This window comes from Leptodactylus fuscus, chromosome 3 (genome assembly GCF_031893055.1).
Source record: "Leptodactylus fuscus isolate aLepFus1 chromosome 3, aLepFus1.hap2, whole genome shotgun sequence".
Lineage (NCBI taxonomy): Eukaryota > Metazoa > Chordata > Amphibia > Anura > Leptodactylidae > Leptodactylus > Leptodactylus fuscus.
This window is the reverse complement of record NC_134267.1, coordinates 227,335,923-227,396,870: the sequence shown is the minus strand read 5'-3', so window position 1 is coordinate 227,396,870 and position 60,948 is coordinate 227,335,923. Positions and strand designations below refer to the sequence as shown.

The 60,948-nt window shown below is 44.9% G+C and overlaps 8 non-coding genes across 8 annotated transcripts; 5 read left to right on the top strand and 3 right to left on the bottom strand.

Moving 5' to 3' along the window:
• Positions 1 to 20,366: 20,366 nt before the first annotated feature.
• TRNAA-UGC (transfer RNA alanine (anticodon UGC)) lies at positions 20,367 to 20,438 on the bottom strand. The gene has a single exon. It is a non-coding gene; the product is annotated as a tRNA-Ala (tRNA).
• Positions 20,439 to 21,783: 1,345 nt separating this feature from the next.
• On the top strand, positions 21,784 to 21,855 carry TRNAA-UGC (transfer RNA alanine (anticodon UGC)). Its single transcript has one exon. It is a non-coding gene; the product is annotated as a tRNA-Ala (tRNA).
• Positions 21,856 to 22,421: 566 nt separating this feature from the next.
• TRNAA-UGC (transfer RNA alanine (anticodon UGC)) lies at positions 22,422 to 22,493 on the bottom strand. Its single transcript has one exon. It is a non-coding gene; the product is annotated as a tRNA-Ala (tRNA).
• A 337-nt stretch (positions 22,494 to 22,830) lies between these two features.
• Positions 22,831 to 22,902, top strand: TRNAA-UGC (transfer RNA alanine (anticodon UGC)). Its single transcript has one exon. It is a non-coding gene; the product is annotated as a tRNA-Ala (tRNA).
• Positions 22,903 to 24,074: 1,172 nt separating this feature from the next.
• On the top strand, positions 24,075 to 24,146 carry TRNAA-CGC (transfer RNA alanine (anticodon CGC)). The gene has a single exon. It is a non-coding gene; the product is annotated as a tRNA-Ala (tRNA).
• Positions 24,147 to 25,822: 1,676 nt separating this feature from the next.
• On the bottom strand, positions 25,823 to 25,894 carry TRNAA-UGC (transfer RNA alanine (anticodon UGC)). Its single transcript has one exon. It is a non-coding gene; the product is annotated as a tRNA-Ala (tRNA).
• Positions 25,895 to 26,231: 337 nt separating this feature from the next.
• Positions 26,232 to 26,303, top strand: TRNAA-UGC (transfer RNA alanine (anticodon UGC)). Its single transcript has one exon. It is a non-coding gene; the product is annotated as a tRNA-Ala (tRNA).
• A 564-nt stretch (positions 26,304 to 26,867) lies between these two features.
• Positions 26,868 to 26,939, top strand: TRNAA-CGC (transfer RNA alanine (anticodon CGC)). Its single transcript has one exon. It is a non-coding gene; the product is annotated as a tRNA-Ala (tRNA).
• The last annotated feature ends 34,009 nt before the right edge of the window (positions 26,940 to 60,948 follow it).

The window sequence follows — 60,948 nt, the reverse complement described above, 5'->3', positions numbered from 1 at the left end:
GTGTGTAGTTGTTAGGCTGTGATAGTGGGGTAATACAGGGACTTTGGTGTGTTAGATGCCCCCAGACATGCTTCCCCTGCTGTCCCAGTTACATTTTAGAGGTGTAGGCATAATTTGCTGAGGTTTCATAGTGGACTTGGTGACTCTCCTGAGTCGAATGGTGGGATCCCCTGAAACGAAGCATTTTCTCCCATAGACTATAATGGGGTTCGATATTCGTTCAAATAGTAGAATATTGAGATGCTATTTTACTGTTCGCTCATCTCTAATTGTTGTAACAAGTGGTCGTCATGCCAGAAGTAGTATGGTAACATTGTAACATGCCGGAAGTAATATGGTAACATTGTAATGGTAAAGCAGGGTTTGCACAGAGTCCACAGGTGTTGAAATAGGGTGCCCACCTGAACAAAAATGTAGTATCAATGAATATTAATGCGTCCTAGGAGGGTTATGACTTATCTTCATTCTCAAGTAGTAAGTAGAGGTGAGGTAATCAAAAAAGATTAATTTAAGGTTTGGGTCCAACAAGTTCAGTATGATGCGCACCTACTAAGAACTATCTATATAAAACATAGTGTAGAACACTCTTACAGCTTGTTAGGACAGTGCGGCAGCTGCGGCCGAGGGGTCAGGTCACAATCCGCTCCTCAGTTGTTGCGTTTTGCCAGCTGTCACATTCCCTTGCATCAGCTGGGCGTGGTTGGTTGTCTGACTGACCAGGGTGTTAGCCAATGTGCGCCCGGCGTGGGCAGCTGGGCTAGATGGTAGGGACCGCCCTTTCCCTATTTAAGGAGCCACGTCGCTCAGCCTGCTGCCCTAGTCTCATTCCAGATCCTCATTTCTGTGTGTGTGAATGGGTTCCAGGCTCCTCAGTTGACCTTAGCTAGAATTGCCCCTGAGATAGAATCACACGGTTAGTTGGGCAGTAAGCTGCCTTATTCTGAATGCTCTGGTAGCACACACTGTGTACTAGTCTCTGTCTAGCTCAGAGGTTCTGACTAGAAAGTCTTGTTTGCTGTAGCGGCTGCTCTGAGCTGCACAGGCCGCATCTGTGATTTAACATAGCACACCCGGTTGGTGTAGTGATCTGGCAGTGACACTTACTGCCAGACCTTGTTCACACCAGGCTGTTCCTGAAGTTCAGAGCCCCGTTGGGCTCCACATGGATTTTGTTTATTACAATTTTTTAATAACCCTGCTGACCATAACACAGCTCCTAGGAACCTATCTATAAAACATAGTGTAGAATACTGTCAGGGCTCCTAGGAACCTATCTATAAAACATAGTGTAGAATACTGTCAGGACTCCTAGGAACCTATCTATAAAACATAGTGTAGAATACTGTCAGGACTCCTAGGAACCTATCTATAAAACATAGTGTAGAATACTGTCAGGGCCCCTAGGAACCTATCTATAAAACATAGTGTAGAATACTGTCAGGGCTCCTAGGAACCTATCTATAAAACATAGTGTAGAATACTGTCAGGGCTCCTAGGAACCTATCTATAAAACATAGTGTAGAATACTGTCAGGACTTCTAGGAACCTATCTATAAAACATAGTGTAGAATACTGTCAGGACTCCTAGGAACCTATCTATAAAACATAGTGTAGAATACTGTCAGGACTCCTAGGAACCTATCTATAAAACATAGTGTAGAATACTGTCAGGACTCCTAGGAGCCTATCTATAATACATAGTGTAGAATACTGTCAGGACTCCTAGGAACCTATCTATAAAACAGTGTAGAATAATGTCAGAGCTCCTAAGAACCTATCTATAAAACATAGTGTAGAATACTGTTATACATCCGCCCGGAATCAGGGATGGACTGAATGTTCCCTGAACCCAACCTTAGGAAGATAGCTTACAATTAAAGCTTACTTCCAGTTATACAATACATGAATAATATGGGGGAATATAAGAAACTTTGTAATACATTTTAAGAAATATTTTTCCCTTCAAGTTCCGCTTCACATACAGATGTGGCCAAATGTAACTTGACTCTTGATATGTTAAATAAATAAGAATAAAGAAACAGTTTTCTTCTTCTCATCAAGGAACTTATTGGCATATTGTTTCCCAGAATTCCCAGTAAAGAATATATGACCTGTCCGACTCTGCACACCTGAAATGTGGCCGACAAAGGAATTCTCCTTACAGAGACTTAGTATTCCCCCTGACCCAGGTAACGGGAATCGGAATATTGTCTATTGTGACTGCAGGTTTATAGGATATTAACAGCGAGGCAAAGCACAAATCATCTGGGGTTTCGGTGCATTTGTTATTCCAATGTCAGGTGTCATGTCCACCTCAGTGACCCCTGGGGGGAAGGAGAAGGTGAATTTCTGCAGAAGGATTGTGATAAAGATGAGAAGCTCCATTCTTGCAAGTGTCTCTCCGGCACAGGCTCTACGACCTAAAGCACAAACATGACAGATGTAGCATAGACAAAGAAAATTGTACAAATGATGTAAAAACCTACAAACCATATTAGATGTGTGTACATATTACATATACATACAAGGGGTTGGCCAAATAAGGAAACAAGATTTACTAAAAGCCCCAAAACTCTTTGTTCAGTCCCAAACAGCCATCATATGTTTCCTCCATCACCCAGATGAAGACTCCTGATCCCCCATCTATGGGCTGTATAAGCACAACAAGCCGCGCTATCAATATTAATACTGTGAATGGCCGCCATGTGATTCACCCATGTGCTCACTTTTCTAATGTGTCACCAGTAACAACTTGGCCAATCCCACTATAGTCTATAGGTCCGTGGGTGTCTGTGGGTAACCGTTTTTTTAAGCAGACAGGCTCCTCCATCTTTCAGACATAGGGATACATAATGTCTATGTGTTACACTATATTTATGTATTTTATATGTAGTCTAGGCAAAGGGGGAGGGGGATTTACATTTGTAATTCTTTTGCATTTTATTTCTTTGTCATTGTTAGACCCTCTTGGGGTCTTAAATCCCAGGGAGTCTTCTGATCATTAATACAAATCCTGTATACTGTATGTGTATATTCCATATTCAGTATATGTTTGCATATCTTCCATAAGTGTGTATATTCTATAGATGTGTGTGTATATTTACAAATTTAAGTAAATTCAAAGTGAGTGAACCCTTAATATTTACCCAAAATTGGCAGATGGCATGAAAGAAAGAATAGATTCTGAAGGAGCAAAGCATTATAATATAAGGAATAATATACCGCCAGCTATACATTATACGGAATATGAGAGTCACCTGCAGATCTATATGGTCACATAACTCTACTGTGAGCGCTATTAGATTCTAGTTCACAGGAGGGAATATATTGTCCCATATACTGAAATATTTTTATTTAATTTTTTTTGCACACACACACAGTCACATGACCTTACTTCTGTGATGTCATAAAACTAGGCTCTAGTTACCTATTATGTGAGGTTCTGTTCACATTTGCATATGATGATGTCATAATGCACATATTTGCATATGATGATGTCATAATGCACATATTTGCATATGATGATGTCATAACGGAACCCTGAGGGTATATAAACCCTGAGCGCTGTGACATCACAGCCATTTCTTGAGTTGATGCTTTTGCTGACACTTCACTTTGGTTCTGGAAGAGCGAACTAGTTTGTACTACATATCTAGTGATTACTTCCATTCATTCTTACTGATCTTTGATCAGGGCCCAGTAATATCGGAGCCACCTGAGAACTTAGTTCTCTAATATTTCATCAGATCCGCCTTGGTAACTAAGCCATGAGCGCCCGAGAGCTGCGTCAGCTGATAGCTGACAATGATACATGGCTGCGCCGACCGGAGAATCAAGGTAAGTGAATTGTTCAGGAAGAGAGAGACAATATTCCCCCCACCCTAGAGGAGATTTCCTGGGAGGAGTTATCCCTGGGCTCTGCTGAGCAATGTTTCAGGGTAAACAGCACATTTTCCATTCCTAGTCGTTTGGGGTGGGTTTTACTTTCCTCCGAATTCCACCCCTGCCCATGATAGAAAACAGAAGTTCTTTATTCAGGCAATTTGACAAACTGGGCCCCATAATCACAAAACAATAACCCGTCTAATACATAACTGTTATTCCCAATAAATCAATAAAAGAAATCCCAACAACGTTAAACCCCCCACTCTAAGGGTATGTTCACACGGAGGAAAAGGTCACAGAACATTCCGCAACAGGAAAAGACAAAAGGATATATCCAGCACTCGGAATCCGGCCTAATAAAAATAAACTTAACTTTTATTAAGAATTGGTCATTCTTCCATTAACATTTTTTGATCATACGAGGGGTAAGCTAATGTCCCTTGTATGATCATAATTTTTTAATGGAAGAATGACCATTTCTTAATAAAAGTTAGGTTTTATCTTTATTAGGCCGGATTCCGAGTGCTGGATATATCCTTTTGTCTTTTCCTGTTGCTGCATTTTGGCTTAGCCGAGAGAGCCATTATCCGTGCACCGATCTTTTGGAATCCTGCTACAACGCTGACGGCTCTGACACGTGAGTAGTGCACTTCTAAATTATTATCATTTTTTCTATATTAAGAGCTGTGACCTTCATATCTTTTTCACGGAACATTCCATTTGAACATTCCGCGACGAAATGCCGATGCAGCATCAGCTTTCTATAGCGGCAACCCACTCCTGTGTAGGCCCGAATAAATGGTCAAGCCATGGGATTCACGGCTGATTCTGCTCAGATAGGGCATGTCGCTTCTTTTTTTCCGCTACTAGCTAGCGTTCGGTCCAGTTTCTTCATATCTCCCATCACTACCTTGTTCAGAAAAGAAACTGCCACCACCCAGACCCTTAAAGAGGACCTTTCACTGATTTGGGCGTAGGCAGTTCTATATACTGCTGGAACGCTGACAATGATATGAATTCAGCGCACTGTCGGCTTTCCCAATCTGTGCCCCGGGTAAAGAACTATCGGCCCTGGTACCGTAGCTCTTTACAGTCAGAAGGGCGTTCCTGACAGTCACTCAGGTACATCCTTCTCCGCAGCAGTGCCTATTGCGCTGTACTGGGTGAGCTGGGAGGAACGCCCCCTCCCACCAGATAATATTTGTCTATGGACAAGCACTGTCAGCTTTCCAGCAGTATACAGAACTGCCTGTGCCCAAATCGGTGAAACGTCCTCTTTAAAAGGGGCATCCTGAAGGGGGGCAGTTCCTCTGTATACAGAGTAACTGTTCAAGCATACATCAATATGATCAGCAAAGTGAGTTTTTGCTGAATAGATTTCTGGCGAGAGGTTACCCTCTTTGAACGGGCACCGGAACAAACAAGGCTAACCCCGAGAGAAACTGCCGCTATTATTATACCCTGGGGTCTTTTCAGACCCCGGAGTATAATAATCAGAGACTCAGGGGAGGTGAAGAAGCATAATAAACAGTGTAACTCACCTCTCCGGGATCCATTGTTACTCCTAGCACAGGCTTCAGGACTTTAGGGCAATGTCCCAGACGTGACGTCCCCACGTGACATCTGGGACATTACTGCTCAGATCTGTTTTCAGGGCATCCTGTCTTGGGCTGGTTAAGAGAAAAAATAAGGAAAAAAATAAACTGGTAAAATTGCCGCCCCTTTGAAAGTGCTGCCTGAGGCGGCTGCGTGACCTCACCTCAGAGGTGCGGCCCTGGTTGGGGGAAAGCTAGCGCTCACCTGTGTGGAGAGGGAACTTATGGGCTTTAATCCTTGGTGGCCAGCGCACATACAAGTCTATGACAGGGAGAGGCTGTTGCTTGTGTTTCCAGTTAATTTAGGGAACTAACAGCCCATTGGGGTTAGTGTTTACTGGGGAGAGTGCCTTCTATGCCTCCCTGTTGTTCTTAATGCCATATGCTATGGACATGCATTAATCCCCGCAATTATCAGGTTGGGCAATTATATCTCCCAAAGATCTTTGTTTGGCATTAGATTAGGCTTCTAATAATCTCTATAAATCCCCATTAGATTATTATTGTTTTGGTCCCTGTATGATTACTATACACTATGAGCAGCGGGACCGTTAGGGCTAGTTCACACGGGGGGCAATGAGGCAGATTTTGACAGCAGATTTCGCCTCAAATCCTGCCTCCATACAATGGTGGTCTATGGAGACTGCTAGCTTTCGTTTTTCTGCTAGCAGTTTTTTGCTGCTAGCGGAAAAAAGAAGCGGCATGACCTTTCTTCAGGCGGATTCCACCTGAGGAAAGCAATAAAAGTGAATGGGAGGCGAAAAACATCTAGCATTTTTTTTTTGCAAAACAAAATCCAGACCGAAAACGCCTAGCGTTTTTTTTTTTTTTTTTTACAGTCTATTCACTTTAGGACGCGTTTTTTTTCGGGACCAAAATAAGCCAGGCGGTTTTTACGTGTGAACTAGCCCTTAGCATTGGGGATTTAACATTGCTGGGAGTTCTTTTATTTATTTATTGGGAATAAAAAAAAAAAATGTCAGACGACTTATTGTTTTGTGATTATGGGGCCCAGTTTGTCCAATATTAGTTGATGGCGTCCCTTCATCCAGTGAATGATATATATCTTTATTCAGGTTACTGTTAAACTTAACTATACTGGGGTCTCTTCTCCTCAAAACCCTTAGCAATAACAGGATCCATTCCTATGGGCTAAATGTGTTACCTTTATATATTTACAGGTCAGGCAGCAATTGTCCATAGACTGAGGTCATCCCAAGGACATCGTGGAGAACCTTCTACTGGACATCAAAGAAGCAGGAATCCTATCACTGCGAGGACAGGGAGACGCGACAGAGCTCCTCCACAGCACAGAGGACTAGAAGAGAGCAGGGAAAGAAGCCGCTCTCCATTAAGACCCGCCCCTGCAGAGCCCTCCAGAATAATAGGAGAGAGTAGCAGTGATAACAACCATCCAGCAAGTGGATCCACAGCTGACACCACTGAATTTCAACGGCCAAATCCGGTTCCTGCAGAGCCCTCCAGAATAATAGGAGAGAGTAGCAGTGATAGCAGCCGACCAGCAAGTGGATCCACAGCTGACACCACTGAATTTCAACGGCCAAATCCGGTTCCACCGCCTGAGGATCCAATTCCAAGCAGATCTCCTGTATACTCCTACCCTGCAACCCGTGCATTCAGTAGATTCATTCAGCTGCTGGACATGGGTGGGATGACCCCAACGTCACCGGCAATGCCACAGGGGCAACCACTTGAACCACATGCACAATATCTACTTTGGCACGAGAGACGGCAGGAGAGACAGCAGCGTCCGCCCAGCAGGAGAACTCTGCAAATTCAGAACTTACCCACTAGAGAGGTAATACCTCAGGAGGAGGCACAGTCATGTGTAATCTGCATGACTGAATATGAGATTGGAGAGCAAGTCACAGAGCTTCCCTGTACTCATAACTTTCATCAGGGTTGCATCTCGACCTGGCTCCGCTCTCACTCTCAGTGCCCCCTGTGCCGTAACCACTGCTTCCAATGAAGCCCCATGAAGGGCTATGAACAGAGACATCCCAAAATAATGGAAGGTAAGCCATCTATATTTCATCTTTTCCCTCCGCCCTATCAGATGTATGTGACATGTAACAAAGAAATAATAACATTTTATCTTTTGCTATCCAGAAAGAATATCCAAGCCTGGAAAAAGAACAGCCTGAACTACAATCCGTTACAGGACACGGCAGCTCCAGACCCGGATGGTGCCATATACTTTATTCCATGGCAAATTCTTCCTAAAAAAAAAAAAAAAAATTAAAAAAAAAAAAAGATTGTGTAAATTGTTTTTACTTTTTTTTACTGTATATAATAATATTTTGTGATCTAGCAGCGTATCATGATAAGTAAGACAGAGGTAGCAGTTACACCAAATACACGACCGCACCAACAGATATACATGGGCCTAAGTGCACAAGGAGGCTCAAGGCCCCTCTGTTATTCTCCAACTCTCTCAAAACACCTGGAAGGGGCCCTCAGAAAGGTTGACTGCCTGGACTCCCAGGGTGGACAAGTGTCCTCAGCCCAGCAGAATAACATAACATGAGCACTCTATGTGCCAGTCATATCAGAAAAGCAATGTGACTGACACATTTAGCATTAATGTCACAAAAATGGGGAGTGATCTGCAAAAAGGGGGTGTTCTCCCAAAAGGGTTTGGGCCGCCGGACAATTTTTACAAAACGCTTTGTGCACCAGGTCTCCCAGAGGCCAATATGTCAAATTTAGCAAGTGTTTGTATATGTAGACACAAGTGTCATAAATGGCACATGGTAGGTGGGGCCCTGTTTCAGATTTTGAAACTGGTCCCAAAAACTGCCTGTATGATGGTGAAGAGGGGACTAGAACACATTCACATTCAGACACTACAGACTTACACAATTCTGGACACCTAAAAATTAGAGATGCGCGAACAGTGTTCTATGAAACACATGTTCGATCGGATATCAAGCTGTTCGAGATGTTCAATTCCATACGGACACCACGTGGCAAACTCCAAAAAAATTCGATTCCCCTCCCACCTTCCCTGGTGCTTTTTTTGCACCAATAACAGCGCAGGGGAGGTGGGACAGGAACTACGACAACGGGGGCATTGAAAAAAATCGGAAAAAGTCATTGGCTGCCGAAATCAGGTGACCTCCATTTTAGACGAATAGTGGATTTCAAATCCGGGTCATATGAGACTGTGAACTTTGTGACTATGAGACAGGGATAGCTGTACTGGCAGGGATAGCTAGGGATAACCTTTATTTATGTGGGAATGTTATTAAAAATAACTTTTTGGGGCTCTATCGGGTGTGTAATTGTGTTTTTTGTGAGATAAACTTTTTCCCATTGGATTGTATTGAGCAGCATTGATTGGCCGAATGAGATACAGAAGACGTGCAGAGACACAGCAGTGTTGAGCCAGTTCTGCTCAGCTACACCGTGTGCCGGTCAGCACTGCTGTGCGAGCTCGGCACACACTCAGCTCTGCATCACCGCTGGCATTGGCCAGTATACAGAATCAGTATACAGAATCAGCAAAGCTGAGTGTGTGCTGAGCTCGCACAGCAGAGCCGACCAGCACACAGTGTAGTTGAGCAGAACTGGCTCAACACAGCAGAGGTGAGTGTGTGCACTCGCTCAGCTGGACTGCATCACCGCATACCCATAGGAAAGCAATGGCCAGTCTCCAGCCAATCAGCGCTGGCTCTGCCGGAGGAGGCGGAGTCTAAGGGCGGACCTGAATGGAGACTGGTGTGGAGCGATCTTAGACTCCGCCTCCTCCGGCAGAGCCAGCGCTGATTGGCCGAAGGCTGGCCAATCAACGCTGGCCAATGCATTCCTATGGGTATGCGGTGATGCAGCAGAGCTGAGCGAGTACACACATTCACCTCTGCTGTGCAGAGACTCAGCAGTGTTGAGCCAGTTCTGCTCAACTACACCGTGTGCCGGTCAGCACTGCTGTGCGAGCTCGGCACACACTCGGCTCTGCATCCCCGATGGCATTGGCTAGCGTTAATTGGCCAGTATACAGAATCAGTATACAGAATCAGTATACAGAATCAGCAGAGCTGGGTGTGTGCCGAGCTCGCACAGCAGAGCCGACCGGCACACAGTGTAGTTGAGCAGAACTGGCTCAACACAGCAGAGGTGAGTGTGTGCACTCGCTCAGCTCGACTGCATCACCGCATACCCATAGGAATGCATTGGCCAGTCTCCAGCCAATCAGCGCTGGCTCTGCCGGAGGAGGCGGAGTCTAAGGTCGGACCTGAATGGAGACTGGTGTGGAGCGATCTTAGACTCCGCCTCCTCCGGCAGAGCCAGCGCTGATTGGCCGAATTCTGAAGACTGGCCAATCAACGCTGGCCAATGCATTCCTATGGGAAAAAGTTAGCTTGCGAAAATTGCAAGCTGACAGGGATTTCCATGTAATAAAGTGACTTATATGCCCCCAGACATGCTTCCCCTGCCGTCCCAGTGTCATTCCAGGGTGTTGGTATCATTTCCTGTGGTGTCATAGTGGACTTGGTGACCCTCCTGAGATGGATTTGGGTTTCCCCCTTAACGAGTATATGTTCCCCATAGATTATAATGGGGTTCGAAACCCGTTCAAACAGTCGAACAGTGAGCGGCTGTTCGAATCGGATTTCGAACTTCGAACATTTGGGTGTTCGCTCATCTCTACTAAAAATCTGTTACAATCGTTCACCCCCTTCTGCTGCTCATACAGATGCTCCAGCATGTTTAAGGGGGAGTTTCATTAAATTGGAAGATGGCAGATAAGCCAGTCCAAGAGCAGACCATTTGACACTGCAAATCGAGAAGTGTGTTGTTTGCAACGTAAGAACGGCTGGAATGCACAGAGATATTTCAGACCATGAGGAGCAGCTCTTTTAAGCCACTATACAGGTCAATAAAATGCCGAACCACCTGATTAAGGACATACACCATACAAGACATACATATTTGTTTTATTGCAGCATAGCAACAATATTGGCGCCATTATCACTGGCAAAACTGTCCAGTTGGAGTTGGCGGAGAGCCATCCAGTAGGATACTTGCTGCAGGATACAGTGAAGCAGCTCCTCTGTGCGGCTCCTCTGACCCAGGTTTATTACTTACAGAACTGTATGGCAGAACGAAACGGTCCAGAGAGAAGGATGGGCCCTGCATAGTGTGGGAACTGGGCCTGAACAATCAGGGTAGAACTATCACTTGGCCTTGCTGCGTTTTTCCATTGTGGCCGCTGAGAACATATGGTTCTTGTCCATAATTACTGCTCCACATGGCCAGTGAGGTTGAACGCATGCCATCAGATACAAGCACAGTCAGTTGTAGAAAAGTGGAAGATACATGAAATAGTCTACAAAGTCCTATACAAAGGACTCTTGTACACAGCAGCTATCCAGCACAGGTCGTCCTCAGGGTCAGGGGTTAGCAGATTTGGCCAGGCCTGACCTTTGGATACAACTTCTTTATAAAACACCTTAGCCGGGACTACTGGAGAAGACTTTACAGCTGAACAATGCAGTGGAGGTGCAGGGTAGTAGTCTGAGGGGCTCATCTCCTGAGGGGAGACATGAGGAGGTGATGTTCCCCTGTTTTAGGACAGGCCCCAACTCACTAGTGCAGGAGCCGCACACTCTCCTAGGAGGGGGGGAGGGCTAATCTAGCAGATTCTAGAACCCTCAGAGTCATCAGCAGATGCCATTGGCTGGCAGGATCATGTGACGGACTTATGGCACGTCCCATTACAAGCAAGTAATAAACCAATATTTATGCGGACAGAGCAATATGTCATTTTGAGCATTAGGTGGCAGCAAGACAATAAACCTAATGTGAGCTCATGTAGTCTAATGTAATGCCAATAGGAATGCTATGCTGGGACTATGGATGAAAATCCTACATATATATATATATATATATATATATATATATATATATATATACACACAACAGCATGAAATTAAAAGTTCTCTAAAAGAAACAATAACTTACACGGCTCACCCTAAATACTGTACAAGCAATAATACTAAGTCGTACCATCTCCAGAATAATCCAGAGTCATGTAGGTAATAAGGAAAGACCTAGCAGCTGTCAGTGAGTACATTACACTGTTATAGGACCCCATAACCCCAACTATCTATATAAAACATAGTGTAGAACACTCTTACAGCTTGTTAGGACAGTGCGGCAGCTGCGGCCGAGGGGTCAGGTCACAATCCGCTCCTCAGTTGTTGCGTTTTGCCAGCTGTCACATTCCCTTGCATCAGCTGGGCGTGGTTGGTTGTCTGACTGACCAGGGTGTTAGCCAATGTGCGCCCGGCGTGGGCAGCTGGGCTAGATGGTAGGGACCGCCCTTTCCCTATTTAAGGAGCCACGTCGCTCAGCCTGCTGCCCTAGTCTCATTCCAGATCCTCATTTCTGTGTGTGTGAATGGGTTCCAGGCTCCTCAGTTGACCTTAGCTAGAATTGCCCCTGAGATAGAATCACACGGTTAGTTGGGCAGTAAGCTGCCTTATTCTGAATGCTCTGGTAGCACACACTGTGTACTAGTCTCTGTCTAGCTCAGAGGTTCTGACTAGAAAGTCTTGTTTGCTGTAGCGGCTGCTCTGAGCTGCACAGGCCGCATCTGTGATTTAACATAGCACACCCGGTTGGTGTAGTGATCTGGCAGTGACACTTACTGCCAGACCTTGTTCACACCAGGCTGTTCCTGAAGTTCAGAGCCCCATTGGGCTCCTCAGGGATTTTGTTTATTAGGATTTTTTTAATAACCCTGCTGACCATAACACAGCTCCTAGGAACCTATCTATAAAACATAGTGTAGAATACTGTCAGGACTCCTAGGAACCTATCTATAAAACAGTGTAGAATACTGTCAGGACTCCTAGGAACCTATCTATAAAACATAGTGTAGAATACTGTCAGGGCTCCTAGGAACCTATCTATAAAACAGTGTAGAATACTGTCAGGACTCCTAGGAACCTATCTATAAAACATAGTGTAGAATACTGTCAGGGCTCCTAGGAACCTATCTATAAAACATAGTGTAGAATACTGTCAGGGCTCCTAGGAACCTATCTATAAAACATAGTATAGAATACTGTCAGGGCTCCTAGGAGCCTATCTATAAAACATAGTGTAGAATACTGTCAGGACTCCTAGGAACCTATCTATAAAACATAGTGTAGAATACTGTCAGGACTCCTAGGAGCCTATCTATAAAACATAGTGTAGAATACTGTCAGGGCTCCTAGGAACCTATCTATAAAACATAGTGTAGAATACTTTTAGGGCTCCTAGGAACCTATCTATAAAACATAGTGTAGAATACTGTCAGGACTCCTAGGAACCTATCTATAAAACATAGTGTAGAATACTGTCAGGGCTCCTAGGAACCTATCTATAAAACAGTGTAGAATACTGTCAGGACTCCTAGGAACCTATCTATAAAACATAGTGTAGAATACTGTCAGGGCTCCTAGGAGCCTATCTATAAAGCATAGTGTAGAACAGTGTCAGGGCTCCTAGGAACCTATCTATAAAACATAGTGTAGAATACTGTCAGGACTCCTAGGAACCTATCTATAAAACATAGTGTAGAATACTGTCAGGGCTCCTAGGAACCTATCTATAAAACAGTGTAGAACACTGTCAGGACTCCTAGGAACCTATCTATAAAACATAGTGTAGAATACTGTCAGGACTCCTAGGAGCCTATCTATAAAACATAGTGTAGAATACTGTCAGGGCTCCTAGGAACCTATCTATAAAACATAGTGTAGAATACTTTTAGGGCTCCTAGGAACCTATCTATAAAACATAGTGTAGAATACTGTCAGGACTCCTAGGAACCTATCTATAAAACATAGTGTAGAATACTGTCAGGGCTCCTAGGAACCTATCTATAAAACAGTGTAGAATACTGTCAGGACTCCTAGGAACCTATCTATAAAACATAGTGTAGAATACTGTCAGGGCTCCTAGGAGCCTATCTATAAAGCATAGTGTAGAACAGTGTCAGGGCTCCTAGGAACCTATCTATAAAACATAGTGTAGAATACTGTCAGGACTCCTAGGAACCTATCTATAAAACATAGTGTAGAATACTGTCAGGGCTCCTAGGAACCTATCTATAAAACAGTGTAGAACACTGTCAGGACTCCTAGGAACCTATCTATAAAACATAGTGTAGAATACTGTCAGGGCTCCTAGGAACCTATCTATAAAACATAGTGTAGAATACTGTCAGGGCTCCTAGGAACCTATCTATAAAACATAGTGTAGAATACTGTCAGGACTCCTAGGAACCTATCTATAAAACATAGTGTAGAATACTGTCAGGACTCCTAGGAGCCTATCTATAAAACATAGTGTAGAATACTGTCAGGGCTCCTAGGAACCTATCTATAAAACATAGTGTAGAACACTGTCAGGGCTCCTAGGAACCTATCTATAAAACAGTGTAGAATAATGTCAGAGCTCCTAAGAACCTATCTATAAAACATAGTGTAGAATACTGTTATACATCCGCCCGGAATCAGGGATGGACTGAATGGTCCCTGAACCCAACCTTAGGAAGATAGCTTACAATTAAAGCTTACTTCCAGTTATACAATACATGAATAATATGGGGGAATATAAGAAACTTTGTAATACATTTTAAGAAATATTTTTCCCTTCAAGTTCCGCTTCACATACAGATGTAGCCAAATGTAACTTGACTCTTGATATGTTAAATAAATAAGAATAAAGAAACAGTTTTCTTCTTCTCATCAAGGAACTTATTGGCATATTGTTTCCCAGAATTCCCAGTAAAGAATATATGACCTGTCCGACTCTGCACACCTGAAATGTGGCCGACAAAGGAATTCTCCTTACAGAGACTTAGTATTCCCCCTGACCCAGGTAACGGGAATCTGAATATTGTCTATTGTGACTGCAGGTTTATAGGATTTTAACAGCAAGGTAAAGCACAAATCATCTGGGATTTCGGTGCATTTGTTATTCCAATGTCAGGTGTCATGTCCACCTCAGTGACCCCTGGGGGGAAGGAGAAGGTGAATTTCTGCAGAAGGATTGTGAAAAAGATGAGAAGCTCCATTCTTGCAAGTGTCTCTCCGGCACAGGCTCTACGACCTAAAGCACAAAAATGACAGATGTAGCATAGACAAAAAAAATGTACAAATGATGTAAAAACCTACAAACCATATTAGATGTGTGTACATATTACATATACATACAAGGGGTTGGCCAAATAAGGAAACAAGATTTACTAAAAGCCCCAAAACTCTTTGTTCAGTCCCAAACAGCCATCATATGTTTCCTCCATCACCCAGATGAAGACTCCTGATCCCCCATCTATGGGCTGTATAAGCACAACAAGCCGCGCTATCAATATTAATACTGTGAATGGCCGCCATGTGATTCACCCATGTGCTCACTTTTCTAATGTGTCACCAGTAACCACTTGGCCAATCCCACTATAGTCTATAGGTCTGTGGGTGTCTGTGGGTAACCGTTTTTTTAAGCAGACAGGACCCTCCATCTTTCAGACATAGGAATACATAATGTCTATGTGTTACACTATATTTATGTATTTTATATGTAGTCTAGGCAAAGGGGGAGGGGGGATTTATATTTGTAATTATTTTGCTTTTTATTTATTTGTCATTGTTAGACGCTCTTGGGGTCTTGAATCCCAGGGAGTCTTCTGATCATTAATACAAATCCTGTATACTGTATGTGTATATTCCATATTCAGTATATGTTTGCATATCTTCCATAAGTGTGTATATTCTATAGATGTGTGTGTATATTTACAAATTTAAGTAAATTCAAAGTAAGTGAACCCTTAATATTTACCCAAAATTGGCAGATTGCATGAAAGAAAGAATGGATTCTGAAGAAGCAAAGCATTATAATATAAGGAATAATATACCGCCAGCTATACATTATACGGAATATGAGAGTCACCTGCAGATCTATATGGTCACATAACTCCACTGTGAGCGCTATTAGATTCTAGTTCACAGGAGGGAATATATTGTCCCATATACTGAAATATTTTTATTTAATTTTTTTTGCACACACACACACAGTCACATGACCTTACTTCTGTGATGTCATAAAACTAGGCTCTGCTTACCTATTATGTGAGGTTCTGTTCACATTTGCATATGATGATGTCATAATGCACATATTTGCATATGATGATGTCATAATGCACATATTTGCATATGATGATGTCATAACGGAACCCTGAGGGTATATAAACCCTGAGCGCTGTGACATCACAGCCATTTCTTGAGTTGATGCTTTTGCTGACACTTCACTTTGGTTCTGGAAGAGCGAACTAGTTTGTACTACATATCTAGTGATTACTTCCATTCATTCTTACTGATCTTTGATCAGGGCCCAGTAATATCGGAGCCACCTGAGAACTTAGTTCTCTAATATTTCATCAGATCCGCCTTGGTAACTAAGCCATGAGCGCCCGAGAGCTGCGTCAGCTGATAGCTGACAATGATACATGGCTGCGCCGACCGGAGAATCAAGGTAAGTGAATTGTTCAGGAAGAGAGAGACAATATTCCCCCCACCCTAGAGGAGATTTCCTGGGAGGAGTTATCCCTGGGCTCTGCTCAGCAATGTTTCAGGGTAAACAGCACATTTTCCATTCCTAGTCGTTTGGGGTGGGTTTTACTTTCCTCCGAATTCCACCCCTGCCCATGATAGAAAACAGAAGTTCTTTATTCAGGCAATTTGACAAACTGGGACCCATAATCACAAAACAATAACCCGTCTAAAACATAACTGTTATTCCCAATAAATCAATAAAAGAAATCCCAACAACGTTAAACCCCCCACTCTAAGGGTATGTTCACACGGAGGAAAAGGTCACAGAACATTCCGCAACAGGAAAAGACAAAAGGATATATCCAGCACTCGGAATCCGGCCTAATAAAAATAAACTTAACTTTTATTAAGAATTGGTCATTCTTCCATTAACATTTTTTGATCATACGAGGGGTAAGCTAATGTCCCTTGTATGATCATAATTTTTTAATGGAAGAATGACCATTTCTTAATAAAAGTTAAGTTTTATCTTTATTAGGCCGGATTCCGAGTGCTGGATATATCCTTTTGTCTTTTCCTGTTGCTGCATTTTGGCTTAGCCGAGAGAGCCATTATCCGTGCACCGATCTTTTGGAATCCTGCTACAACGCTGACGGCTCTGACACGTGAGTAGTGCACTTCTAAATTATTATCATTTTTTCTATATTAAGAGCTGTGACCTTCATATCTTTTTCACGGAACATTCCATTTGAACATTCCGTGACGAAATGCCGATGCAGCATCAGCTTTCTATCGCGGCAACTCACTCCTGTGTAGGCCCGAATAAATGGTCAAGCCATGGAATTCACGGCTGATTCTGCGCTGATAGGGCATGTCACTTCTTTTTTCCGCTACTAGCTAGCGTTCGGTCCAGTTTCTTCATATCTCCCATCACTATCTTGTTCAGAAAAGAAACTGCCACCCCCCAGACCCTTAAAGAGGACCTTTCACCAATTTGGGCGTAGGCAGTTCTATATACTGCTGGAACGCTGACAATGATCTGAATTCAGCGCACTGTCGGCTTTCCCAATCTGTGCCCCGGGTAAAGAACTATCGGCCCTGGTACCGTAGCTCTTTACAGTCAGAAGGGCGTTCCTGACAGTCACTCAGGTACATCCTTCTCCACAGCAGTGCCTATTGCGCTGTACTGGGTGAGCTGGGAGGAACGCCCCCTCACACCAGATAATATTTGTCTATGGACAAGCACTGTCAGCTTTCCAGCAGTATATAGAACTGCCTGCGCCCAAATCGGTGAAACGTCCTCTTTAAAAGGGGAATCCCGAAGGGGGGCAGTTCCTCTGTATACAGAGTAACTGTTCAAGCATACATCAATATGATCAGCCAAGTGCGTTTTTGCTGAATAGATTTCTGGCGAGAGGTTACCCTCTTTGAACGGGCACCGGAACAAACAAGGCTAACCCCGAGAGAAACTGCCGCTATTATTATACCCTGGGGTCTTTTCAGACCCCAGAGTATAATAATCAGAGACTCAGGGGAGGTGAAGAAGCATAATAAACAGTGTAACTCACCTCTCCGGGATCCATTGTTACTCCTAGCATAGGCTTCAGGAATTTAGGGCAATGTCCCAGACGTGACGTCCCCACGTGACATCTGGGACATTACTGCTCAGATCTGTTTTCAGGGCATCCTGTCTTGGGCTGGTTAAGAGAAAAAATAAGGAAAAAAATAAACTGGTAAAATTGCCGCCCCTTTGAAAGTGCTGCCTGAGGCGGCTGCGTGACCTCACCTCAGAGGTGCGGCCCTGGTTGGGGGAAAGCTAGCGCTCACCTGTGTGGAGAGGGAACTTATGGGCTTTAATCCTTGGTGGCCAGCGCACATACAAGTCTATGACAGGGAGAGGCTGTTGCTTGTGTTTCCAGTTAATTTAGGGAACTAGCAGCCCATTGGGGTTAGTGTTTACTGGGGAGAGTGCCTTCTATGCCTCCCTGTTGTTCTTAATGGCATATGCTATGGACATGCATTAATCCCCGCAATTATCAGGTTGGACAATTATATCTCCCAAAGATCTTTGTTTGGCATTAGATTAGGCTTCTAATAATCTCTATAAATCCCCATTAGATTATTATTGTTTTGGTCCCTGTATGATTACTATACACTATGAGCAGCGGAACTATTAGGGCTAGTTCACACGGGGGGCAATGAGGCAGATTTTGACAGCAGATTTCGCCTCAAAACCTGCCTCCATACAATGGTGGTCTATGGAGACTGCTAGATTTCGTTGTTCTGCTAGCAGTTTTTTGCTGCTAGCGGAAAAAAGAAGCGGCATGACCTTTCTTCAGGCGGATTCCACCTGAGGAAAGCAATAGAAGTGAATGGGAGGCGAAAAACGTCTAGCATTTTTTTTGCAAAAAAAAAAAATCCAGACCGAAAACGCCTAGCGTTTTTTTTTTTTTTTTACAGTCTATTCACTTTAGGGGAGGGGAAAACCGCCTGTCATTTTCTGAAAAAAACTGCTCCAAAAAACGCCTCAAGGTCAAAAAGACGCTTCCTAATTAGGAAGCGGTTTTTTTTCGGGACCAAAATAAGGCAGGCGGTTTTTACGTGTGAACTAGCTCTTAGCATTGGGGATTTAACATTGCTGGGAGTTCTTTTATTTATTTATTGGGAATAAAAAAAAAAATTTCAGACGACTTACTGTTTTGTGATTATGGGGCCCAGTTTGTCCAATATTAGTTGATGGCGTCCCTTCATCCAGTGAATGATATATATCTTTATTCAGGTTACTGTTAAACTTAACTATACTGGGGTCTCTTCTCCTCAAAACCCTTAGCAATAACAGGATTCATTCCTATGGGCTAAATGTGTTACCTTTATATATTTACAGGTCAGGCAGCAATTGTCCATAGACTGAGGTCATCCCAAGGACACCGTGGAGAACCTTCTACTGGACAGCAAAGAAGCAGGAATCCTATCACTGCGAGGACAGGGAGACGCGACAGAGCCCCTCCACAGCACAGAGGACTAGAAGAGAGCAGGGAAAGAAGCCGCTCTCCATTAAGACCCGCCCCTGCAGAGCCCTCCAGAATAATAGGAGAGAGTAGCAGTGATAACAACCGTCCAGCAAGTGGATCCACAGCTGATACCACTGAATTTCAATGGCCAAATCCGGTTCCACCGCCTGAGGATCCAATTCCAAGCAGATCTCCTGTATACTCCTACCCTGCAACCCGTGCATTCAGTAGATTCATTCAGCTGCTGGACATGGGTGGGATGACCCCAACGTCACCGGCAATGCCACAGGGGCAACCACTTGAACCACATGCACAATATCTACTTTGGCACGAGAGACGGCAGGAGAGACGGCAGCGTCCGCCCAGCAGGAGAACTCTGCAAATTCAGAACTTACCCACTAGAGAGGTAATACCTCAGGAGGAGGCCCAGTCATGTGTAATCTGCATGACTGAATATGACATCGGAGAGCAAGTCACAGAGCTTCCCTGTACTCATAACTTTCATCAGGGTTGCATCTCGACCTGGCTCCGCTCTCACTCTCAGTGCCCCCTGTGCCGTACCCACTGCTTCCAATGAAGCCCCATGAAGGGCTATGAACAGAGACATCCCAAAATAATGGAAGGTAAGCCATCTATATTTCATCTTTTCCCTCCGCCCTATCAGATGTATGTGACATGTAACATAGAAATAATAACATTTTATCTTTATCTATCCAGAAAGAATATCCAAGCCTGGAAAAAGAACAGCCTGAACTACAATCCGTTACAGGACACGGCAGCTCCAGACCCGGATGGTGCCATATACTTTATTCCATGGCAAATTCTTCCTAAAAAAAAAAAAAAATGTAAATAAATAAATAATAATAAAAAAAAAAAAAAAAAAAAAAAAGATTGTGTAAATTGTATTTCTTTTTTTACTGTATATAATAATATTTTGTGATCTAAGAGCCTATAATGATAAGTAAGACAGAGGTAGCAGTTACACCAAATACACGACCGCACCAACAAATGCTCCAATATATGGCAGATATATGTAAATGTGTATATTGTGTAATGAGGAGATCATAGCTCCAGGGGCTGCGGGGAGGGCAGATATACATGGGCCTAAGTGCACAAGGAGGCTCAAGGCCCCTCTGTTATTCTCCAACTCTCTCAAAACATCTGGGAGGGGCCCCAGGATATGATAAAGTGGTATAGGTGAACTGTCTGGCGGTATTATATGAGCAGGGAATACAGGGCCGCATTAAATATAGGGCATATGGTGCACTCCTATCTTTTTTTTATTGATTATTATGTAACACAAAACATCGAGATGCCGGGGATTGAACCCAGGGCCTCATACATGCAAAGCATGCGCTCTACCAGTGAGCTACATCCCCTCATACACAGTGTGAAAACACTCATATTTCTGAGACTACATACCACCTATATGGCAGTATTACATTGGTATTATTATTATTATGGGCAGGTATATGGCACTTATATATGTTGGTACTATTCTGTCTACATTTCAGGTCTGTTATCAGGGGTTGTAACTAGCAAAGACTGGGCCCCATAGTAAACACTGACTGGGCCCCCACAGCACGTACGGGGTATAGTGCACATAGAACATATAGGGGGTTAAAAAGGGTCTCAGACCCCACAACATTGTATATTCATGATCTTTTCTTAGGACAGAACATCAATATTTTAGTCTCTGAAAAATGACATGAAAGTGTTTTTTTACGTGTACTGCGTGGTAGCACTACTAATGTGTATAGTATGGGAGTATTATCCGTGTGCACTATATGGTGGTATTATTGTTTTGCACAGTGTGGCAGTATCATTTATATGCACTCTATGTTTTTACTATTTATTAGTATGACAGTGTTATTTCGGTGTGCTGTATGTGGGCGCTGTATGGCTACATTATATCTATATGGCGGTATTATTATTATTGGAGTATTTTCAGGAGTTTCCCATAGGGGATGTAGCTCAGTGGTAGAGCGCATGCTTCGCATGTATGAGGCCCCGGGTTCAATCCATGTTTTGTGATAAACAACTACAAAAACATCAAAGATCCATAAAACTGATAAATGTGCCGGAATTCAGAAAACATCTGCCTGTCTGTATTATAAAGGCTGAATATTATCTGTCCACCATTTTAGAATCCTATGTCGATAGTGACCACTAGGGGCGGTGTAGCTGACACAATACATGTATAGAAATACATGGCCAGTGATGTAATAAATAGTCCTCCTTATCTCTATAGCGCCATCCTATGCCATTGTGGTTTCCAGCTCAACTCTAGGAGCCTATATATAGAAAGAAAGCTAATAAACTGTTACACTGGAGCCTTCACATCCCACTGTCAGTATGAGTGCCCTGGATATGATACGGTGGTATAGGTGAACTGTCTGGCGGTATTATATGAGCAGGGAATACAGGGCTGCATTAAATATAGGGCATATGGTGCACTCCTACTGGGCCCTATGGTAGCGGGGGCCTCTTGGGACACCAGGACAGTCCCAGTTTACATCTGCTGTGAGGCATTAGGAGGCAGATTGCTGAATCCAGGAGGGGGCAGCACTGAGAGCATTTGTTGGGGGAACCTTGCGAGATTTGTCTCATGAGATCTCCCGGTGGTTTCGTCCAGACCGGAAATGTGCAAAATGGAACTGCTGTACATGTCACTGAGCTGTTAGTGTCCTTGTGAACATGATATAGACTGGTACCCCTTCTATAGGGGATGTAGCTCAGTGGTAGAGCACATGCTTTGCATGTATGAGGCCCTGGGTTCAATCCCCGGCATCTCCATGTTTTGTACAGGTTTATCTAAATACAATACAGATGCTACATTTCAGAGCTCAGGTGTCTGGATGATCCTCAAACAACTGGATTCTGTCAAAAAATAAGCTTCAAAATAAAAAAACATTGTATCGTTCACCATCATATAATGTGGAAACATAAGCGCATGGTGGACAGTAGGGGGCAGTCAACTCAAACACAAAAACATCCATGTACGCACTTCAACTTGTAGGGACATATTGGATACGGATCCTTGTAGACCAGGGCTCGGCTCCACAGTGACAGGAGGCGCAAGATGTCGGGCACATGACAATTTATACTGGATTTCTGGCATATCACGTTCGTGGTAGGATGTGAAGTCACCAGGTGCTGCAGGGTCACCGGCAATGTATTACTGTACATGTATTGTGTGGACTAGACTGCCCCCTAGTGTCCATCATTTTCTCTACAGACAAAAGGTTATGCTCTTTTACATTAAATTCCGTCTTCATATTATCCCCGAACATATTTCGTGAGACTTCATGCCTGTATATCAGTTTTACTGTCCTTGTTTTGTAGTTGTTTGTCTCAAAGGGTGGAGATGCCAGGGATTGAACCCGGGGCCTCATACATGCAAAGCATGCACTCTACCACTGAGCTACATCCCCTATAGAATATTCCTACCAATGCTCCCAATGCATCTGGGAAAAATAGTCTTGGTATCCATCATTCGCTTACACTTCAGCCCTCCAGGGGGCCCTGTACGTTGCATACCACGTTGCTGCCAACCACATCCTGACACTGTTCAGCCTCAGCTACATGATATGAGACGTATGGGGCCCCCTAGAGGACTGAAATGTAAGGAAAGGTGGCTGTGGGCAGCGGCAGGGATCGGTAACTAAACAGGGCCTAATACCTGCTGGGGTTATTTCCCCTCAGTACAGGAGGTCAATGGAACGTGTTGTTTCATCTCAGAATTGGGAACATTAATAGAACAATTATATAGGGGATGTAGCTCAGTGGTAGAGCGCATGCTTTGCATGTATGAGGCCCCGGGTTCAATCCCAAGCATCTCCATGTCATGTGATTAACACGTACAAAAACATCAAAAATCCAAAAAACTGATAAACATTCAGGAAACATCTTCCCGTATCCTATTAATATTATAAAGGTGAAAATTTGTGAGTTTGGATGTTTGTGGGTTTGTGTATTTGGATGTTCCTCAATCACAGCCAAACGGCTGAATGGATTTTGGGTAAATTAAACACACACACACATATTTGCCAGGAAAAGGTAGTAGGCTACTTAAAATGTGGCATATATGAAGCAGAGCACGGCCCGGCGTCATAGCACCCTGACGCCGGGGCCTCGCTCTGCCTCATATAGGACACACACAGGCAGAAGCCCGAGAACTATATGCACTGAGCGAGCAGAGAGAGCGGCGGGGGAGCGTGGCCAAGGTGAGTGCTACTACACTGGGGCCGATGTAGGAGGGGGACATGAAGCTGGGGGCAGAGATGGAGGGGGGACATGAAGCTGGGGGCAGAGATGGAGGGACAAGAAACTGGGGGCAGAGATGGGGGGACAAGAAACTGGGGGAAGAGATGGGGGGACAAGAAACTGGGGCAGAGATGGGGGGCAAGAAACTGGGGGCAGAGATGGGGGGACAAGAAACTGGGGGCAGAGATGGAGGGACAAGAAACTGGGGGCACAGATGGGGGGACATGAAGCTGGGGGCAGAGATAGAGGGACAAGAAACTGAGGGCAGAGATGGGGGTACAAGAAACTGGGGGCAGTTATGGGGGGACAAGAAACTGGGGGCAGAGATGGGGAGGGACAATAAACTGGGGGCAGAGATGTAGGGACAAGAAACTGGGGGCAGAGATGGTGGGAAGAGATGGGGGGACAAGAAACTGCGGGCAGAGATGGGGGGACAAGAAACTGAGGACAGAGATGGAGGGACAAGAAACTGGGGGTACAGATGGGGGGACATGAAGCTGGGGGCATTTATGGGGGGACAAGAAACTGGGGGCAGAGATGGGGGGACAAGAAACTGGGGCCAGAGATGGGGGTACAAGAAACTGGAGGAACAAGAAACTGGGGGCAGAGATGGGGGAACAAGAAACTGGGGGCAGAGATGGGGGGACAAGAAACTGGGGGCACATAATGATATCCAGTAGTATCAACACAATAGGGCTACACGTAGTATATTGTCTCAGGAATTGGAGTATTTTTAAAGGTTTCCTATAGGGGATGTAGCTCAGTGGTAGAGCGCGTGCTTCGCATGTATGAGGCCCCGGGTTCAATCCCCGGCATCTCCATGTTTTGTGATAAACAACGACAAAAACATCAAAGATCCATAAAACTGATAAATGTGCAGGAATTCAGGAAACATCTGCCCGTCTGTATTATAAAGGCTGAATATTATCTGTTCACCATTTTAGAATCCTATGTCGATAGTGACCACTAGGGGGCGGTGTAGCTAACACAATACATGTACACTCACCGGCCACTTTATTAGGTACACCATGCTAGTAACGGGTTGGATCCCCTTTTGCCTTCAGAACTGCCTCAATTCTTCGTGGCATAGATTCAACAAGGTGCTGGAAGCATTCCTCAGAGATTTTGGTCCATATTGACATGATGGCATCACACAGTTGCCGCAGATTTGTCGGCTGCACATCCATGATGTGAATCTCCCGTTCCACCACATCCCAAAGATGCTCCTCTATTGGATTGAGATCTGGTGACTGTGGAGGCCATTGGAGTACAGTGAACTCATTGTCATGTTCAAGAAACCAGTCTGAGATGATTCCAGCTTTATGACATGGCGCATTATCCTGCTGAAAGTAGCCATCAGATGTTGGGTACATTGTGGTCATAAAGGGATGGACATGGTCAGCAACAAAACTCAGGTAGGCTTTGGCGTTGCAACGATGCTCAATTGGTACCAAGGGGCCCAAAGAGTGCCAAGAAAATATTCCCCACACCATGACACCACCACCACCAGCCTGAACCGTTACCGATACAAGGCAGGATGGATCCATGCTTTCATGTTGTTGACGCCAAATTCTGACCCTACCATCCGAATGTCGCAGCAGAAATCGAGACTCATCAGACCAGGCAACGTCTTTACAATCTTCAATTGTCCAATTTCAATGAGCTTGTGCAAACTGTAGCCTCAGTTTCCTGTTCTTAGCTGAAAGGAGTGGCACCCGGTGTGGTCTTCTGCTGCTGTAGCCCATCTGCCTCAAAGTTGGACGTACTGTGCGTTCAGAGATGCTCTTCTGGCTACCTTGGTTGTAACGGGTGGCTATTTGAGTCACTGTTGCCTTTCTATCAGCTCGAACCAGTCTGGCCATTCTCCTCTGACCTCTGGCATCAACGCATTTCCGCCCACAGAACTGCCGCTCACTGGATGTTTTTTCTTTTTCGGACCATTCTCTGTAAACCCTAGAGATGGTTGTGCGTGAAAATCCCAGTAGATCAGCAGTTTCTGAAATACTCAGACCAGCCCTTCTGGCACCAACAACCATGCCACGTTCAAAGGCACTCAAATCACCTTTCTTCCCCATACTGATGCTCGGTTTGAACTGCAGGAGATTGTCTTGACCATGTCTACATGCCTAAATGTACTGAGTTGCCGCCATGTGATTGGCTGATTAGAAATTAAGTGTTAACGAGCAGTTGGACAGGTGTACCTAATAAAGTGGCCGGTGAGTGTATAGAAATACATGGCCAGTGATGTAATAAATAGTCCTCCTTATCTCTATAGCGCCATCCTATATCATTGTGTCACCGGCAATGTAATCCTTTACATGTATTGTGCAGACTAGACTGCCCCCTAGTGTCCATCATTTTCTCTACAGACAAAAGGTTAAGCTCGTTTACATTAAATTCCGTCTTCGTATTATCCCCAAACATATTTTGTGTGCCTTCCTGCCTGTACATCAGTTTTACTGACCTTTGATGTTTTGTAGCTGTTTGTCTCAAAGGGTGGAGATGCTGGGGATTGAACCCGGGGCCTCATCCATGCAAAGCATACGCTCTACCACTGAGCTACATCCCCTATACCATGTCTCTATTAATGCTCCCAATGCATCTGAGAAAAATAGTCGTGGTACCTATCATTCGCTTACACTTCAGCCCTCCAGGGGGCCCTGTGCATTGCATACCACATTGCTGTCAACAACGTCCTGACACTGTTCAGCCTCAGCTACATGATATGAGACGTATGGGGCCCCCTAGAGGACTGAAACGTAAGCAAAGGTGGCTGTGGGCAGTGGCAGGGACCGGTAACTAAATAGGGCCTAATACCTGCTGGGGTTATTTCCCCTCAGTACAGGAGGTCAATGGAACGTATTGTTTCATCTCAGAATTGGGAACATTAATAGAATTGCTATATAGGCGATGTAGCTCAGTGGTAGAGCGCATGCTTTGCATGTATGAGGCCCCGGGTTCAATCCCTGGCATCTCCATGTTTTGTACAGGTTTATCTAAATACAATAAAAATGCTAAAATTCAGAGCTCAGGCGTCTGGATGATCCTCAAACTACTGGATTTTGTCAAAAAATAAGCTTCAAAATAAAAAGATTGTATCGTTCACCATCATATAATGTGGAAACATAAGCGCATGGTGGACAGTAGGGGGCAGTCAACTGAAACACAAAAACATCCATGTACGCACTTCAACTTGTTGAAACACAAAAGTGTTTTTTTACGTGTACTGCGTGGTAGCACTACTAATGTGTATAGTATGGGAGTATTATCCGTGTGCACTATATGGTGGTATTATTGTTTTGCACAGTGTGACAGTATCATTATATGCACTCTATGTTTTTAGTATTTATTTGTACGACAGTGTTATTTCGGTGTACTGTATGTGGGCGCTGTATGGCTACATTATATCTATATGGCGGTATTATTATTATTATATATTTCCACTTTACTAATCACATAATGATATCCAGTAGTATCAGCACAATAGGGCTACACGTAGTATATTGTCTCAGGAATTGGAGTATTTGAAGAGGTTTCCTGTAGGGGATGTAGCTCAGTGGTAGAGCGCATGCTTCGCATGTTTGAGGCCCCGGGTTCAATCCCCGGCATCTCCATGTTTTGTCTTACATAATAATTTGTTCAACTTTAAGCAGAAATATCTGGATGTGATCCAAGAAACTGTAATATCTGATAAAGCAAGTATCAAAATATCCTTCACTGTCATGTGCAGTATTCCTAAAGATGTATACATAATGTGGCCAGTAGGTGGCAGTGCGCTCATACACAGAAACATCCAGGTATCTCCATGTTATGTGATAAACAACTACAAAAACATCAAAGATCCATAAAACTGATAAATGTGCAGGAATCCACAAGATGTCTGTCTCGACGTAACACAAAGGACGGATTCAACTATCAAAATGTCATCCTGCATTTACGAATCCCCAGTACAGTCAGTGATGGACACTAGGGGGCATTATAGTCAGCACAATACACTGCCTGTGGTATAATGAACAGGCATTTTTTATTTATATAGGGCCCATCATATTCCTCCATATAACATTGACAGCCCTGCTGCCTCCACTTCTGCTTCAGCCCTCCAGGGGACCCCGTCTGCCCCACATGATGTCAATGTTTCCTATTGGGCCCAGTCTTTACCAGTTCTGTCCATGGTTATAGACCTAAAATGTAGACAGAATTTTTTTCTGCCCTTTTGTATTTGGAGATGCTGGATCTGTGTATGTAGATATAGATATATCTGAAGACGGATACTGAGTGCGACATCTATAAAATAATACCGCCAATATAATAGAATAAATTAATCTAAAGTTACAGAAGGAGACGTAACAAGGAAATCCAGTATAAAATAACACGTGTCAGACATCTTGCACCGAGCCCCGGTCTACAAGGATCTGTGCCCAATATGTCCATATAGAAGCTGATCTCATCCTTGTGTGTTTCTGTTTATGAGCAGACCTACTGGACACTTTATGCCTATATCTCTACAATCTAGTGTATGGTGTGAAGGATATTTTGATACTTGGTTTATCAGTTAATACAGTTTCTTGGATCACATCCGGATATTTCTGCTCTGAAGTTGAGCAAATTTATCTTTTTTTACTGCCTATGTAGGCACACACTCTCCCTGATGTGGACGAGTGTCCCCAAACCCTGGTCTATAGTCTTTCACTCTGCCAATCAGTATCCCTACGCTATGCTGAGGATGGCCCAATAGGCCGAAACAGCGCTGTCCATAGCTGGGAATCTGTTCCTTTTGGGACAGAAATACTGATTTGGCAATTAAATCCACATGATGATTAAAAGACTTTATAACTGAGTCATTCATGATGTTAAGGATGCTGCCCTCTATAGGGTGGTGTACAGAGTGCACTCTGTTCTCCTAATTCCATCCAGGAGAATAGATTTGCATATTTTTTACCCAACTTCCTTTGGGATCTCAGAGGAGGTGGCCTCAGTGCCGAGAAACACATCTGAGTCCCCTTAGCAATATGCATTAAGAGAACCGTGAAGCAACCAAGTGTAGTCAGCTAGCATAGCATCGAGCATGGCTAAATGCAGAGAAAGACGTTGTACCACTTTCAGTGATGGTAACTTCAGTGCTGCAGTTGGCAATGGACGGTGTAACGGGATTAGCTGAAGGATCGCTGTCTTGACCACTTTTTGGCACAAAATGAAAGTCCAATCAAGCCAAGTATGGTGCAAGGATATGATGCAAGGACACCTACACATCTGTCTCTGACACATTGGGGAGTTGACGCTGATTCGCCCTTTTGGCCTGCACCATCATGCGCTTCTTCCCAGCCACTCCCCATCTCCCAGGCGTTTCATTGCAGGCAGAAGTACAGTGCAAGCCACCCACATGCCCAAGCCTTTAATGGCGTCATCAAAAAACTGCAGGCCCTGGAGATGTTGACGTTTATGCTTCTGGATACCCAGGCCTTCCGTCACCAGATGGCAGCTGGGGCACCTCCCTATGCTGGGCCTAGCCATTACTACTTCTCTTGGTTTGCTATCCCTGCTTTGCGCCTGCACGTGTCCCATAACATCAGTCGGGCCCAGAGCTCCGCGCTTTGCTGCAAGGTCCACTTGACCACCGATGCATGGACAAGCGCCTGTGGTCAGGGATGCTGCTTATCTTTAATGACAGGAAGGGTGAATGTAGGGGAGTCTGGGTGTGCAAACTGGGGTGGCCTATCTCCTCTCCCAGCCCAAAATTCATGCCACAGGTTATCTGAAAGCCTACTGCGCTGCAACCTCCACCCCAGCTACAAGCTGGAAACGCTGTAACACTGGCGTGGGTAGATGTCAGCAGGACATGCTGAAGCTCATCAGCTTGGGGGACAGACAGCACACTGCCTCCAAGGTCAGGGATGCCATCCTGGCTGAGATGGCAATGTGTTTTTCCCTGCTGCACCTAGGGCCAGGCATTTTTGCGTACAGTGGGGCAAAAAAGTATTTAGTCAGTCACCAATAGTGCAAGTTCCACCACTTAAAAAGATGAGAGGCGTCTGTAATTTACATCATAGGTAGACCTCAACTATGAGAGACAAAATGAGAAAACAAATTCAGAAAATCACATTGTCTGATTTTGTAAGAATTTATTTGCAAATTATGGTGGAAAATAAGTATTTGGTCACCTACAAACAATCAAGATTTCTGGCTCTCACAGACCTGTAACTTCTTCTTTAAGAGTCTCCTCTTTCCTCCACTCATTACCTGTAGTAATGGCACCTGTTTAAACTTGTTATCAGTATAAAAAGACACCTGTGCACACCCTCAAACAGTCAGACTCCAAACTCCACTATGTTGAAGACCAAAGAGCTGTTAAAGGACACCAGAAACAAAATTGTAGCCCTGCACCAGGATGGGAACACTGAATCTGCAATAGGCAACCAGCTTGGATTGAAGAAATCAACTGTGGGAGCAATAATTAGAAAATGGAAGACATACAAGACCACTGATAATCTCCCTCGATCTGGGGCTCCACGCAAAATCTCACCCCGTGGGGTCAAAATGATCACAAGAACGGTGTGCAAAAATCCCAGAACCACGCGGGGGGACCTAGTGAATGAACTGCAGAGAGCTGGGACCAATGTAACAAAGCCTACCATCAGTAACACACTACGCCGCCAGGGACTCAGATCCTGCAGTGCCAGACGTGTCCCACTGCTTAAGCCAGTACATGTCCGGGCCCGTCTGAAGTTTGCTAGAGAGCATTTGGATGATCCAAAAGAGTATTGGGAGAATGTCCTATGGTCTGATGAAACCAAACTGGAACTGTTTGGTAGAAACACAACTTTTCGTGTTTGGAGGAAAAATAATACTGAGTTGCATCCATCAAACACCATACCTACTGTAAAGCATGGGGGTGGAAACATCATGCTTTGGGGCTGTTCTCTGCAAAGGGGCCAGGACGACTGATCCGGGTACATGAAAGAATAAATGGGGCCATGTACTGTGAGATTTTGAGTGCAAACCTCCTTCCATCAGCAAGGGCATTGAAGATGAAATGTGGCTGGGTCTTTCAACATGACAATGATCCAAAGCACACTGCCAGGGCAACGAAGGAGTGGCTTTTTAAGAAGTATTTCAAGGTCCTGGAGTGGCCTAGCCAGTCTCCAGATCTCAACCCTATAGAAAACCTTTGGAGGGAGTTGAAAATCCGTGTTGCCAAGTGACAGCCCCAAAACATCACTGCTCTAGAGGAGATCTGCATGGAGGAATGGGCCAACATACCAACAACAGTGTGTACCAACCTTGTGAAGACTTACAGAAAACGTTTGACCTCTCTCATTGCCAACAAAGGATATATAACAAAGTATTAAGATGAAATTTTGTTACTGACCAAATACGTACTTATTTTCCACCATAAGTTGAAAATAAATTATTACAAAATCAGACAATGTGATTTTCTGGATTTGTATTCTCATTTTGTCTCTCATAGTTGAGGTCTACCTATGATGTAAATTACAGACGCCTCTCATCTTTTTAAGTGATGGAACTTGCACTATTGGTGACTGACTAAATACTTTTTTGCCCCACTGTATGTGATAATGGCCGGAACCTTGTAGCAGATCTGGAGCTTGCCAGACTCAAACACGGTCCACACATGGCCCACGTTTTCAACTTGTTGGTGCAAAGGTTCTTTGAAACCTACACCATTGTGCCTGATATACTGGTCAAAGTGCGGCCATTTTCGTAAGTGAGAAGTAGCCTCTACTAGGCAGAAAACATTCATAGCGCACTCCTGTCATCTTCGCACCGTTGGCTGGTGGAGGAAGATGAGGGGGATGAAGTGGCATTTCATGTCACTGTCCCACACAAGGCTTGAGGGTGCACTTTAGTGCATCCCATTGCTTCAGCACGGATGGTGTGAAGGGGAGTGAAAAAGGGAGGAAATAGAGAGTGACCCTTACAGTTGGGGGTAGCAAAGTCATGCCAAGTAACACACTGGCACACATGGCTGATTTCATGTTGGGTTGCATTTCAAGAGACAAAGGCATAGTTCACATCATGGAGAGCAAACAATACTGGATTGAAAAAAAAAATTGGATTGAGCTGATATAGCGTGACTGAATTTCTGGGTCTCCCACCTAGGTTTTGGGGTACACACCCTGAATATCTGAATTGAGCGTACATAGCCTGAACTAATTGCTCTGTATCCTTGTTTTGGGGTTACACAGCCTGAAAAGCTGCTTAGCACGTATGTAGCAAGAAGTAACTGCTGTGGATTGCTGCTATGTTTCAGGCCCCCCCAAAATTCAAGGCTTTTTCCAGCTATATGAACTTGTAATTGCTGTGGAATGATGCAATGTTTCAGGCCCCCCAAAAAAATTCAAGGCTTTTTCCAGCTTTATGAACTTGTAATTGCTGTGGATTGCTGCTATGATTCAGCCCCCCCCCCAAAAAAAAAATAAAAATTCAGGGCTTTTTTCATCTCTATATGAATTAGTCACTGCTATGGATTCCGGCTATTCTGTGTGCGGACAACTAAAAATGAAAGCTGTTTCTCCGCTATATATGAAGTTGTATCTGTTGTGTATCCCTGTTTTCCACCGTCCAGGGAAAGCTGGACTGATGTCCCTACAGTGTATAGCTCTGAGAAGAGCTGTTGGCTTTCTTCATTACTTCTTCCCTGCCTATCTGAAGCTAATTGCTATCTAGCCCTCATCAGATATGTTTCTCTCCATATATCTGACGGCAAAAATGTCGAATAGGGCGGCGGCCGTTCTTATGAATGGGAGGGCACATGTTTTCGGCAGACAATGGGTGTTTTCTATTTTTTTCACTGCCTCCATTGTCGTAGTTTCTGTCCCACCTCACCTGCACAGTTATCGGTGCAAAAAACACGCCAGGGAAAGTGGGAGGGGATACAAATTTTTACTGCGTATGCGGCCTGGTATTCGATTGTTAAAGAATACATCGAACGCCATGATATTCGATCGAAGAATTATTCGATCGAACGGCGTTTGCTCATCTCTAATCTTCAGGAAAAGTTTCGAAGCTTACCAACAGTGACTATTTGCATGAAAGAACTCATAACGTTCATAGATAACTGATTACAGCATAAACAGATTCAACAGTCGCTTAAAACATTTGAATAATCGATCCGCCATTGCAAACTCACCTTGATTCAGCATCGCAGGAAATTACAGAAGTTGGTGTACGGTTCTTTTGCAAAGTTCTAAAGAGTTTTCAAACGATGAAGCCAAATTTGCAAATTTTGTAGAATTCCGTAATCGAAACATGCAATGGCGATCACTCAAAAGCTTACGACAGTTCTGTTAACTTGTGTAACTGCAGTTTCCGGCTACAATATTGTGTTCCATGCAGACACATGCTTTTAATGAGAGAAACTGAATCAATCCCTTTGTATGATAGGAACTGCTTCCACAAAAAATACTGGGAAAATTTGCAAATTGAGCCTAGTTTTGAAGACACAGAATTTGATTTATATTGTGCTGTGGAAGAACAAGAGACTATTGACGAAGAACCACGCAGTAGTACTGCTAAGTACAATCTGGCGTTCCAATCCCTAACTCAGTTGGCGGATATTTTATCTAATCATGGAACTTCAACCTTTCTAAACTACTTGGAAGAAATCAAGGTTATCCAAAACAATGCCAGATGAGGTTCTTCGTTATTACAACCCAGCTTGTCATATAACCAGTCTGTACATCAAGATGTTGCAGGTGCTGGGACTTCAAATGTTCCGGATATAGTTGATGGAAATACACCACCTTCTACAAGCTGCAAATCTTCATCTGCGCGTCCGCAGGTAGTTGTGCCTTTTCAGGTTATAGGCAAAGATATGCATTTCACATCTAAAATTAGAGTAAAAGGTCGTCCTAAGAAAAAGACCAAACAATTAACATTCAACAAGAAGGAAATTGACCATACACCTGAAAATTCTTCAAACAAACGCCCCTAGGAAGGTAACAAAGTGCAGAAGGTATCCACAAAGAGGAGAAAAAGGGAAACAACCAAAACACAAAAAAAATTGCAAGAAAATGGAGAAATGTCTGATTTGCCACTTTGATTTGGGGAATAAGTCTAAAAAATTGACAACTTGTTTTTCTTGTTGTTCCACACTACATGAAGATTGTTATAGAGTGGATGGATGTCCGCAGTGCGAGGAAGATTACCCATTGTAACATAAATGTCCTAATAAAGTGAAAATTTACTGGGATAAATATGATACATCTGCAGTTCATTTAAGTTTATAGGCACGGTACACGGATGGTACCTAAAAATAGCCAGGAGTTCATAGGTACGGTACCTAGAAATAGCCACATCCAGATTTTAATTCAAATTATTATTATTATTATTTTTTTTTTTTTTTTTTGCACACACACACACACACACACACACAGTCACATGACCTTACTTCTGTGATGTCATAAAACTAGGATCTGCTTACCTATTATGTGAGGTTCTGTTCACATTTGCATATGATGATGTCATAATGCACATATTTGCATATGATGATGTCATAATGCACATATTTGCATATGATGATGTCATAACGGAACCCTGAGGGTATATAAACCCTGAGCGCTGTGACATCACAGCCATTTCTTGAGTTGATGCTTTTGCTGACACTTCACTTTGGTTCTGGAAGAGCGAACTAGTTTGTACTACATATCTAGTGATTACTTCCATTCATTCTTACTGATCTTTGATCAGGGCCCAGTAATATCGGAGCCACCTGAGAACTTAGTTCTCTAATATTTCATCAGATCCGCCTTGGTAACTAAGCCATGAGCGCCCGAGAGCTGCGTCAGCTGATAGCTGACAATGATACATGGCTGCGCCGACCGGAGAATCAAGGTAAGTGAATTGTTCAGGAAGAGAGAGACAATATTCCCCCCACCCTAGAGGAGATTTCCTGGGAGGAGTTATCCCTGGGCTCTGCTGAGCAATGTTTCAGGGTAAACAGCACATTTTCCATTCCTAGTCGTTTGGGGTGGGTTTTACTTTCCTCCGAATTCCACCCCTGCCCATGATAGAAAACAGAAGTTCTTTATTCAGGCAATTTGACAAACTGGGCCCCATAATCACAAAACAATAACACGTCTAAAACATAACTGTTATTCCCAATAAATCAATAAAAGAAATCCCAACAACGTTAAACCCCCCACTCTAAGGGTATGTTCAGACGGAGGAAAAGGTCACGGAACATTCCGCAACAGGAAAAGACAAAAGGATATATCCAGCACTCGGAATCCGGCCTAATAAAAATAAACTTAACTTTTATTAAGAATTGGTCATTCTTCCATTAAAATTTTTTGATCATACGAGGGGTAAGCTAATGTCCCTTGTATGATCATAATTTTTTAATGGAAGAATGACCATTTCCTAATAAAAGTTAAGTTTTATCTTTATTAGGCCGGATTCCGAGTGCTGGATATATCCTTTTGCCTTTTCCTGTTGCTCCATTTTGGCTTAGCCGAGAGAGCCATTATCTGTGCACCGATCTTTTGGAATCCTGCTACAACGCTGACGGCTCTGACACGTGAGTAGTGCACTTCTAAATTATTATCATTTTTTCTGTATTAAGAGCTGTGACCTTCATATCTTTTTCACGGAACATTCCATTTGAACATTCCGCGACGAAATGCCGATGCAGCATCAGCTTTCTGTCGCGGCAACCCACTCCTGTGTAGGCCCGAATAAATGGTCAAACCATGGAATTCACGGCTGATTCTGCTCAGATAGGGCATGTCGCTTCTTTTTTCCGCTACTAGCTAGCGTTCGGTCCAGTTTCTTCATATCTCCCATCACTACCTTGTTCAGAAAAGAAACTGCCACCACCCAGACCCTTAAAGAGGACCTTTCACCGATTTGGGCATAGGCAGTTCTATATACTGCTGGAACGCTGACAATGATCTGAATTCAGTGCACTGTCGGCTTTCCCAATCTGTGCCCCGGGTAAAGAACTATCGGCCCTGGTACCATAGCTCTTTACAGTCAGAAGGGCGTTCCTGACAGTCACTCAGGTACATCCTTCTCCACAGCAGTGCCTATTGCGCTGTACTGGGTGAGCTGGGAGGAACGCCCCCTCCCACCAGATAATATTTGTCTATGGACAAGCACTGTCAGCTTTCCAGCAGTATATAGAACTGCCTGTGCCCAAATCGGTGAAACGTCCTCTTTAAAAGGGGCATCCTGAAGGGGGGCAGTTCCTCTGTATACAGAGTAACTGTTCAAGCATACATCAATATGATCAGCAAAGTGAGTTTTTGCTGAATAGATTTCTGGCGAGAGGTTACCCTCTTTGAACGGGCACCGGAACAAACAAGGCTAACCCCGAGAGAAACTGCCGCTATTATTATACCCTGGGGTCTTTTCAGACCCCGGAGTATAATAATCAGAGACTCAGGGGAGGTGAAGAAGCATAATAAACAGTGTAACTCACCTCTCCGGGATCCATTGTTACTCCTAGCACAGCCTTCAGGAATTTATGGCAATGTCCCAGACGTGACGTCCCCACGTGACATCTGGGACATTACTGCTCAGATCTGTTTTCAGGGCATCCTGTCTTGGGCTGGTTAAGAGAAAAAATAAGGAAAAAAATAAACTGGTAAAATTGCCGCCCCTTTGAAAGTGCTGCCTGAGGCGGCTGCGTGACCTCGCCTCAGAGGTGCGGCCCTGGTTGGGGGAAAGCTAGCGCTCACCTGTGTGGAGAGGGAACTTATGGGCTTTAATCCTTGGTGGCCAGCGCACATACAAGTCTATGACAGGGAGAGGCTGTTGCTTGTGTTTCCAGTTAATTTAGGGAACTAACAGCCCATTGGGGTTAGTGTTTACTGGGGAGAGTGCCTTCTATGCCTCCCTGTTGTTCTTAATAGCATATGCTATGGACATGCATTAATCCCCGCAATTATCAGGTTGGGCAATTATATCTCCCAAAGATCTTTGTTTGGCATTAGATTAGGCTTCTAATAATCTCTATAAATCCCCATTAGATTATTATTGTTTTGGTCCCTGTATGATTACTATACACTATGAGCAGCGGGACCGTTAGGGCTAGTTCACACGGGGGGCAATGAGGCAGATTTTGACAGCAGATTTCGCCTCAAAACCTGCCTCCATACAATGGTGGTCTATGGAGACTGCTACCTTTCATTTTTCTGCTAGCAGTTTTTTGCTGCTAGCGGAAAAAAGAAGTGGCATGACCTTTCTTCAGGCAGATTCCACCTGAGGAAAGCAATAGAAGTGAATGGGAGGCGAAAAACGTCTAGCATTTTTTTTTCAAAAAGAAATCCAGACCGAAAACGTCTAGCGTTTTTTTTTTTTTTTTTACATTCTAATTACTTTAGGGGAGGGGAAAACCGTCTGTCATGTTCTGAAAAAACTGCTCCAAAAAACGCCTCAAGGTAAAAAAAACCGCTTCCTAATTAGGAAGCGTTATTTTTCGGGACCAAAATAAGCCAGGCGGTTTTTACATGTGAACTAGCCCTTAGCATTGGGGATTTAACATTGCTGGGAGTTCTTTTATTTATTTATTGGGAATAAAAAAAAAAAATTCAGACGACTTATTGTTTTGTGATTATGGGGCCCAGTTTGTCCAATATTAGTTGATGGCATCCCTTCATCCAGTGAATGATATATATCTTTATTCAGGTTACTGTTAAACTTAACTATACTGGGGTCTCTTCTCCTCAAAACCCTTAGCAATAACAGGATCCATTCCTATGGGCTAAATGTGTTACCTTTATATATTTACAGGTCAGGCAGCAATTGTCCATAGACTGAGGTCATCCCAAGGACATCGTGGAGAACCTTCTACTGGACATCAAAGAAGCAGGAATCCTATCACTGCGAGGACAGGGAGACGCGACAGAGCTCCTCCACAGCACAGAGGACTAGAAGAGAGCAGGGAAAGAAGCCGATCTCCATTAAGACCCGCCCCTGCAGAGCCCTCCAGAATAATAGGAGAGAGTAGCAGTGATAGCAGTCGTCCAGCAAGTGGACCCACAGCTGACACCACTGAATTTCAACGGCCAAATCCGGTTCCTGCAGAGCCCTTCAGAATAATAGGAGAGAGTAGCAGTGATAGCAGCCGACCAGCAAGTGGATCCACAGCTGACACCACTGAATTTCAACGGCCAAATCCGGTTCCACCGCCTGAGGATCCAATTCCAAGCAGATCTCCTGTATACTCCTACCCTGCAACCCGTGCATTCAGTAGATTCATTCAGCTGCTGGACATGGGTGGGATGACCCCAACGTCACCGGCAATGCCACAGGGGCAACCACTTGAACCACATGCACAATATCTACTTTGGCACGAGAGACGGCAGGAGAGACGGCAGCGTCCGCCCAGCAGGAGAACTCTGCAAATTCAGAACTTACCCACTAGAGAGGTAATACCTCAGGAGGAGGCCCAGTCATGTGTAATCTGCATGACTGAATATGACATCGGAGAGCAAGTCACAGAGCTTCCCTGTACTCATAACTTTCATCAGGGTTGCATCTCGACCTGGCTCCGCTCTCACTCTCAGTGCCCCCTGTGCCGTACCCACTGCTTCTAATGAAGCCCCATGAAGGGCTATGAACAGAGACATCCCAAAATAATGGAAGGTAAGCCATCTATATTTCATCTTTTCCCTCCGCCCTATCAGATGTATGTGACATGTAACATAGAAATAATAACATTTTATCTTTTTCTATCTAGAAAGAATATCCAAGCCTGGAAAAAGAACAGCCTGAACTACAATCCGTTACAGGACACGGCAGCTCCAGACCCGGATGGTGCCATATACTTTATTCCATGGCAAATTCTTCCTAAAAAAAAAAAAAAAAAATTAAAAAAAAAAAAAAAAAGATTGTGTAAATTGTTTTTACTTTTTTTTACTGTATATAATAATATTTTGTGATCTAGCAGCGTATCATGATAAGTAAGACAGAGGTATCAGTTACACCAAATACACGACCGCACCAACAGATATACATGGGCCTAAGTGCACAAGGAGGCTCAAGGCCCCTCTGTTATTCTCCAACTCTCTCAAAACACCTGGGAGGGGCCCTCAGAAAGGTTGACTGCCTGGACTCCCAGGGTGGACAAGTGTCCTCAGCCCAGCAGAATAACATAACATGAGCACTCTATGTGCCAGTCATATCAGAAAAGCAATGTGACTGACACATTTAGCATTAATGTCACAAAAATGGGGAGTGATCTGCAAAAAGGGGGTGTTCTCCCAAAAGGGTTTGGGCCGCCGGACAATTTTTACAAAACGCTTTGTGCACCAGGTCTCCCAGAGGCCAATATGTCAAATTTAGCAAGTGTTTGTATATGTAGACACAAGTGTCATAAATGGCACATGGTAGGTGGGGCCCTGTTTCAGATTTTGAAACTGGTCCCAAAAACTGCCTGTATGATGGTGAAGAGGGGACTAGAACACATTCACATTCAGACACTACAGACTTACACAATTCTGGACACCTAAAAATTAGAGATGCGCGAACAGTGTTCTATGGAACACATGTTCGATCGGATATCAAGCTGTTCGAGATGTTCAATTCCATACGGACACCACGTGGCAAACTCCAAAAAAATTTGATTCCCCTCCCACCTTCCCTGGTGCTTTTTTTGCACCAATAACAGCGCAGGGGAGGTGGGACAGGAACTACGACAACGGGGGCATTGAAAAAAATCGGAAAAAGTCATTGGCTGCCGAAATCAGGTGACCTCCATTTTAGACGAATAGTGGATTTCAAATCCGGGTCATATGAGACTGTGAACTTTGTGACTATGAGACAGGGATAGCTGTACTGGCAGGGATAGCTAGGGATAACCTTTATTTATGTGGGAATGTTATTAAAAATAACTTTTTGGGGCTCTATCGGGTGTGTAATTGTGTTTTTTGTGAGATAAACTTTTTCCCATTGGATTGCATTGAGCAGCGTTGATTGGCCGAATGAGATACAGAAGACGTGCAGAGAATCAGCAGTGTTGAGCCAGTTCTGCTCAACTACACCGTGTGCCGGTCAGCACTGCTGTGTGAGCTCGGCACACACTCAGCTCTGCATCACCGCTGGCATTGGCCAGTATACAGAATCAGTATACAGAATCAGCAAAGCTGAGTGTGTGCTGAGCTCGCACAGCAGAGCCGACCAGCACACCGTGTAGTTGAGCAGAACTGGCTCAATACAGCAGAGGTGAGTGTGTGCACTCGCTCAGCTGGACTGCATCACCGCATACCCATAGGAAAGCAATGGCCAGTCTCCAGCCAATCAGCGCTGGCTCTGCCGGAGGAGGCGGAGTCTAAGGGCGGACCTGAATGGAGACTGGTGTGGAGCGATCTTAGACTCCGCCTCCTCCGGCAGAGCCAGCGCTGATTGGCCGAAGGCTGGCCAATCAACGCTGGCCAATGCATTCCTATGGGTATGCGGTGATGCAGCAGAGCTGAGCGAGTACACACATTCACCTCTGCTGTGCAGAGACTCAGCAGTGTTGAGCCAGTTCTGCTCAACTACACCGTGTGCCGGTCAGCACTGCTGTGCGAGCTCGGCACACACTCAGCTCTGCATCCCCGCTGGCATTGGCTACCGTTAATTGGCCAGTATACAGAATCAGTATACAGAATCAGCAGAGCTGGGTGTGTGCCGAGCTCGCACAGCAGAGCCGACCGGCACACAGTGTAGTTGAGCAGAACTGGCTCAACACAGCAGAGGTGAGTGTGTGCACTCGCTCAGCTCGACTGCATCACTGCATACCCATAGGAATGCATTGGCCAGTCTCCAGCCAATCAGCGCTGGCTCTGCCGGAGGAGGCGGAGTCTAAGGTCGGACCTGAATGGAGACTGGTGTGGAGCGATCTTAGACTCCGCCTCCTCCGGCAGAGCCAGCGCTGATTGGCCGAATTCTGAAGACTGGCCAATCAACGCTGGCCAATGCATTCCTATGGGAAAAAGTTAGCTTGCGAAAATTGCAAGCTGACAGGGATTTCCATGTAATAAAGTGACTTATATGCCCCCAGACATGCTTCCCCTGCCGTCCCAGTGTCATTCCAGGGTGTTGGTATCATTTCCTGTGGTGTCATAGTGGACTTGGTGACCCTCCTGAGATGGATTTGGGTTTCCCCCTTAACGAGTATATGTTCCCCATAGATTATAATGAGGTTCGAAACCCGTTCGAACAGTCGAACAGTGAGCGGCTGTTCGAATCGGATTTCGAACTTCGAACATTTGGGTGTTCGCTCATCTCTACTAAAAATCTGTTACAATCGTTCACCCCCTTCTGCTGCTCATACAGATGCTCCAGCATGTTTAAGGGGGAGTTTCATTAAATTGGAAGATGGCAGATAAGCCAGTCCAAGAGCAGACCATTTGACACTGCAAATCGAGAAGTGTGTTGTTTGCAACGTAAGAACGGCTGGAATGCACAGAGATATTTCAGACCATGAGGAGCAGCTCTTTTAAGCCACTATACAGGTCAATAAAATGCCGAACCACCTGCTTAACCACTTCCGGACCGCCCATACACTATATATGTCCGGGAAGTGGTTGTCTAGTTCTGCCAGGACGTACCTGTACGTCCACCAGAACACAGCAGCTGCACGGACATCGTGTAGCTGCTTTCAATAGGAGCCGGCTGTAACTTCAGCCGGAGCTCCTAGAGAGAAGACAGGGCAGATTTATTACCTCCCCTGCCTTCTCCATCGCTGTGTATACAGCGCTCAATGAGCGCTGTATACACAGCTATGGACGCAGCCATAAATCAGCTGCCCTCTGACCAGGCAGACACGTGATCCGCTGGGAGCAGTGTCCTGCCAGAGCTGCTGGGTCCTACAGGACTCAGATCAGCTCTGCATACTGTTTATACAGTGTGCAGGAGTCTGTATTCCTCCTGTAACTGAGGTTAAATGTAGCAGCCCCAGTTATAGGAGAAATCAGCCTCACTAACAAAAAAAAAAGTGATCAGATGTCCCCAAAGGTCTCTTAGCACCTTATGGGGACACAATCTGAAAAAATAAAATAAAAATATAATAAAAAAGTTTTAAAAAATGTAAATAAAATAATAATAAAAAATAAATAAATAATACGCTAATAAAACGCCATTATTAAAGGTTATAGCCCCGCCCCCGACGATACCATACAAAATAAAAATTACCGTAACGGAGAGGAAAAACCATTTTGTAAAGTTTTTCAGTGGCACTTTGTGTTATTAAATTAAAAAAAAATTATAAATTGAAAACCAGACACAATTTCCCTCCTATTTTGTTTATATTTTCCTGGATATAAAAAAAATTAAAACACATTTGAAATAAAGATAACATAAAAATAAAGCCCTATGTGTCCCCGAAAAAAGACGCAAAAATTAGTTGACTGAGACATACGAGAAAAATTTTACAGACCTCAAAACCGCACATACAAAATAAACCTAAAATGTGTCTGGTCCTGGACCACAAATTGGCCCGGTACTGAAGTGGTTAAGGACATACACCATACAAGACATACATATTTGTTTTATTGCAGCATAGCAACAATATTGGCGCCATTATCACTGGCAAAACTGTCCAGTTGGAGTTGGCGGAGAGCCATCCAGTAGGATACTTGCTGCAGGATACAGTGAAGCAGCTCCTCTGTGCGGCTCCTCTGACCCAGGTTTATTACTTACAGAACTGTATGGCAGAACGAAACGGTCCAGAGAGAAGGATGGGCCCTGCATAGTGTGGGAACTGGGCCTGAACAATCAGGGTAGAACTATCACTTGGCCTTGCTGCGTTTTTCCATTGTGGCCGCTGAGAACATATGGTTCTTGTCCATAATTACTGCTCCACATGGCCAGTGAGGTTGAACGCATGCCATCAGATACAAGCACAGTCAGTTGTAGAAAAGTGGAAGATACATGAAATAGTCTACAAAGCCCTATACAAAGGACTCTTGTACACAGCAGCTATCCAGCACAGGTCGTCCTCAGGGTCAGGGGTTAGCAGATTTGGCCAGGCCTGACCTTTGGATACAACTTCTTTATAAACACCTTAGCCGGGACTACTGGAGAAGACTTTACAGCTGAACAATGCAGTGGAGGTGCAGGGTAGTAGTCTGAGGGGCTCATCTCCTGAGGGGAGACATGAGGAGGTGATGTTCCCCTGTTTTAGGACAGGCCCCAACTCACTAGTGCAGGAGCCGCACACTCTCCTAGGAGGGGGGAGGGCTAATCTAGCAGATTCTAGAACCCTCAGCGTCATCAGCAGATGCCATTGGCTGGCAGGATCATGTGACGGACTTATGGCACGTCCCATTACAAGCAAGTAATAAACCAATATTTATGCGGACAGAGCAATATGTCATTTTGAGCATTAGGTGGCAGCAACGCAATAAACCTAATGTGAGCTAATGTAGTCTAATGTAATGCCAATAGGAAGCCATGACTTTTGGAGATGGGATGTCCCTCACTCCTTCCTAAAACCACCCAAACTACGGTAAATAATGACTTTGCAATAAATGCACAAAACACTTTATTTTGGGTGTCAAAATGGCCACAGCTTTATTAAACTCACAGAAGTGTTGGAGCTTGCGAGTGTGGTTTGTTCCTAAGTGTGGTTTGTTCCTAAGTGTGACTTAATATTAAGTGACTTTAGATTCAGGGACTTTCCAAGGAAAACCCTTTCACTCTTTATTTGAATTTGTCTGTTTTGCTGTAATATTCCCTATCAGGTAAGATGAACTCCATACTTATCAATGCTGTCCAGTGTGCATCTTGCAACATGTATGTTCTGCCTGAGCAGCCGCTTGAGGGGGCATACTGTTGTGAAAGTTGCAAGCACATTGCACATTTGGAAGCCCAGATCTCGGATCTAAATGGGCAAATTGAAACACTGAGATCCATTGATAACATGGAAAGGAGTTTGTTGCTCACAGAGCAAGCTGCTCCTTGGGGATAGTGCAGAGGAGGATGGTAGCATGGAGGTGCAGGAACTTGAGGCAGCTAGCTGGGTGACAGTTAGAGAGCAGCAGGGTAGAGGGAAGAGTGCCAGGGAGGTTAGTCCTGAACTGGCACATCCCAACAAGTTTGCTAAATTGGCAGATGAGGGGGATGTTAGTACAGGGGTAACATTGCTGCAGCACGATACTTCCTCTGAAAGCTAGGGGAATGTCTGCTCCAGTACGAAGGGGGATAGGAGCGCAGAGAAGACTAGACAGGTGCTGGAAGTGGGAGATTCAATTATTAGGGGAACAGATAGGGCAATCTGTTACAAAGACCGGGATCGTCGTACGGTGTGTTGCCTTCCTGGCGCTTGAGTTCGACACATCGCAGATCAGGTTGACAGATTACTGGGTGGGGCTGCTGTGGATCCAGCGGTCATGGTGCACGTTGGCACAAATGACAAAGTTAGCGGTAGGTGGAAGGTCCTTAAAAATGATTTCAGGGATTTAGGGAGCAAGTTGAAGGCAAGGACCTCCAGGGTAGTATTCTCAGAAATACTGCCTGTTCCACAAGCCACACAGGCAAGGCTGCAGGAGATTAGGGCGGTAAACAAGTGGCTCAAGAGTTGGTGTAGGAAGGAGGCATTTGGGTTCCTGGAGAACTGGGCCGACTTTGCTGTGGGCTATAGGTTCTATGCTAGGGATGGGCTGCATCTCAATGGGGAAGGTGCAGCTGTGCTGGGGGAGAAGATGGCTAGACGGTTGGAGGAGTGTTTAAACTAGGTACTGGGGGAGGAGGGTAACAGATGTAGAGGGCAAGATAGGGTAGAAATGGAAAGAGGGCTAGATACTGTAACTGGGGGTGGAGCGGGGGATGGGGTTAGAGCAGTCAGTAAGCAGTGGAAGAGTAGGGAAGATAAATCTATGAAATATATGTATACAAATGTCCGAAGCCTCGCTAACAAGATGGAGGAACTAGAAGTGATGAAGTTGGAAGAAAATGATGACATGGTGGGGGTAAGTGAGACATGGCTGGACTCTAGCTATGACTGGGCTGTAAATATACAAGGGTATAGTACGTTTAGAAAGGAGCGTACAAATAAGAAAGGGGGAGGGGTTTGCTTATACGTAAAAACCGGCCTTAAGCCAGTCCTGCGTGAGGACATCTGAGAGGAAAACGAATATGTGGAGTCCTTATTGGTGGAAATTATGGGAGGAACAAAAAATAATAAAATACTGATAGGGGTTTGTTATAACTCTCCAAATATAATGGAAGAAGCTGAAAATATCCTAATAAAACAAATAGATGAGGCCGCAAAGCAGAATAAAGTCATTATTATGGCGGATTTCACTGACCCAATAAATCAACTGGGAGGCAGAAACCTGCAGATCCAACAAAGGGAACAGGTTCTAGTCAGTAATAAAAGACAATTACCTATCACAACTAGTGCAGGACCCAACAAGAGGCGAGGCACGACTAGACCTGTAACTAGACCTGTAACAAATGAACCTGACACACTGTCAAAAGTGGAGGTTGGGGGACATCTGGGTAATAGTGACCATAACATAATAAGTTTTCTTGTAAACATTAAGAAGATGTTCATTAGAGGGGGTACAAAAACACTAAACTTCAGGAAGGCCAATGGTCACCAGGTGAGAGAGGAGCTTAGCAGCATAAACTGGGACAATGTCCTCAACGTGACGGGAACTCAAACTAAATGAGACATCTTCAAAAATATACTAAATAAGACCACTAGAAAACACATACCCTATGGGAATAAGTGGGCCAGAAATCATAGAAAACCAATATGGCTAATTAAAACGGACCAGAATACAATGAGGGATAAAAAGGAAGCATTTAAAGTGCTAAAACAAGAAAGTAGTGACACAGAATTAAAAAACTATAAGGAGAAAAATAAATTGTGCAAAAAACAAGTAAAGGAGGCGAAGATTGGGGCTGAGAGAAAAATTGCCAAGGAAAGTAAAAGTAATCCAAAATTATTCTTCAATTACATAAATAATAAGAGAATAAAAACTGACAATGTGGGCACTCTCAAAAATAATCTGGGTGTAATGGTGGAGGAGGATGAGGAAAAAGCACAAGTATTAAATGCCTTCTTCTCTACAGTGTTTACACAAGAAAATCCATTGGCCAACAACATGATTAGGGGGAATGTAAACTCTCAATTAAATGTCACCTGCTTAACCCAGGAAGAAGTGCAGCGCCGCCTGCAAAACACTAAAATAGAGAAATCGCCCGGTCCAGATGGTATACACCCCCGAGTTCTGAGGGAATTAAGCATGGTCATAGATAGACCCTTGTATCTAATATTTAAGGATTCAGTAATGACTGGGTCTGTTCCACAGTATTGGCAAATAGCAAATGTGGTGCCAATTTTTAAAAAGGGGTATAAAAGTGAACCTGGAAACTATAGGCCAGTAAGTTTAACTTCTGTGGTGGGAAAGATATTTGAGGGCTTTCAAAGAGATGCTATCCTGGAATATCTCAATGTAAATAATCTTATAACACCAAATCAGCATGGGTTTATGAGGAATCGGTCCTGTCAGACTAATCTGATCAGCTTCTATGAGGAGGTCAGTTCAAGACTGGACATGGGTAATGCAGTGGATGTGGTGTATCTGGACATGTGTAATGCAGTAGACGTGGTGTATCTGGACATGGGTGATGCAGTAAATGTGGTGTATCTGGACATGGGTGATGCAGTGGACGTGGTGCATCTGGACATGGGTAATGCAGTAGACGTGGTGTATCTGGACATGAGTAATGCAGTAGACGTGGTGTATCTGGACATGAGTAATGCAGTGGACGTGGTGTATCTGGACATGGGTAATGCAGTGGATGTGGGGTATCTGGACATGGGTGATGCAGTGGACGTGGTGTATCTGGACATGGGTGATGCAGTGGACGTGGTATATCTGGACATAGGTAATGCAGTAGACGTGGAGTATCTGGACATGGGTAATGCAGTGGATGTGGGGTATCTGGACATGGGTGATGCAGTAGACATGGTGTATCTGGACATGGGTAATGCAATAGACTTGGTGTACCTGGACTTTTCAAAGGCTTTTGATACTGTTCCACATAAATGGTTGGTATGCGAAATGAGAATGTTGGGACTGGAGGAAAACATATGCATTTGGGTAAGCAACTGACTCACTGATAGGAAACAGAGGGGACTTGGTAATGGTAAATATTCAGACTGGGTCACAGTCACCAGTGGGGTGCCACAAGGGTCAGTATTGGGGTCACAGTCACCAGTGGGGTGCCGCAAGGGTCAGTATTAGATCCTCTCGTTTAATATCTTTATTAATTACCTGGTAGAGGGTTTACAAAGCAGGGTGTCCATATTTGCATTTGATACTAAAGTTTGTAGGGTAATTAATAATGAGAAGGACAGTAGAATATTACAGGGGAATCTAAGGAAACTGGAAGCATGGGCGGAGACTTGGCAAATGAAGTTTAATGTTGACAAATGTAAGGTAATGCACTTTGGTCGACGTAATAAAATGTATGACTATGTACTTAATAGTAAATTACTGGGAAAGACTGCCAATGAAAAAGACTTAGGGATTTTGGTGGACAGCTGTTACAGTTCTGTATATATACATATAAATAATTAATTATTTAGACAGAACCTCTTGACTGCGGTAGTGGCAGCAGTCGAGGTCCACAAGCCCCAGAAGGGTGGCCGTCTACCTGAGCGAAGAAGCAGTATGTTCGTGCGGCTCAAGTGTGAACACGGACCAACGCACGTTCACCAGTTAGCTTCATTGGGTGAAGGCGTGCATGCAGCTCCACGGTGAACCGGCTGCAAGGAGGAGTGCCCCAGTTGACTTCACTGGGCAGGTGTTTGTGTAGCTTTAATGGGAATAGACTGCAAAGAGGCTTACACCAGTTGGCTTCACTGGGCAAGTGTTTTTTGTGTAGCTTGAATGTGAACAGGTGGCAACACTGGTTCACCAGAAACTTCCTGGGGAACTGCACCTGCGTATAGACTGCAATCAAGGCTGCCAAGGGTTAATATCACCCCTGGTCAGAATCACAATGGGCTCCACAACACCTTTGGAGCTACAAAAATACTGGACAGACCAAACAGGCTATCATAGTTCCCTACCGTCAGTACCAAGGAATCCTACACTAGAATACCTGCACTGGTAACCTGGCATTGACAGGAACCTAGCCCTAAAACTCTCTGTCTCAACATATTAGTCAAAGTGTGAGCACCCGGCGGGCGTCGGCTCACACCATATAAAGGCAAGTCCCCGCCCACAGGGCAGTGGCCATAAGCTCACTGGGCATGCCCAGTATGGGTGGAATGGGACTTAGCCTCAGAACGTCTCCAAAAAGTCTGAGCATGCTCAGTAGGGTGAGAATAAGACTTAGCCTCAGAGCATCTCCAAAAAGTCTGAGCATGCTCAGTAGGCCAAATGCTGGACTTAGGCTCCACAAACCTCACCGTCCGACACTGAGGGCAAGAACTGGATTGACCCGCAGGTGGCGCTGTGCGCCAGAAGGAAGACCTGCGGGACCCCATCCTAACAACAGCAAGCTTACCTTTAGTGACCAGTGCCAGGCAGCTGCTGCCAAGGCAAATGAAATTATCGAAAGAGGTCTAGATTCTCATGACAAGGACATAGTTATGCCTCTATACAAATCACTGGTACGGCCACACTTAGAATATTGTGTGCAATTTTGGGCCCCGATAAATTTTTAACTTTTAAATCCTACTAATATTATAAATGTGAAAGTTTGTGTGTTTGGATGTTTGGATGTTTGTGAGTTTGGATGTTTGTTCCTCAATCACGCTAAAACGCCTGAACGGATTTGCGTGCAATTTTCCACAAACATAGTTTTCCCTCAGGATTGAGTCACAGGCTACTTTTGGTGCCACTAAACAACATGGCTTCCTAGCAGGAGACTCACAAAAGCAGGACTCCTAGCCCCAGCTATAGACTCACACACACTTAGAATATTGTGTGCAATTTTGGGCCCCGATATACAAGAAAGACATTAGTGAACTTGAAAAAGTGCAAAGACGGGCAACCAAAATGATTAGGGCAATGAGTGGACTGGAGGACAACGAGAGGTTAACAAACTTGGGGTTATTCAGTTTAGAGAAAAGACGTCTACGGGGAGATCTAATAACAATGTACAAATACATGAAGGGACAATACAGAGAGCTTTCTAAGGATATTTTTACTCCTAGGCCAGTGACAAGAGGACATCCTCTACACCTAGACCGGTGACAGTGACAAGAGGACATCCACTACGTATGGAGGAGAGAAGGTTTCACCAGAAACATAGAAGGGGATTCTTCACAGTAAGAACAGTGAGGCTCTGGAAGTCTCTGCCCCAGGAAGTGGTGATGGCGGATTCACTGAACAAGTTCAAAGTGGGCCTGGATGCCTTTCTTGAAGAGAAAAATATAATGGGTTATGGATAGAGATGAGCGAACACTAAAATGTTCGAGGTTCGAAATTCGATTCGAACAGCCGCTCAATGTTCGTGTGTTCGAACGGGTTTCGAACCCCATTATAGTCTATGGGGAACAGATACTCGTTAAGGGGGAAACCCAAATCCGTGTCTGGAGGGTCACCAAGTCCACTATGACACCCCAGGAAATGATGCCAACACCTCTGGAATGACACTGGGACAGCAGGGGAAGCATGTCTGGGGGCATCTAACACACCAAAGACTCTCTATTACCCCAACATCACTGCCTAACAACTACACACTTTCCACATTCAAAAAAACCTCTATCAAAGTGAGAAAATACCTGCAAACCTTCTTTACTCCCCAAATGGATGGACACAAACCCCAATTTAAGCTCAACAAACAGTAACAACCACCCCTTTAAATCACGTTCCCCATGACAACCACGGATGGAATAGACAATGGGAATTCCAAAAGCCCTCACCCTTAACTGTCATTTTGAGTGTGTGTGTGTGTGTGTGTGTGTGTGATGTGGTCAGACCTTCCAAAATTCACTTTTCTAGCCCTTAACATGAGCCCTTCCAAACAAAGTTACAGGACCTTAAGCTGAGCTACCAGCAGAGATTGAGGCCCTTGGCATGAGTAGAGCCTTGCACCAGCAGTGTTTTTGGCACTTAGGGTGAGTTGAGCCTTGTACCAGCGTGTGTCCCTTAACATCAGGCGGGCCCTAAGTTCTGCGCTTTGCACAAAAGTTCCACATTAACTAGGCTGAATGCTACAAAGATTAGTAGGCCCGAGAACCAGGAACAGGTCTTGCAATGGCTGTCGGATAACGCTTAAAGCACATTGTCCACCAGCCAGTCAGCCTCTACCTCCTCTTACCCAACAGTCTTGTCCTCCTTCCACCCAAAATTCCCAATCTTCCCAGAACAATAACCCCAACTGTCCCTGCTCCCCAGAGCTGTTCTCCCTTCCTTTGACTGTACCGCAACCTGCCCCTCCATTTCGCGATTCCACGGACCTAACAGACGAGTATCTGTGTCCAGATGCTCAAACACTAGAGTCTCCTCCATCTCTGGTCGATTTGGTGGCGGATGACCAGCAACCCACCCTCATCGACGACGATGAGACGCAGTTGCTGTCAGGGCAGCCAGTTGACATGCGCATTGTGCAGGAGGAGGAGGCGAGACAGGAGTTGGAAGAGGAGGTGGTGGACGACGAGGACACCGACCCCACCTGGACAAGGCGGATGTCAAGCTGGGAAAGTAGTGTGGATGTTGAGGCAGGTGCAGCACCAAAAAGGGTAGCTAGAGGCAGAGACATGTCCAGAGGCAGAGGTCAGCTGCTTTGCCGAAGCCAGGCCAGACCCGGAATGTCCGAAGATGTTCCCTTTTGTACCAAGCCCAGAAAAACTCCCCCATCGAGGGCACGTTTCTTGAAGGTGTAGAGTTTTTTCAAGGAATGCGCCGAGGACAGATATAGTGTCGTCTACACAATTTGCCTCTCGAAATCGAGTAGGGGCCCTGAGAAGAGCAACCTGTCCACCACTTCAATGCACCGTCATTTGGAATCCAAGCAATGGAATCAGTGGCAGGCAGCAACGGCAGGACAAACGTCGCCCGCCGTTCATGCCACTGCCTCTGCTCACAGTGCTGGCGATGCACTCCAGAGGACGAGCCAGGACATCACTTCATCTGCCTCCGCCACTTTGTTGACTTCTCCCTCATCCTCCCCTGTTTCTGTCTTATCTCCTTCTCCTGCACCATCAAAGGCACCATCAGGCGCTTCTTTACAACAACCCACCATCTCTCAGACATTGGAGTGCCGGCAGAAATACACCGCTAACCACCCACCCACGCAAGCCTAGAACGCCAACATCGCTAAACTGCTGGCCCAGGAGAGGTTGGCGTTCCGGCTTGTTGAAACTCCCGCCTTCCCTGACCTGATGGCAACTGTGGCACCTCACTATGCCGTCCCTAGCCGTCTCAACTTCTCCCGGTGTGGCGTCCCCGCCTTGCACCAGCACGTGTCACTCAACATCAGGTGGGCCCTTAGTTCCGTGCTTTGCTGCAAGGTCCACTTGACCACCGACACTTGGACAAGCGCCTGTGGTCAGGGATGCTGCAGTGCTTATCTTTAATGACAGGCAGGGTGAATGTGGTGGAGTCTGTTCCCCGGGTGCAAACTGGGGTGGCCTATCTCCTCTCCCAGGCCAAAATTCATGGCAGGAGTAGACTGAAACCCTACGACGCTGCAACCTCCACCACAGCTACTAGCGGCAAACGCTAAAACACTGGTGTGGGGAGACGTCAGCAGGCGGTGCTGAAGCTCATCAGCTTGGGGGACAGACAGCACAGTGCCTCCGAGGTCAGGGATGCCATCCTTGCTGAGATGGCATTTTTTTTTCCCTGCTACACCTGGGGCCTGGCATTTTTACGCCTGTGATAATGGCTGGAACCTGGTAGCGGCTCTGGAGCTTGCCAGCCTCCAACACGTTCCATGTTTGGCCCACGTCTAACCTAGTGGTGCAAAGTTTTTTAAAAACATACCCAAATGTACCGAAGCTACTGTTGAAAATGCGGCGCTTGTGCGCCCACTTTTGCAAGTGCACAGGAGTCGCTGCTAGCCTAAAAACACTCTAGCAAGGCCTACATCTGTCCAAACACAGGCTGTTGTCCGTCATTCACACACGCTGAAACCCTACAATACCATATCTTGAGCAGGGTGTGTGAGCTGCACAGACCTTTGATGGAGTTCCATCTACAAAACCCAAGGGTTCCTCAAAGTCAGCAACCAAAGTTTCTGCACCATGAGTTTCCAGGGGTGGCAGAGTTATGGCTAGGGGAAGAGGCATGGATAGGGATGATGTCTAGGGGCAAAAGCAGTGTGGATGTGGAGGCAAGCTAAGCAGGAAAAACTGGGGGTACAAGCTAAGGCATGGACTGGGGTGATGTCTAGGGGCAAAAGCAGTGTGGATGTGGAGGCAAGCTAAGCAGGAAAAACTGGGGGTACAAGCTAAGGCATGGACTGGGGTGATGTCTAGGGGCAAAAGCAGTGTGGATGTGGAGGCAAGCTAAGCAGGAAAAACTGGGGGTACAAGCTAAGGCATGGACTGGGGTGATGTCTAGGGGCAAAAGCAGTGTGGATGTGGAGGCAAGCAAAGCAGGGAAAATGGTGGCTAGAGGCAAAGGGATGTCCATAGGCAGCAAGGGCAAAGATGCAAAACTCTCCCGTTTCAAGAATTTTCCTGACTTGTTTCCCCACAAAACATTCCTGGGAGGAGGGCTGAAACACCACCCTCCTCCTCCTCCGCTGTTAGATTGACCCCAGCTACGAGCTGAAAACGCTGCAACACTGGTGTGGGGAGACGTCAGCAGGCTGGGCTGAAGCTCATCAGCTTGGGAGACGGACAGCACACTGCCTCTGAGGGTCAGGGATGCCATCCTGGATGAGATGGCAATTTTTTTATCCCCGCTGCCCCTGGGGCCAGGTTTTTTAGCTTGTTGGAGGGCTCTGGAGCTTGCCAGCCTCCAACACGTTCCATGCCTGGCCCACATGTTCAATGTAGTGGTGCAATGATTTTTAAAAACATACCCCAAATTAGCTGAGCTAAGGGTGAAAGTGCGGCACTTGGACACCCACTTTCCCAAGTCTACAGTACCTGGAGCTAGCCGCAATACACTCCAGCAAGGCCTACATCTGCCTGAAGCACCTACTGTTATGCGAGGTCACCACACGCTCTAACCCTAGATACCGTATGTTCAGCAGGGTGTGTGAGCAGCAGAGACCTTTGATGGAGTACCAGCTACAAAACCCAAGGGTTCCTCAGAGTCAGCTCCCTCACTTTCTGCACCATGAGTTTCCATGGGTGGCAGACTTATGGCTAGAGGCACAGGCATGGATAGGGGTGATGTGTAGGGGCAAAAGCAGTGTGGATGTGGAGGCAAGCTAAGCAGCAAAAACTGGGGGTACAAGCAGCCGGTGACATCATCACTGACAAGCACAGCTGTCTGTCAGCTGACAGGCTGACTTTCACCAAAATGAACAGACAATGGATAGACTCATCATATACATGTCAGTTACATGACAAATTTAGTGCAATTTGCAAGTCCAAGATGGTTTGGAGATCTGCGGAGAGGAATCTCACCACCTCTTGCGGGTGCCATCATTTGGAAGGCAAGCCCTGGGCTCAGTGGGTGAGAGCAAGCGCAGGATAATCGTCGTTTGGCCTGGCGGCCACTGCCTCTTCCACTGTTGACAGGGCTGGCGCTGCAGTCCAGACCAGGAGCCAGGACACCTCCACATCTGCCTCTGACACTTTGGGGAGTTCACCCTTATCCTCACCTTTTCCTGCCATTTCTCCTTTTGCCCGCGCCATCATGCGCCTCTTCCCAGCAACTCCCCATCTCCCAAGCCTTTCATTTCATGCTAAAGTACAGCGCAACCCACCCACATGCCCAAGGCTTCAACGGCCTCATCTCAAGAAATCTGGCCCAGGAGATGTTGGAATCCCGGCTGGGGGACACTCTGCCCTTTTTGGGCAGAGTGTCTACTGCGCCACCGCACTGTGCCGTCCACACCAGCACTTTCCCCCAAACATGAGGCGGTCCCTAAATTCAGCGCTTAGCCCTAAAGTTCCATGTGACCAGTTACGAATGGACAAGTGCATGCGGACAGGGACGCTACCTTTCAATTTGGGCACAGTGGTTGAATGTAGTTGAGGCGTGGACCGGGTCGCAAAATGTGGTGGCCTGACTTGTCTCCCCACACAACATTCCTGGGAGGAGGGCTGAAACACCACCCTCCTCCGCTGTTAAATTGACCCCAGCTACGAGCTGGAAACGCTGCAACACTGGTGTGGGGAGACGTCAGCGGGCCGTGCTGAAGCTCATCAGCTTGGGGGCCAGACAGCACACTGCCTACAAAGTGAGTCATGCCATCCTCGATGAGACGGCAATGTGGTTTTTGCCACTGCACCTGGGCCCAGGCATGTTGTCATGTGTGATAATGGCCGTAACCTGGGATTGGCTCTGTAGCTTGGCAGCCTGCAACATATTCCATGCCTGGGCCACGTTTTTAACTCATTGCTGCTAATCTTTTGAAAAAGGTACCCCAATGTTCCTGAGCTACTGGTGAAAGTGTGGCGCTTGTGCGGATAGTTTTTAAAGTGTATAGTTGCCGCTGCTAGCCTCTATGCACTCCTACAACGCCTGTACCTGCTGGAACAACGGCTGTTGTGCGACGTCTCCACACTGCTGGCACTAAACATATCATGTGTTGAGCAGAGTGTGTGAGCAGCACAGACCTTTGATGTAGTTCCAACTCCAAAACCCTCGGGTTCGTCAAAGTCAACTCCCTCAGTTGCTCAACCATGAGTGGCCATGGGTGGCAGACTTATGTGAAATCCCATCCCATCCATTGCACTGGACACGAAACATTAGCATGCGCTCAGCACAACTTCGGATATGGCAGATGCGTTAAGCAGGGTGCAGGGTACAACACAGACCAGGCCCGAGCACCAGGAACAGGTGTTAGAAATACTGCAGCATCTGCCATTTCCTTCCAATTTTGGGGTTTTGGACCCGCCACCGACTTGTCTGGACCTAAGTGGGGATCATGAGACACAGTTGCCATCAAGGCAAGCTGTGGTCATGTGCGGTTTGCAGTAAGGGGGCAGTGCGCAATTGGAAGAGGAGTTGGTGGATGACGAGGCCACCGACCCCACATGGACAGGGGTGATGTCTAGGGGCTAAAGCAGTGTAGATGTAGAGGGAAGCTAAATCAACAAAAAACCTGGGTAGAAGCAAAGGCATAAACTGGGGTGATGTTTAGGGGTGAAAGCAGAGTAGATGTGGAGGGAAGCTAAGCAGCAAAAACAGTGGGTAGAAGCAAAGGCATGCAAAACTCTACCCTGTTGGAAGACTTATTCCTAGGTCTGGAACACGTTAATGGCCCCCCTGGACAAATTACTGCCACTCAGGGGCCTAGTGTCACCAGGAGGGACAAGTATAGGCGCATGTTGTGGGAATACCTGGCCGACACCAGCTCTGTCCTCTCCGATCCCTCTGTGCTCTACAGCCTAAACTTATTTTCTCATCTTTTTTTCTGAACTGCACATCTCTTGCCTGCTTCCTTTGGGATCTTAGAAATGGTGGTCCACTTCCACAGATGGTAACTTCAATAGACAGTGTAACGGGAGTAGCTGAGGGATCGCTGTCTTAACCACTTTTTGGCACAAAATTAACTTCCAAAGCCAAATATGGTGCAAGTATATGATGCAAGGACACCTACACACCTATCTCTGACACATTGGGGAGTTCACCCTCATGCGCCCTTTTGGCCTGCACCATCATGCACCTCTTCCCAGCCACTCCACATTTCCCAAGCTTTTCATTGCAGGCAGAAGTACAATACAACCCACCCCCATGCCCAAGCCTGTAACAGCCTCATCGATAAACTGCTGGCCCTGGAGATGTTGGTGTTTGTTTATGCTTCTGGAGACCCAGGCCTTCCGTCAGCAGATGGCAGCTGGGGCACCTCCCTATGCTGGGCCTAGCCGTTACTACTTCTCTTGGTGTGCTGTCTCTGCCTTGCACCTGCATGTGTCCCATAACATCAGTCGGGCCCAGAGCTCTGCACTTTGCTGCAAGGTCCACTTGACCACCGACACATGGACAAGCGCCTGTGGTCAGGGATGCTGCAGTGCTTATCTTTAATGACAGGCAGGGTGAATGTGGTGGAGTCTGTTCCCCGGGTGCAAACTGGGGTGGCCTATCTCCTCTCCCAGGCCAAAATTCATGGCAGGAGTAGACTGAAACCCTACGAAGCTGCAACCTCCACCCCAGCTACTAGCGGAAAACACTGTAACACTGGCATGGGGAGATGTCAGCAGGCCGTGCTGAAACTGATCAGCTTGGGGGACAGACAGCACAGTGCCTCCGAGGTCAGGGATGCCATCCTAGCTGAGATGGCATTTTTTTTTCCCTGCTACACCTGGGGCCTGGCATTTTTGCGCCTGTGATAATGGCTGGAACCTGGTAGCAGATCTGGAGCTTGCCAGACTCAAACACGGTCCACGCATGGCCCACGTTTTCCAACTTGTTGGTGCCATGTTTCTTTGAAACCTACACCATTGTGCCTGATATACAGGTCAAAGTGGGGCCATTTTCGTAAGTGAGAACTAGCCTCTGCTAGGCAGAAAACATTCAGAGCACACTCCTCTCATCTTCGCACCGTTGGCTGGCGGAGGAAGACGAGGGGGTTGGAGTGGCATCTGATGTCCCTATCCCACACGAGGCTAGAGGGTGCACTTCAGTGCATCCCATTGCTTCACCACAAATGGTGTGAAGGGGAGTGGAAAATGGAGGAAATGGAGAGTGACCCTTACAGTTGGGGCCAGCAAAGGCATGCCAAGTAACACACTGGCACACATGGCTGACTTCATCTTGGGTTGCTTTTCAATACATATTTCACATCATGAAGAACAAATAATACTGGATTTTTTCAAGCCTCGAACCCCGGTCTAGGTCTAATGTCTGTTCCTTTCTTATATTAGGGGAGAGGGAAAAAAAATTACTTCAGTGATACGTTTAGCGTACATAGACTGACTATTAATGTGTATCCCACTTAGTGTTGTTAGGGTTACACACCGTCACAACCTGGCTAAAGCTTCTATAGCTGTTAATAAAGTCAACATAACTTTACGGTATCCAAAAAGACAGCTGGTACCGACAGAGAGCAAGACAAATGTCACCCAAAGCTGTGAGCTCTGAACACCCACAGTGACTTTGGCGTCATCATCATTATAAGGGAGCGGGTGGTAATAAATAACTTGGCAGTGCCTAAAACCCAAAAAGCTTATACAACTATATTTACATTAAGATACACAAATGAAACTTTTCAGTAGCATGTCATGAGACAAGCTGATAAGCTCTTCCTTTGTGCAGTGCTATTTGAAAGTTAAACGCTGCCTTTATTTTAATTCTGGAGAAGGTGCAGACATTAGATTTAGAACATGTTGTCTTCATTGTCCAAATCCTCTATATAGGTAACGTGTTTTTCGGGCCGAGCTGTCTGGGAACGAGCTGGTGCAGCACTGACAACCTGGGTGAATATGGCAAGAGCCTGAGATGTAGGGTGAATGAATCCCCAAATTATTTGTGGAATTCCCAGTGAGACAATGGCACTGTATACCAGTATTAAAAATTGTGGGTGCACATAACCCCCATATATTCTTTGAATTCCCAGTCAGACAATGGCACTGTATACCAGTAGTAAAAATTGTGGGTGCACATAACCCCCATATATTCTTTGAATTCCCAGTCAGACAATGGCACTGTATACCAGTAGTAAAAATTGTGGGTGCACATAACCCCAATATATTCTTTGAATTCCCAGTCAGACAATGGCACTATATACCAGTAGTAAAAATTGTGGGTGCACATAACCCCCATATATTCTTTGAATTCCCAGTCAGACAATGGCACTGTATACCAGTATTAAAAATTGTGGGTGCACATAACCCCAATATATTCTTTGAATTCCCAGTCAGACAATGGCACTGTATACCAGTATTAAAAATTGTGGGTGCACATAACCCCCATATATTCTTTGAATTCCCAGTCAGACAATGGCACTATATACCAGTAGTAAAAATTGTGGGTGCACATAACCCCCATATATTCTTTGAATTCCCAGTCAGACAATGGCACTGTATACCAGTATTAAAAATTGTGCGTGCACGTAACCCCAATATATTCTTTGAATTCCCAGTCAGGCAATGGCACTATATACCAGTAGTAAAAATTGTGGGTGCACATAACCCCCATATATTCTTTGAATTCCCAGTCAGACAATGGCACTGTATACCAGTATTAAAAATTGTGGGTGCACGTAACCCCAATATATTCTTTGAATTCCCAGTCAGACAATGGCACTGTATACCAGTAGTAAAAATTGTGGGTGCACATAACCCCCATATATTCTTTGAATTCCCAGTAAACAATGGAACTGTATAGCAGTAGCAAAAATTGTGGGTGCACGTAACCCCCATATATTCTTTGAATTCCCAGTCAGACAATGGCACTATATACCAGTAGTAAAAATTGTGGGTGCACATAACCCCAATATATTCTTTGAATTTCCAGTCAGACAATGGCACTGTATACCAGTATTAAAAATTGTGGGTGCACATAAACCCAATATATTCTTTGAATTCCCAGTCAGACAATGGCACTATATACCAGTAGTAAAAATTGTGGGTGCACATAACCCCCATATATTCTTTGAATTCCCAGTCAGACAATGGCACTGTATACCAGTATTAAAAATTGTGGGTGCACGTAACCCCAATATATTCTTTGAATTCCCAGTCAGACAATGGCACTGTATACCAGTAGTAAAAATTGTGGGTGCACATAACCCCCATATATTCTTTGAATTCCCAGTGAGACAATGGAACTGTATAGCAGTAGCAAAATTTGTGGGTGCACGTAACCCCCATATATTCTTTGAATTCCCAGTCAGACAATGGCACTGTATACCAGTAGTAAAAATTGTGGGTGCACATAACCCCCATATATTCTTTGAATTCCCAGTGAGACAATGGAACTGTATAGCAGTAGCAAAAATTGTGGGTGCACGTAACCCCCATATATTCTTTGAATTCCCAGTCAGACAATGGCACTGTATACCAGTAGTAAAAATTGTGGGTGCACATAACCCCCATATATTCTTTGAATTCCCAGTGAGACAATGGAACTGTATAGCAGTAGCAAAAATTGTGGGTGCACGTAACCCCCATATATTCTTTGAATTCCCAGTCAGACAATGGCACTGTATAGCAGTAGTAAAAATTGTGGGTGCACATAACCCCCATATATTCTTTGAATTCCCAGTGAGACAATGGCACTGTATACCAGTAGTAAAAATTGTGGGTGCACATAACCCCCATATATTCTTTGAATTCCCAGTCAGACAATGGCACTGTATACCAGTAGTAAAAATTGTGGGTGCACATAACCCCCATATATTCTTTGAATTCCCAGTCAGACAATGGCACTGTATACCAGTAGTAAAAATTGTGGGTGCACATAACCCCCATATATTCTTTGAATTCCCAGTCAGACAATGGCACTGTATACCAGTAGTAAAAATTGTGGGTGCACATAACCCCAATATATTCTTTGAATTCCCAGTCAGACAATGGCACTGTATACCAGTAGTAAAAATTGTGGGTGCACATAAACCCAATATATTCTTTGAATTCCCAGTGAGACAATGGCACTGTATACCAGTAGTAAAAATTGTGGGTGCACATAACCCCCATATATTCTTTGAATTCCCAGTCAGACAATGGCACTGTATACCAGTAGTAAAAATTGTGGGTGCACATAACCCCCATATATTCTTTGAATTCCCAGTCAGACAATGGCACTGTATACCAGTAGTAAAAATTGTGGGTGCACATAAACCCAATATATTCTTTGAATTCCCAGTGAGACAATGGCACTGTATACCAGTAGTAAAAATTGTGGGTGCACATAACCCCCATATATTCTTTGAATTCCCAGTCAGACAATGGCACTGTATACCAGTAGTAAAAATTGTGGGTGCACATAACCCCCATATATTCTTTGAATTCCCAGTCAGACAATGGCACTGTATACCAGTAGTAAAAATTGTGGGTGCACATAACCCCAATATATTCTTTGAATTCCCAGTCAGACAATGGCACTGTATACCAGTATTAAAAATTGTGGGTGCACATAACCCCCATATATTCTTTGAATTCCCAGTCAGACAATGGCACTGTATACCAGTATTAAAAATTGTGGGTGCACGTAACCCCAATATATTCTTTGAATTCCCAGTCAGACAATGGCACTATATACCAGTAGTAAAAATTGTGGGTGCACATAACCCCCATATATTCTTTGAATTCCCAGTGAGACAATGGAACTGTATAGCAGTAGCAAAAATTGTGGGTGCACATAACCCCAATATATTCTTTGAATTCCCAGTGAGACAATGGCACTGTATACCAGTAGTAAAAATTGTGGGTGCACATAACCCCAATATATTCTTTGAATTCCCAGTCAGACAATGGCACTGTATACCAGTATTAAAAATTGTGGGTGCACATAACCCCCATATATTCTTTGAATTCCCAGTCAGACAATGGCACTGTATACCAGTAGTAAAAATTGTGGGTGCACATAACCCCAATATATTCTTTGAATTCCCAGTCAGACAATGGCACTGTATACCAGTATTAAAAATTGTGGGTGCACATAACCCCCATATATTCTTTGAATTCCCAGTCAGACAATGGCACTGTATACCAGTAGTAAAAATTGTGGGTGCACATAACCCCAATATATTCTTTGAATTCCCAGTCAGACAATGGCACTGTATACCAGTATTAAAAATTGTGGGTGCACATAACCCCCATATATTCTTTGAATTCCCAGTCAGACAATGGCACTGTATAGCAGTAGCAAAAATTGTGGGTGCACGTAACCCCCATATATTCTTTGAATTCCCAGTCAGACAATGGCACTGTATACCAGTAGTAAAAATTGTGGGTGCACATAACCCCAATATATTCTTTGAATTCCCAGTGAGACAATGGCACTATATACCAGTAGCAAAAATTGTGGGTGCACGTAACCCCAATATATTCTTTGAATTCCCAGTCAGAAACTGGCACTATATACCAGTAGCAAAAATTGTGGGTGCACATAACCCCAATATATTCTTTGAATTCCCAGTCAGAAACTGGCACTATATACCAGTAGCAAAAATTGTGGGTGCACGTAACCCCAATATATTCTTTGAATTCCCAGTCAGAAACTGGCACTATATACCAGTAGCAAAAATTGTGGGTGCACGTAACCCCAATATATTCTTTGAATTACCAGTCAGACAATGGCACTATATACCAGTAGCAAAAATTGTGGGTGCACGTAACCCCAATATATTCTTTGAATTCCCAGTCAGACAATGGCACTATATACCAGTAGCAAAAATTGTGGGTGCACGTAACCCCAATATATTCTTTGAATTCCCAGTCAGAAACTGGCACTATATAGCAGTAGCAAAAATTGTGGGTGCACGTAACCCCAATATATTCTTTGAATTCCCAGTGAGACAATGGCACTATATACCAGTAGCAAAAATTGTGGGTGCACATAACCCCAATATATTCTTTGAATTCCCAGTGAGACAATGGCACTATATACCAGTAGCAAAAATTGTGGGTGCACGTAA